Below are 72,089 nucleotides of genomic sequence, written 5' to 3' on the forward strand. Positions count from 1 at the left end.
AGCAGCAGCTTAACCCACTGAGCAACCCAGGCATCCCTACGTTTTCTTTTTAGAAGATATTCTATCCAATGCCCTTGGCTTCATATTCTGACTTAGACCAATATTTTAAAACATTTGGATAAATATAATTTTAAATGGATGCATGAGGGGCTCCTGAATAGTGGAGTTGTTTAAGCTCTGACTCTTGGTTTCAGCTCAGGTCTTATTCTCGAGGTCATAAGCTCAAACTCTACATCAGGTCCTGAACTCAGAATGGAGTCTGCTTAAGTCTTTCTCTCCCTCTCCTTCTGCCCCTCCCCAACTCACATGCTGTCTCTTTCAAATATATAAATAAATCTTTAAAAAATAATAAAAAATTAAAAGATAAATGGATGCCTGATAGTTGGTTGTACTGATAAATTATATTAGTTCTATCTTTCTAGTGATATACAACTAAGATGTTTTTAAGTTTTTGTATTGTTAAGGATATACCTAAGATAATATATGTATATTATACATGTAAAATATATCTTTTTACATAGTATATCTTACATGTAAAATACAAAATTTTTATCTATATATAATTTCCATTGGGATATTACTTAATTTTTACCCAGAAACACACAAATACACTATTCTGAAATATTAACATAATATCAAGAAAGTAAAAGTACTGAAGCAGTAATATTCAAAGATAATCACTAAAAACAGGTTAAGGTATATAATTCCAAAATTTTTTAAAAGATTTTATTTATTTATTTATATGAGAGAAAGAGAAAGTGAGAGACATCACAGAGGGAGAGCGAGAGGGAAAAGCCGACTCCTGGCTGAGTGGAGAGCCTGATGTGGGGCTCAATCTCAGGACCCTGAAATCATGACCTGAGCTGAAGGAAGACACTTAACTGAGCCACCCAGGCACCCCTCCAAATGTATTTTTTATGCATTACAAACCATATATATATATAATATTTATATTTATATATATTTATAATATATATTATATTATATATATATTTAGAGAGAGAGATACATAGCTTGTATACACATTTGACATAAATTGGTAATATAGCATGTGCTATTTTGTTACTCCATTTTATTATAATAAACATACATTGAAAAAATTTCCACATTAGTAAATTTTGATGTCCCTCTTTTGTTTTTAACTTCAGCATAGTTTTATATGGTATGAGTGCACCAAGACTTATTCAAGTATTCTATTGATTTAACTTTAGCTGATTTTATTATTTTCAGTTCTATTGATAAAGCTACAGTAAACTTACTTTTAATACTTCTTTGTGAAAATGAATAAATATTTACATGAGTGAAAGTAAGAACTAGACTTGCTAGTGGAAGTAATTTAAGTCCCCTAGTTGCAAGAACTCACAAAATTTAGCCTCTGTCATTTTTCCAAGCAGCCTTATCTGCAATAGTCAAATGATAGTAACCTCCCACGTGTCCACTGACTGATGAATGGATAAAGAGATACACATACACACACACACACAATGGAATATGACTTAGCTATAAAAAGAATGAAATCTTGCTATTTGCAAGATGGAAGACATGGATGGAGATAGAGAGTACAGTGCTAAATGAAAAAGATCAGTCAGAGGAAGACAAATACCACATGATTTCACTCATATGTAGAAATTAAGAAACAAAATAAATGAGCAAATGGTAAAAAAGAGAGAGGGAAACCATAAAACAGACTCTTAACTGTAGAGAACAAACTGATGGTTACTGGAGGGTGGTGGGTGGGACGATGGGTTAAATACATGATGAGAATTAAGGAAGACACTTTCTATGATGACGACCAGGTGAAGTGTGGAAGTGTTGACTCATTACATTGTATACCTGAAACTAATATTACACTGTATGTTAACTAACTGGAATTTATATAAAAAACTTGAAAATAAATAAATAAATGCAAAGACATCTTTAAAAAGAAAATAAAATTATTTTTATTACGTAAATGAATTAACCATATTCCACTACAAAATACTTTTAAAACTTCCATTTTTCACCAATGGCATGACTCTTTTCCAAGTCCTCTAACTTGCTAATTCTTAATATTATGCAATTTTGATATTGCTTAAAGCACTAACTAGAAAGGGAGAGGAAGTACTTTTCCTTTAGCATGATTTGTCTGTTCAAGAAGAAAATAACTAGTGACTGAAAGAGAGATCTCCCCTTTTTCTTTAATGTACAAAAGCTAAAGAAGCTGATTAGTGTCCAGAATTATTTGTTTGGTTTTGTTTTATACCCAGAGAACATAGTTAGGTCAAGCTTCTGATAATGAAAGGGGACTGAATAAATAAGAATAACTTAAAATTACCTTAATAAAAGCTAGAATTTATGAAAGAGATACAATCTATATTTTATTTTAGCATGATTATATCTTGATTAGGTATTAATTGTAAATTATAGCTATTCATTTAGTATTTCTAGTATATTTTATGGAGGAGTTCCAGCTGTGAACAAAGGCAGTGGTAATTTCCCTGTGAGTTATAAATCTCAAATTTTGGGTAACTGAGCCTTGAGAGTGCAATGACTATATTGTAATTCCCTCCCTCTGTCTGTGGTTGCAAAACCACAGTCTTAGCAGCTAAGGAGTAAATAATTATAGAAAAACAAATGTGTTTGAGAAGTAGTATATATTTATAGAGAGAGTACTCAGAAGATGTCTTTGAAGAAGAAACTCTTAAGAAACAATAGCTGAAAAAATATGTGTACATAACTAGAATATTTATTTTGTTATTCAGCACTCTGAAAGTATAATTCTGACATGGTATCTCCTATCTTTATCTTCTGTAAACTACCAATGTTTTATACAGGTTATTTCCTTGACTATTCTCTGATTCCAAGAGGAATGCCAAGAGACAGCACAATTTCTTCTCTGAGGCATTTCAGATTTAGAACTTTAATTTAAAAAAATAAGATTTTATTTATTTATTTGACAGAGAGAGAGTACGTAGGGGGAAATGGCAGGCAGAGGGAGAAGGATATACAGGCTCCCTCCCTGGCTGAGCAGGGAGCCAGATGCAGCGTTCTACTCCAGGACCCTGTGATCATGACCTGAGCTGAAGAAAAATGCCTTTTTGTTTTTTGTTTTTTTTTAATTGCTTTTGTCAACCATTGTCAGATTTTCCTATCATTTCCCAAAGTATCTGAATTGAGATGAAGTACAATTCCTTTCCTTAAAAGGAGTTTGACCTTATTAAGTGCTGTTTTTCTCTAAAGCTAGGATGATGTAGTCCTAGATATTTCAGACTAATGAGATCTTTCAGACTAATGAGAAGTTTAGAGTTTCTACTTTCCACTTCAGAAGGAAACATATAGAGTTGACATTTTTATACCAAGATATTAAAGGTGTAAAATACTTTTACTTTTTTATTTTTTATTAAAATATAAGGTATTCTTTGCCCCAGGGGTACAAGTCTATGAATCATCAGGCTTACACATTTCACAACCCTCACCATAGCACATGCTTTCCCCAATGTTCAAAACTCAGCCACCCTATTCTTACCACCAACCCCCCAGCCACTCAGTTTGCTTCCTGAGATTGAGTCTCTTATGGTTTGTCATCCTCCCTGATCCCATCTTGTTTCATTTCCTCTCAGCCACCCATGACCCCCTGCCGTGCCTCTTAAATTCTTCATATCAGAGAGATAATATAATTGTCTTTCTCTGATTAAATTATTCCCCTTAGCATAATGCCCTCTAGTTCCATCCACATCATTGTAAATGGCAAGATTTAGTTTCTCTTGATGGCTGCATAGTATTCCATTGTGTATATATACCACTTCTTCTTTATCCATTCATCTGTTGATGAAAATCTAGGTTCTTTCCATAGTTTGGCTATTGTGGACATTGCTGCTATCAACATTCGGGTGTACATGCCCCTACATTTGTATCTTTACAGTAAATACCCAGTAGTGCAATTGCTGGGTCATAGGGTAGCTCTGTTTTCAACTTTTGAGGAACCTCTATACTGTTTTCCAGAGTGGCTGCACAAGCTTGCATTCCCACCAACCATGTAGGAGGGTTCCCCTTTCTCCACAACCTTGCCAACTCCTGTCGTTTCCTGACTTGTTAATTTTAGACATTCTGTTTTGAAGTGATATCTCACTGTGGTTTTGATTTGTGTTTCCCTGATGCTGAGTGATGTTGAACACTTTTTCAAGTGTCTGTTGGCCCATGTGGATGTCTTCTTTGCAGAAATGTCTATTCATGTCTTCTGCCCATTTCTTAATTAGATTATTTGTTCATTGGGTGTTGAGTTTGATAAGTTCTTTATAGTTATATATAAGTTCTTTTATCGTTGAATACTAGCCCTTTATCTGATATGTCATTTGCAAATATCTTCTCCCATTCTGTCAGTTGTTTTTTGTTTTTTGGCTTTGTTGATTGTTTCCTTTGCTGTACAAAGCTTTTGATCTTGATGAAATCCCAATAGTTCATTTTGGCCCTTGTTTCCCTTGCCTTTGGTGATGTTTCTAGGAAGAAGTTGCTACAGCTGAGGTCGAAGAGTTTGCTGCCTGTGTTCTCCTCAAGGATTTTGATGGATTCCTGTCTCACATTGAGGTCTTTCATCCATTTTGAGTCTGTTTTTGTGTGGTGGTATAAAGAAATGGTCCAATTTCATTCTTCTGCATGTGGTTGTCCATGTTTCCCAACACCATTTGTTCAAGAGACTGTCTTTTTTCCATGGGGTATTCTTTCCTGCTTTGCTGAAGGTTAGTTGACCATAGAGTTGGGGGGTCCATTTCTGAGCTTTCTATTCTGTTGCATTGATCTAGGTGTCTGCTTTTGTGCTAGTACCATACTGTTTTGATGATTATGGCTTTGTAATAGAGCTTGAAGTTTGGAATTGTGATGCCAACAACTTTGGTTTTCTTTTTCAACATTCCTCTGGTTATTTGGGGTCTTTTCTGGTTCCATATAAATTTTAGGATTATTTGTTCCATTTCTTTGAAAAAAAAATTGATGGCATTTTGATAGGGATTGAGTTAAATGTGTAGAATTCTTTTTTTTTTAATTTGTTTATTTTCAGCATAACAGTGTTCATTGTTTTTGCACCACACCCAGTACTCCATGCAGTACGTGCCCTCCCTATTACCCACCACCTTGTTCCTCAACCTCCCACCCCCCGCCCCTTCAAAACCCTCTGGTTGTTTTTCAGAGTCCATAGTCTCTCATGGTTCATCTCCCCTTCCAGTTTCCCTCAACTCCCTTCTCCTCTCCATCTCCCCATGTCCTCCATGTTCTTTGTTATGCTCCACAAATAAGTGAGACCATATGATACTTGACTCTCTCTGCTTGACTTATTTCGCTCAGCATAATCTCTTCCAGTCCCATCCATGTTGCTACAAAAGTTGGGTATTTATCCTTTTTTATATGTACCACATCTTCCTTATCCATTCATCCGTTGAAGGGCATCTTGGTTCTTTCCACAGTTTGGCGACCGTGGCCATTGCAGAAATAAACATTGGGGTACAGATGGTTCTTCTTTTCACTACATCTGTATCTTTGGGGTAAATACCCAGTAGTGCAATTGCAGGGTCATAGGGAAGCTCTATTTTTAATTTTTTGAGGAATCTCCACACTGTTCTCCAAAGTGGCTGCACTAACTTGCATTCCCACCAACAGTGTAAGAGGGTTCCCCTTTCTCCACATCCTCTCCAACACACGTTGTTTCCTGTCTTGTTAATTTTGGCCATTCTAACTGGTGTCAGGTTGTATCTCAATGTAGTTTTAATTTGAATCTCCCTGATGGCTAGTGATGATGAACATTTTTTCATGTGCCTGATAACCATTTGTATGTCTTCATTGGAGAAGTGTCTGTTCATATCTTCTGCCCATTTTTTGATGTGATTATCTGTTTTGTGTGTGTTGAGTTTGAGGAGTTCTTTATAGATCCTGGATATCAACCTTTTGTCTGTACTGTCATTTGCAAATATCTTCTCCCATTCCGTCGGTTGTCTTTTTGTTTTGTGGACTATTTCCTTTGCTGTGCAGAAGCTTTTGATCTTGATGAAGTCCCAAAAGTTCATTTTCACTTTTGTTTTCTTTGCCTTTGGAGACATATTTCTTTAGGTAGCATAGACATTTTCACAATATCTGTTCTTCCAATCCATAAACATGAAATGTTTTTCCATTTCTTTGTGTCTTCCTCAATTTCTTTCCTGAGTACTTTATAATTTTCTGAAAGAAGATTCTTTGTCTCTTTATTCCCAGATATCTTATGGTTTTGGGTGCAATTGTAAATAGAATCAACTCTTTAATTTCTCTTTCTTCGGTCTTGCTGCTGATATATAAAAACGGAACTGATTTCTGTGCATAGATTTTATGTCCTGACACTTTACTGAATTCCTGTCTGAGTTCAAGCAGTTTCAGAGTGGAATCTTGGATTTTCCACATGAAGTATCATATCATCTGCAAGGCATGAGAGTTTGATTTCTTCTTTGCCAATTCGGATCCCTTTTATTTCACTTTGTTGTCTAATTGCTGAGGCTAGGACTTCTAGAATTATGTTGAATGGCATGGGAGATAGTGGACATCGCTCTGTGTTCTTGATCTTAGGTGAAAATCTCAGTTTTTCTCCCTTGAGAAAGATATTTGCTGTCGGTTTTTCATAGATGGCTTTGATGATATTGAGGTATATACCCTCTGTGCCTTCACCGTGAAGAGTTTTTTTTTTTTTTAAAGATTTTATTTATTTATTTGACAGAGAGAGATCACAAGTAGGCAGAGAGGCAGACAGAGAGAGGAGGAAGCAGGCTCCCTGCGGAGCAGAAAGCCCGATGCGGGGCTCGATCCCAGGACCCTGAGATCATGACCTGAGCCGAAGGCAGCAGCTTAATCCACTGAGCCACCCAGGCGCCCCACTGTGAAGAGTTTTGATCAAGAAAGGATGCTGTTATTTTCTCAAATGATTTTTCAGCATCTATTGAGAATATCACATGGTTCTTGTTCTTTCTTTTATTAATGTATTGCATCACATTGATTGATTTGAGGATGTTGACCCAAACTTGGAGCCCAGGAGTAAATCCCACTTGGTCATGGTGAATAATCCTTTTAATGTACTGTTTGATCCTATTGGTTAGTATTTGGTGAGCATTTTTGCATCCATGTTCATCAAGGATATTGGTCTGTAATTCTACTCTTTGATGAGGTCTTTGGTTTGGGGATCAAGGTGCTGCTGGCTTCATAAAATGAGTTTGGCAGTTTTCCTTCCATTTTTATTTTTTGGAACAATTTCAGGAGAATAGTTATCAATTCTTCTTTAAATGTTTGGTAGAATTCCTCTGGGAAGCAATCTGGCCCTGGGCTCTTGTTCATTGGGAGATTTTTGATGACTGCTTCAATCACCTTACTGGTTATGGGTCTGTTCAAATTTTCTATTTCTTCCTGGGTCAGTTTTGGTATTTTATGTGTCTCTAGGAATGTATCCATTTTTTATCCAGATTGTCAAATTTGCTGGGGTAGAGTTGCTCATAATATGTTCTTATAATTGTTTGTATTTCTTTGGTATTGGTTGTGATCTCTCCTCTTTCATTCATGATTTTATTTATTTGGATCCTTTCTCTTTTCTTTTTGATAAGTCTGGACAGGGGTTTATCAATCTTATTAATTCTTTCAAAGAACCAGCTCCTAGTTTTGTTAATTTGTTCTACTGCTCTTTTGGTTTCTATTTTATTGATTTCTGTTCTGATCTTTATTATTTCTCTTACCCTTCTGGGTTTAGGCTTTCTTTGTTGTTCTTTCTCCAGCTCCTTTAAGTGTAGGGTTAGGTTGTGTATTTGAGACCTTTCTTGTTTCTTGAAAAAGGCTTATATCGCTATATATTTTCCTCTTAGGACTGCCTTGGTGTGTCCCACAGATTTTGAATCATTGTGTTCTCATTTTCCTTTGTTTCCATGATTTTTTTTTTTTTCAATTCTTCTTTAATTTCCTGGTTGACCAATTCATTCTTTAGAAGGATGCTCTTTAGTCCCCATGTATTTGGGTTCTTTCCAAATTTCCTCTTGTGATTGGGTTGTAGTTTCAGAGCATTGTGGTTTGAAAATATGCAGGGAATGATCCCAATCTTTTGATACCAGTTGAAACCTGATTTGTGACCCAGGATGTGATCTGTTCTGGAGAATGTTCCATGTGCACTAGAGAAGAATGTGGATTCTGTTGGTTTGGGATGGAATGTCCTGAATATATCTGTGATGCCAATCTTGTCCATTGTGTCATTTAAGGTCTTTATTTCCTTATTGATCTTTTGCTTGGATGATCTGTCCATTGCAGTGAGTGGGGTGTTAAAGTCCCCTACTATTATTGTATTATTATCAATGTGTTTCTTTGATTTTGTTTTTAATTGGCTGCTCCCGTGTTAGGGGCATAGATATTTAAAATTATTAGATCTTCTTGTTGGACAGAACCTTTAAGTATGATATAGTGTCCTTCCTAATCTCTTATTACAATCTTGGGGTTAAAATCTAATTTATCTGTTATAAGGATTGCCAGCCCACTTTCTTTTGATGTCCATTAGCATGGTAAATTGTTTTCCATCCCCTCACTTTCAATCTGGAGGTGTCTTTGGGTCTAAAATGAGTTTCTTATAGACAGCATGTTGATGGGTCTTTTTTTTTTTTTTTTTTTTAATCTATTCTGGTACCCTGTGTCATTTGATTGGGGCATTTAGCTTATTTACAGTCAGGGTAAGTATTGAAAGATATGAATTTAGTGTCATTGCATTGCATGTAAGGTCACTGTTACTGTATATTGTCTCTGTTCCTTTTTGGTTTATGTTACTTTTAGGCTCTCTCTTTGCTTAGAGGACCCCTTTCAATATTTCCTGTAGGGCTGGTTTGCTGTTTGCAAATTCTTTTAGTATTTGTTTGTCCTGAAAGCTTTTTATCTTTCCTTCTATTTTCAATGACAGCCTACCTATGTGGGTATAGTATTCTTGGCTGTATATTTTTCTCTTTTAGTGCTCTGAACACATCATACTAGTCCTTTCTGGACTGTTAGGTCTCTGTGGATAGGTCTGCTGCCAATCTGATGTTTCTACTATTGTATGTCACAGACTTCTTGTCCAGAGCTGCTTTCAGGATTTTGACTTTATCACTAAGTCTTGTAAATTTTAATATTAGATGATGGGGTGTGGACCTATTTTTATTGATTTTGAGGAGGGTTCTTTGTGCCTCCTGGATTTTGATGCTTGTCCCCTTCACCAAACTAGGGAAATTCCGTACTATAATTTGTTCCAAAATACCTTCTGCCTCTCTCCCTTTATTCTTCTTCTGGGATCCCAATTATTCAAATATTGTTTCATCTCATGGTATCACTTATCTCTCAAATTCTCCCCTCATGATCCAGTAGTTGTTTGTCTCTCTTTTGATCAGCTTCTTTATTCTCCATCATTTGGTCTTCTGTATCACTAATTCTTTCTTCTGCCTCATTTATCTTAGCAGTAAGCCTCCATTTTTTATTGCACCTCATTAATAGCTTTTTGATTTCAACTGTTAGATTTTAGGGTTTTTTTTTTTTTTTATTTCTCCAGAAAGAGATTTTATTGCTCCAGAAATGGCTTCTCTAATATCTTCCATGCTTTTTTTGAGCCCAGCTACCTCCTTGATAATCATCATTCTGAACTGTATTTCAACATATTACTAATGTCCATATTGATTAGGTCTCCAGCCATCAGTACTGCCTCATGTTCTTCTTTTTGTGGTGAGTTTTTCCACTTTGTCATTTTAACCAGATAAAAATATATGAATGAGAGAACAAAATATGAAAAGGATAGTAATGACTCCAGAAAAGTATGCACTAACCAAATCAGAGGAGACCTTAAACTGGGGGGAGAAGAAATTGAGGGCAAAAAAAAAAAAAAAAAGGAAAAGGGGAAAAAAATCTATACCTATCTATATCTACATCTATCTATCTATATGGATATATGTATATATATTAGACTGGTTAATAGAACAGAGCCCCACACTTGATTTTGGGTGTATTTTGTCTGTTAGAAGGAACTACCTCCCAAAATTTTAAAGAATTAAAAACTTATATATATACAAAAATAAGGATAAATACAATGAAGGGATGGAATATGATATAAAGATGAAAATTAAAAATGATTCTAAAAAAGGAATTGATAAATAAGAAGTTGGTTAAAAAAAAAGAAGAAGAAAGAATGTGATCAGGCTGGAGACTAGAACAAAGCCTTGTGCTAGATTTAGGGTATATTTTGATTTACTAGAAGAAATTTTATCCCAAAATTTTAAAGGAAAAAAATTATTATATGTATACAAAAAATAACATTAAATACAGTGAAGGGATGGAATATTGCAATGACAATGAAAATTAGAAAAGGTTTTTAAAATGGTATTGATAGGATAAAATAGTTAAGAAATATTCAAATAGGAAAGAGGAAAATTTTAAAAATAGAATTAGAAAAAAATAAAATTAAAAAATTAACTTTGAAAGACTAAAAGATTATGGGGAAAAAGCCATGAATTCTATGTGTTGCTTTCCCCTAGCTCTGTAGTTCCACAGTTCTCATTCATTGGTGAACTTGGTCTTGGCTGGCTATTCTTGCTGATCTTCTGGGGAAGGGGACTGTTGCAGTGGTTCTCAAATGTCTTTGCCCAAGGCAGAATTGCACTGCCCTTATTGGAGGCCAGACTAAGTAATGTGCTTGGGTTCACTCTCCAGAGCTCTTGTTCCCTGAACACTTTCTGTACAGCTTTGGAGGATGGGAATGAAAATGGCAGCCTTCCAATCTCTGGCCCTGTAGCAACCAAGAGCTCAGGACTCCATTCCTCAGTGCACCCTCATAGAAAAGCAGACAATCCCTCCCATCTCCCTGGTCTCTGGCCACACTCCAAGCTCACCCAGCCTGTGACCAAGTGTTTCTATCTCTGACACACGGCCCCGTTTGGAGCCTCCAAACCCAACAGGTTCCTGCAACATGTTCCTGCACTGCTCCTCCTGAAGGGGGAGCGAAGGGGTCTCTCTAGATCTGCCACTTGTGATGTCCCTGCTCAAAGAGCAGTGGCCCAACAGCTGTGCCTCATATCACAGTTTAAGGTAATCCTGAGCTGAGAGCCCACTTTTTGGCTCCATCTCTGCAGCCACTTCCCTGCTCTGATACCTGGGAGCTCTGCCACCCTCAGACACTCCTGGTCTTTTTGTGTCCCCATGGGTCCTGAGACCAGATGGTCCCCAAGAGAGCTCCAACCCCCACTTAACCTCTGGAGCGACATCCCTCCACAGAGCAGACTTCTAAAAGTTCTGATTTTGTGCTCTGTTGCTCTCTTACTTGCCAAGAGCCGTCCCCTCCCCCCCGTGATTTATCTTCATGTATATTGCCTCAGATTCACTTCACCCCAAGCCCTACCTTCCGGAAAGTGGTCGATTTTCTGTTCCTAGAATTGCTGCTCTTCTCTTCTAACTCCTGTTGAGTTTGTAGCTGTTCAGAATAGTTTGATAAATATCTAGCTGAATTTCTGGGACCTGATGATAGCTCAGTCTCCTACTCCTCCACCATCTTGCTCCTCCTCTTCCTGAAGGCAGATGTTTAACTGACTAAGCCACTCAAGGGCCCTGAGGACTTTACTTTTTTTTTCTTTTTATTTAAGATTGCCACTCTTAAGAACAGGACAAATTTTTATGTGTCTTCAGATACAAGTGTAGTAACAATAATTAGCAAACACATCAACAATGGTAACAGTAATAAAAATAATATGTTGTTAGTGTTATTTATTTATAATATATTACTTTGTAATAGTCATGTTTGTATATTTACCATTTTATGATCTTTTCTCTTTGTGAATTAAAATATTTTTTTAAATTTGAGTATAGGTGACACACAATGTTACATTTGTTTCACATGTAAAATGTAGTGATACAAGAATTCATACATTATGCTATGCTCACCAAAAGTGTAGCTACCATCTTTAAGCATACAAAACTGTTACAGTACCAGTGTCTGTATTTCCTATCCTTTTATTCTCATCACTTATTCATTCCATAACTGGAAGACTTCAATCTCCCATTCCCCTTCATCCATTTTTCTTAACCCTCCACCCCTTCCCTTCTGGCAACCATTATTTGGTTCTCTGTATTTATAGGTCTGATTCTGCTTTGGTTTCTTTCTTTATTTGTTTTGTTTTCTTTTAGATTTTACATATCAGTGAAATAATATGACATTTGTGTTACTCTATGACATATTTCACTTCACATAATACTCTCTTATTCCATTTGTGTTGTTGCAAATAGCAAGAACTCCTCCTTTTTTATAGATGAATAATAGTACACTATATACCACACATATACACCCACATACCACATATTTATCCATCATCTACCCGTGGATGTTTTGGTTGTTTACATACCTTGGTTATTGCAAATAATACTGCAATAAATGTAGGACTGCCTACTTTGTTTAGGGGTTTTTGTTTTAGGGTTTTTGTTTTCCTTGGCTAAATATCCAGTAGTGAAATTATTAGAGCATATGGTATTTCTATTTTTAATTTTTTGAGGAACCTCCATAATGTTTTCAATAGTGTCTGTACCAGTTTGCATTCCCAACAACAGTGCCCAGGGTTTTCTTTTTTCTCCACATTTTCACTAACACTTATTTCTTGTCTTTTGATCCTATTAATTCTCATGGGTATAATGTGATATCTTATTGTGGTTTTGATCAGTGATGTTGAGCATCTTTTCATGTGTCTGATGGACATCTTTGTTTTCCTTGGAAAAATGTTCACGATTTTTTCACTCTACGTGTGTATTATTAATAGTATTTTGAATTTTTGAAGATGTTAAAAGGCATAAATACATATTATGAAAGGTAAATTTTCCGCTTACACATTCTTATAGATGATATTAAGCCAGGTTTCATCACAATTGTTACTCATTTCAAGGTTATCAAGGACCATGAAGTTCATGTGACTCAGTTTGCCAGTTTCTTAGTGGACGTGACTGAAGACACTTTTCTAATCAATAAACAATGGAAATTTTAATCAACTATACTTACTGATGGCCGTAGTTTATATTATCTAGAGGATTAGTTTTCAATGCTGACTTAGCATAAAGTATCCTTAGGATAACTACTAGGAAACTCTCTTTCCATTTGTAGTACTTAAAAACCTTTAATTGTTGCTTCTTAAACAATTTCCTCACTGGTCAGTGTTTCTATGAATGCCAAGTTAAAAGACTTAAGACAGATGAATTTATTATTTCGTTGTTTATTTATGTTCTGTAACCTTCAATTTTTTATATTAGAAGTTTTTCACATTTGAACACTAAATGAAGTTTAAAATACTGTTACAGTTTCATATATTAAATCATAATTATTGGTTTACCCCTTTTGCCTCTTTTTCACTAAACTATGCACTATATTTCATATGTCCCAATGTAATCATCTGTTTTGAATTATGGAGAAAATGACTGAAGTTTACCTGGATTTGGAACAGTTCCAAGTATTTGAATTGTTGTGCAATATTACACATTATTTTCCTTACAGTTTTAGACTCTTTGGATAATAAACACTTAGTTGAAAATAGACATATTATTTCACTATCCCCAGAAATTATAACTCAGAGTAAATTGGAAGAAACAAGTACTTTCACAGGATACTTAGGTATAACTTGAAACATATAGATGATAAGTAACTCTTTTATTAAATGCATATCTGGACCAACTTAACTATGATTGCTTTTATAGAGGAAGGACACTGTGTGATAATGGTAATAAGTTATTTTCCAAAGTAGAGATTGACAGATATATATAATAAAGCAACACAAGTCAAAATTGTATGTGACAATAATATTTGTACATCAATGATATTCAGTAAATAGAATTCTTTAAAATGTTTTAAGCTCAGTTAACTCTATATAATAAGAGAATGAATAAAATGTCTCTTGTACTTAGCCAATATAAAGTTAATGTTAAGTAAAATGTATGTGCAGCACAGAAACAGTACCTGTTTCAAGTTTTCAGTTATGCTTATGTTTCCCTGGGTGTGTTTTTTCCCTCTTTTAAAATAGAGTGGAATTTGGAGCAGAGAGTAGTGCCTTTCTCTAAAGTGCTGTTTTTATGCTTCTCCTTGTATCCATGACTATCACAGATTCTATCTTAATAAAGATGAAAAAGAGAAGATACTGATGATCTGAAAACAGAGATGAGGCCCTAGGAAGAATAGAAGGAAAAATGCCCTAAGTAGTTCTCATCTGAGATGGAAGCAGACCCCCATCTGTTGACCAGATTCTAAGGCCTTGGATAGGTTCTGTTTACTGGGGCTGATCCCAGAAACATCAGCCAAAGTGCCTGACTATGAGAACATAGAGAAGGTAGTGAGGGTTTAGAGGGCAGTGTGTGTGTGTGTGTGTGTGTGTGTGTGTGTGTGTGTGTGTGTGGTTAGGGTGGGGGGAATGTCTGTTCTTTGAATTCCAGGTCAATGAGAATGTCTGGAAAATGGATTCCATCTGGTTACATGACTACATGAAGAAGGGAAGGCTGTCATTGTGTACAGACTGGCGAATCAGATCTAAACAAAACCTACACTTAAGGGAAAGAAAACTTAGGAGAGAAATTTCAACTCCATAGTAAATGCCAACTAGTGGGATGAGCTTCCAACAGGAAGTAAGGGACAGCAAAAAGAGGGAAGCTGCCAGAAATGAATTCCAGCTGGAATATTTCAAAGTGACAGATATGTGATGTCCTTTGCCACAGCTGGTTTACTTTTCTAGTTATCATTAGACAGTTGGACACTCTGGGTGAAACCACTCATTGCATGGACTTCTTGAAGTTTCAATTAAGGGTCTGGACAAAGCTAGGTAATCCATTCAATTCCAGGCAATATCACCTTGAATATTTTCAAATTAGTTAATTTTATTCTTTTTAGAAGCAGTTACTAAATTACTATTTCATACTATTTCATACTAAATTATTTTTCATAGAATTGTTATTTCTATCTGCTGAACAATATTTTTCAAAACTAAAAAAATGGGAATTTTTTAGTAGATAATTGAATTACTTTTGTAGTTTCTTTAAAATTAGAGCTCAAGTTATTTTGTAGGCATTTATTTATACATACTTTATAGCATCTAAACACTATATACTTAAAAACAAAACAAGACCAGTCTTGTCACAGATCAACTCTAACAAAACAGAACAAAAAACACCCTTAAATTTAGACTTTACGTTCCCCATAAGAAAAATGTTACTTAGCTTCCCTCATAAAATCACAGAAAGTAAGATACATTGTTCATCAGTTCCGATGTGAGCATAATGAAAAATAAAGACTTCCAGACTAGGATTGAGAAGACTGAGTTTGAGACAGTGATTTAACACTAAATTAGGTGATTGGTCATGACAAAATTAGCTAACTACCCGTGGACTCTGATTCTTCATCTGCAAATAATTATCTCTAGCCTATTTCTTGCCTAAGATTTTATTATAGAACATTGATCTCCATTTTAAAGTACTTTGTTCAAACTGCACTATAGCTGAGTATGTCAGTGTAGATATTATTGATAGTCTCAATGATGGTTAATTTCCATGGTAGAGACATAAAACAAATAGCAGATTATCCTACTTCCTCAAGAGTAACAGTTTGCCAATATCCTAGACTGGTTATTATATAGTCTTGAACATATTCAAATTGTTTTATTCATCATTAAATCTGATGATGATAGACATTCTTACTTTTAAAATCTGTATTGGGACAAGAAAGGCATAGTGGAGTGTGACCAAAGTCACCGTGTGTCATTTGACAAAGCTCCATTTTAATCTGTGGTGATTTATATACATTCATGTATGTGGAATGTGTGCATACACTGATGTATAAGTTAAATGTTAAGTCATGGGCTGCAGCAAATTGGACTAGCTGGGCCCAAATCTGGAAACCAGATTTACCAGGCAGGGTGTTAACAGATGCGGCTAAAAGTAGGACAACAAATCCCATTTAACATTTTTGTGTAGACCAAGGAACTGTGGTCATACCCAGGAAAAAATCTAAACTCGGGTCTTAGGTCTCAGATTAAATCAAAAAGGAAAGGAAAAATTGTATAGACGTAAAGTGAAATTGAAATGTGCACAAAAAGAAAGTTTGAATTCTCAGGCTGGAAACAGGATCAGAAGAAACAAACAGAATAATGACTAATCAGAGAGAGGGAATTAGTATCTCTGGGTTCACTGCAGAGGGTCAAATTCTGAAATACTTAATTTTTCCTTCTGTGAAACCTTTGTATTGGCAGAGTTCTTCCCAGAGTAAAACAAGGCTATTGGTGTTTATAACAGAAGACTACAGCTTAAATTGAATGTACTGTGTTCATGGAGAAACCTTTGAATATCTTCAAAATATGTGTGCATGTATCTTTATATTTATGTGAATACCTTCAATTCATTTAGGACATGGTATAAAATAATAGATCATTGAAATTATAAAAATTCCAGGAACCATTGGATCATTATTTGGTAACACACTAAGGACTTTGTTTTCTTTGTGTATGATACCTGCTCAGATCCCCACACTGATGATACAAATTAGGAAATGTTGCTCTCACTGTCCAAAAGAAGAAACAGAGTTTAGAGAAACACAGGCAAATTTCCCAAGTTCACATAATTCGGGAAGCCATAGAGTCAGGAGTCAGATTCCAGTTTGACTCTAGAGTCCTTTGCTCCTAATCTCAACACTAATTTCTACATTACACTGGGATAACACTATCTTACTCAAATGTTTCTAAATATCATATTAAATCATTTAATACAGCTGCTAACGAACTACGAATTTAAGTGATTTGAATTTTACTTTACTTTGCTTGTATTCTAGTATAGGGGCAATAGGAAGCAAAATGGAGAAAAACCAAGAAATCAATGAAAGAGCACAAAAGAGGATAGTGTACTATTAATGCCTAGAGAGTGTGATAAAATATGATGAAGGAAGAGAGATGCAAAGAGAAAAAATTCTCTTTTCCTCTCTTCCCTCACTCCTACTCTCCACTCAGAAACTCTAATTTATTGCTTCTTATGTAATAAAACTCATCATTTGTATAGTTAAATTTTGAAAGGAAACAAAATTCTACATGACAGATGAGACCTTAGGACTTAGATTCAGTTCTACCCTGTCTGGCTAGAATTGAGTTGCTTTGTGCATAGAACAGCATTTCCTCCCACTCTCTGTCTAATTTTAGGGGAAATGTGTGATATATGCTGGTCTAGAAGCCAAGCAAAACTATATCTTTATGACATTTTCTTAAAATTATATAACCTATATGCAATTTTCTCTCTATCACTCTTATAACATGACAGTTGGTTTTACTGACAGTAAGTGTTTTCAAATTCATAAAATGGGCCTTCAATTTTCAGAGGGAGATTGTAATGAAACTAGGAAAATCAGGCAAAAAGTTAAGCAAAAAAAATTTATAAATCTCTACCCTTCATTTACACTCAGAGACATAACTACAGGCCTTTGGTGAGAAACTTAGGTTTACATTTGAACTATATACATATGTCAATTTCATATTTGGAGCTGCACAATCTGCACATTCTAAGAAACACAGAAAGCTTCCTCATGTGATGTGGACTAAGCTAGAAAGAGTTAACTAAAGTAATGCCTGATTTGACCTCCCTTGTCCTTCCTTTAATTCATTTAGTTAAATGTGCCAGGTAAGAATGTCTCTAGTTGGCCAAATACTCAAGGTCACCATCATGACTAACGGTCATTGTCTGGTAAGGACACTATTGTTATTTTAAAAGGAATGCTAGTGTTCCTGAGTAAACAGGGAAACATATTATTAAATTGTGTTATTAAAAAGTTATCATACAAATTCCAAAAGATGCATAATAAACTCCCAATTTTTAAAAAATTTATTCTGGGTTCACTGGACTGTAGGCTTATTGAGCACAAGAATCACAGCAGCCACTTCCTCAGTGCTTTCCAGAGACGAGTACGTAATAAATGCTTTTGACAATAAATGTTGTTACAGCTTTAGCTTCTACTTTTTTCTCTCTAATAAAAGTAAGCTTTGAAGTAAGCTTTCATGCATCTGCCATCAGGTCAATTGATAATATAGTAATTAGATTATTTGTTGCTGTAATGCAAAATTGTTCATGAAAAAATTGAAGGTTTCCTTGTTTTACAAAGCATTAAAAAATGTAGGAACATCACTTTGGTAAATTATGTCTCTGTGAGAGGTTTGCCTTTAAATTTGGTATTTTCCTTTTCCCTTTCCTTTCTGTTGTTGATATAACATCTAATCTTTCTAAATACATTTACAGGGAGCCTACCATTTGCAGAACACTCTGTGAATTCTGAGAATGAAATGGACATAATGTACATACAGCTAAGGGCAGATCTGAAACAGGAGGTGTCAGGCTTGGCAGCAGCTCATAGGGCTTAGGCGGTCTACCTGAGCCCCAACTGCACCACTGAAACATTCTTTTAAGATAAGAACTAAGGGAGCATATATAACTACCCAATTTTAAGCTGGTAAAAATTAATCTTATTTACAATTTATAAAAAGATTCTATAGATAAGAATCTATATTCAAGGTGATATCATAATTAAATATAATTTAAAAAACTCCCTCACCAGGTAAAATGTTCCTATGAAAAATGTCATATGGGGGCACCTGGGTGGCTCAGTGGGTTAAGCCTCTGCCTTCGGCCCAGGTCATGATTTCTGGGTTCTGGGATTGAGCCCTACATCAGGCTCTCTGCTCAACAGGGAGCTTCCTTCCCCCTCTCTCCCTGACTGTTGCTCTGCCTACTTGTGATCTCTCTCTCTCTGTCAAATAAATAAATAAAATCTTAAAAAAAAAGAAAAATGTCATATGAAGATATGAAAAGGAACTGTTAAAGATGTTTCAGATTTGCTTATTCCCCTGAACTATTTGTTAGTTTTAAAATGTATTTAAGGAGATTTGGAAAAAAGGATTAAGATTAAACGAAACCAAATGTGGATGAGAATAGAACTATGAGAACTTGGTAATACAAAAGACTTTGAATAGCCTTCACAATCCTATTATTTTTAAATGACTCTAGAGATAATGATCTGAACATAAGTGCACCAACACCAATTTTCCTTTCTACTGAAAAGCATAAAAAATGATTAAAAAAAGACCTTTAAGAAAATACTTTTCTAGAATAAATGAAGAAATGCTCTATCCAGTGATAATATGAATAATTCATGAGAAGGAAAAAGAAAACAAGAGAGACAGGGAGAGACAGAGAGAGGATATGATCTGTAGGTCAATAAAACCCAGGTAAGACCACAGTCAATTACAAATAGTGAAGACTATGGCACAGGTTGGAATAGGTAGGAGTGGTTCTTAGGAGCTCTAATTTCACCCTGAGAAGACACAAGAAGGGGACCCTGGGGTACTCTTCAGATGATAGTTTGGGAGTGGCACTTGGACCAACTCGGTAGGGCTCTCTGCCATCCTTCTGCCCCTATCTCTGGAAAACTGTCTAAACAGACTCCTAGACTAAAACTGAAAGTTCTAATTCTAATTTGGATGCTAGAGAAGCAAAGCAGTGTCCTAGGTAGCTACTTAGACCAGATGCAGGGGGACACTTTGGAACCACTGTTGCAAAGAATGTTTTCTTTTCTTGGTAGGTATCAGAGGGGCAGATAATAAACATGACAGAAAGATGAATGGGGTTTATGGACAAAAATGTGTCACAAAACATTTGAGGAAACCATTTCCTTTAAAGAGATGCAGAAAGTCCCCCAAATGGAGCTATTGATACACAAAGAAAAGCAAGTTACAGTCAATATCTTGTAAAGTATGCAGTCAGACATCTTTCTGGGAAAGATTAGGAGACTGGCATTTTGCCTATTCCCTCTTCAGCTGCAATGATTAAGTATCTAACTCCAAGAACAGTTTTTATTTTTTCTCTTTAATGTCTATTATGTAACTATCATTTACTTTTATCCCTTTTAAAGTGAATCTCTGCTAATGCATAAAACATACACATGCAATTAACTGCTAATATGTTTATTTATACCTAAAAAGTGTTTAAGCACAAGGAAAATATATTTCTTCAGGAATATTCACTTAAAGTCACATTTTGTACTTGTAGTTGTCAATTCTCCTATACCTTTAAGACATTATATTTGTTAAAATAAAACAAAATGAAATGATATAAATCTAGTAACTAAGGATTTATATTCTTTTATTAAAAGATGGCAGAGAATCTCTAGTTAAAATTATGATATAGACAGATTCTGTTATTAACATTATTTCAGAGATATTTTATGTTAGTTCTTTACCTTTATTGTATTCTACTTAATTTTAAATGTTCTTTCTCTTTATGAAATCACTCATTATTAGTGCACTCCACTCAACTCTCTCAAATGGGAGACTTAATATAGTCAGTTGTATTCGAATATAAATATCTTAATAGCCAAGGATTGTTTTTAGAGATAAAAGTTAAATTACAGTAAAGAAAAAGAATAAAACTTAAACACTGAAGTTTCAGTTAGCAGAAGATGGGTAAAGGCCTCTGAAAGCTATGAAGCCCTCAAAAATCATCATAACTTGCCAATATATATGATGCTTTGGGTAATTTAAGATTCACTATGAAACCTCTGCTTCTTTCTCTTCTGTTAAAAAAAAAGTTGAAATCGCAGTCACTAATTTTCAAAACCTGCTATTCCTTTAAAGGTCAATTAAATGTCATTTTAGTGAGATGTGATCATAAGAATGTTTCTATACCAAGACACTATAATGACAGACTGAGTAATTTTTGATGACCTTTTCTAATGAAACTGGCTGATAAATAGGCAAGATCGATCATCTAGTCAAATCAATCCATACTGATGACTGCGACAGCTGTAGTGATTTGAAAAAAGGGCTATGGAAACAAGTACGCTTACTATCTCAAAGATCCCACTTTATAACTTGTCATTCTCAAGAGGTAAATAACAGAAGCTGTTTCTTCCATATTTTTATTAAAGACAGGAGTCCAAGTAGGAAATTAAATTTAGGTTCTTTAAGTTATGAATTGTGTAAACATTTATTACATTTTCATCTGAGTAAGACAGCTAAGCTGACCTATTTTTACAGGGATCATATAAAAGAACATAAGGCAGTAATCGCGCATGGATCCAAAGGCTCCATCTGTCTTCATGATCTCTTTTTCCATTGACTTCATGTGGAACTCACTGGTTGCTAGGGTCGGTAGTGCATATTGAAACTTGATTAAAGTTTTAGATGAAATAGCAAGACCTTTTTATTCTTCACAAACTTGATCCATTTAAGACTTCACAAGCTCTTCCACAGATGATTAATGCTGGTCTCTCTGCCTGGATGGCAGTGTGCTTCCACAGCTCCTCTTTCCACTGTAACAGACAGATTTAGAATTAAATGCATTTCCTAGTTATGTGACCTTGGGCAACTAACTCCATTTCACTGAACCAGATTGTTTTCTGGTCTATAAAATGATGGTAGTATTTACCCTCACAGTGTTTTGGGAAGGATAAAAGAAATAATGAATATAAAACACAAACACAGGCTTGGTATATAGTAGGAACTCAACAAAGGTTAGTGTCCAGCCTCCTGTCCCTCTACATCATTGCAAAAGCTAATATTGTGTCTAGCTATTAATTTTATTAGGAGCAGTTTGATTTGTACTTTGATTGATTCATGGAGAACAAACATTATTTTTAGCTTAATAGAAAAGTCAAGCCCTGACTTACAAACATAGACTTATACCTATGTTTCATTCAGGACAGTCAATTTTTAGCTGGAAACATAACATTTGTGAAGAATTATTTTAGGGAAAAAGAAATTGACATTAAGGAGCTGAAGTGCTATTGATTTATTTATTATTTAATTTATTATCTGCTACTTTATTTCTTCATACAACAATCTTGATCATTACCAGTATCTGGTTGTGTTTACAATATGTTTCCACGAGAGAGGATACAGAAATCATTACATGAATGTATTTATTTCCCTAAACTTTAATTTTTTTTGAAATTTATTGTTACTTTAAATTTCCTCAATTTTATTTCCATTGCACTCTTCTAAGCCAACCCTATTATCTTTTATCTAGGTTATTGAATATACAAGTCTAATTAGCCTAACTCATTCCCATTTCTCCTTTAATTTATTTTCAGTAGTATTTGAGATATGTTCCTAAGTGTTATTGGATCATGGCATTTCTTTCTTTAAATGATTAAAGTAATATACTACTTCATCACCCCTCCACTTCATTCTGTGGTTCTGTTTGCTGTATTTTAATTAAAGAAAATAATATCCCAAATACTCAGCTATTTTAAATTCCATTCTTATCCATGCATTTGATCTTTTCTAGAAGTGCCAGTTTTCACATACCCCGGCTTTATATTCTGAGCTAGTAATCTGTCTTGAAGTCGAAGGAAAAAATTAAATAGCTAAGTCCGAACAAGTTCACTTACATAAATATGACCAGGCTTTCTCTGGCTGATGAACATCATCATAACTGCACATCATCCTATGGCTTATTTTACTTAGTCTGCAAATTCTGTTCTTTTTCTCTTCCCATAGAATCTCATTAACCCTATAATTGGCAGCTCTAATACTACTGACCCACATAATTTTTCTGATTCCCTTATTTGTAAGATTTATTCCTGTAGCATGTTCTTTATCACCAAAGTAACAAGAATTTATTCTGCTTTGCAAGTATCAAGATATTTTTCCTTCCTGTTTCTCACTAGAAGATTTTCTTTTTAGCACCAGGACAATGCCTTAGATGTCACTTAATTTCCATAGTGGTTTTCCCTGTGTTATCAATATGTTCAAATAATATGACCATAAAATATATGTCTCTGATGTAAAGAAGATAATAGTAATTTACTCTAATCCAAGGATCTACACCCAAGTAAATTATTTTGTCTAGGGCCATTTATATTTTATAAAAACAAATGAAATTATAACAAAACATGCACAAATTCAGGGTAGCTAATCTATCACTTAAGTCACATTATGAATCTAGTCACTTATCTCTGTGGTCATTTTTCTTGTAAAGAAGATATTTTTTGTCTTCACCATAGGATGGTATCTGTAATTTAAAATATATGACAATCAGCTCTGCTCCTTTTAAAACTCCTTTTATTCAATTCAGTGTTGGTATGAGTTACAGAATAACAGAACCTCCTCTAAATTGGTTGGTTAAACATGATAGTAGTTTATTTCTCATTCTGGAAAATCTGGATGTGAACAGCTCATGGCTGGTTTATAATTCTTGGCTGTCATATGGAACCCAGCCTGCTTCCAGCTTTCCTTCTGCCACTGCTAGTGTTTGGCCCCCAGTCTCATGGGCTGAGAATGATTTCTACCACCACCTCCATGTGGAGCCAGCTATATAATTTTTGGGGCACAGTGTAAAATGAAAATATGGGGATCCTTTTTAAAAAAACAGGAAATGATGCAGTGAAAGGTATTAAAATATAAAACTCCGTCTTTTCCCTTTTTTCTTTTGCAGTATCTCTCTCAGCTTGTTAGGGTGTGTTTTTTATTTGCTATTAATGCTCTTCTAAATAAAGACAAGTAAAAACATTTGATTATTAGCATGGATTTTTTAAAAAAGATTTTCTCACAAGTAGGCAGAGAGGCAGGCAGAGAGAGAGAGAGGAGGAAGCAGGCTCCCCGCAGAGCGGAGAGCCCGATGAGGGGCTCGATCCCAGGACCCTGGGATCATGACCTGAGCCGAAGGCAGAGGCTTTAACCCATTGAGCCACCCAGGCGCCCCATTAGCATGGATTTTATCAGTCACCTTTATAGTATGCAGTGCTATTTTTAGATGCAAGTATAAAAACATTTAACTCATATATGTAGTCACCAAAAGACAATTCATATTTTACACCTCTTACATCCAGAGTGCTGGAAATATTATACAAAACTAACTCAGATGTTTTTTCCCATTTTTACATGTGCATAATATATCAAAACACTGTACCTTTACTGATAACAGAGGGAAGACTGAAAGGAGAAAGAAGTAAAGGTTGCCTTACTTTCTCCTTTCCTTCCAAATCATTGTTTTCAGCCTAAGTGTTTGGATAACACAAGGAAATGACACAAGTAAGAAAGGACAGGGAAGAGTTCTCTGGTTCTTCATGCTTTTTAGAATGCTACTGTCTTCTTTCTAAATTTGAAGGGAGTTCTTCAAATACAAATATGATCTTTCAGAACTGACAGCATTCTCTACTAGCTCATTCAAACATGTAACATGTTAACTTTGTACTGAATTTGCATCACTGAACTTCTCCACATAGTCCCCTGAAATTCTCACCCATAGGACATTAAGAATTCTATACACGAAGAAACAATGAACATCTGAAATGTATATTGCATGTACCTCCTCTGCTCAAACACATCCTTCATTGTCCCAGAGTTCACTTACAGAAAATAAGCTCAAAGATACAATTAAAGTTTTAATGAGGGCTACAGCAGGGCAATTAATCAAGTGTGGGGCCCTTCTGAGCATCAGATCATATGTAATCACACTGTTTAAATGGCCATGGAACTGGTCATGTCTCCATATTTCACTTTCAAGGAGGTTGGACAAAAGAGAGGATAAGGGGTGAAGAACCTGCAACAGTTTTCACCAGCTTTTCCTTTCCTTTCCTCCTTTCTTTTCCTTTTCTTTTCTTCCTTTTTCCCTTGTTTTCTTGCCTTTTTTTTTTTTTTTTTGAGATCTTTGGGAAGATGCCACCTAACACTTCTTTTCAAATCCAGTGGCCAGAATTTTAATATGAGGCTACAACTAGCTGTAAGGGAGGCTGAGAAACATGATCTTTATTGCAGGTGATCATGTGCTTAGCCAAAGATGATAGGTTTGGAGACAAGTAAGTGTGTTGTAAGATTTCTTATGTCAAGCCCCACAATAGAGAAGAATTGATCAAATATGATTTTAGCTTTTTACTAGAAGGTTGTTTTCTTAATACTGTCTAAAAGCTAGGAAAAAAGTGAGTGAACATTCATTTTCTAGTTGAAGGCAGCTTGTTAAAAACAAAGAAAAATAACTGCGTTAAAATTTAATATTTTGGCCCATAATACCCATTTCTTTTTTTTTTAAGATTTTATTTATTTGTTTATTTACAGACAGAAATCACAAGTCTGCAGAGAGGCAGGCAGAGACGGGGGGGGGGGGGGTGGAAGCAGGCTCCCCGCTGAGCAGAGACCCTGATATGGGGCTCGATCCCAGGACCCTGAGATCATGACCTGAGCCGAAGGCAGAGGCTTTAACCCACTGAGCCACCTAGGTGCCCCAATACCCATTTCTTTATGAGAAAATCTTGCCAGATCTGATAATCTTGCAAGTTGAGTTGCAAGATTTTAAATTCTGTTCAAATCCAACATTGTTCCTGGATTGTTATGTGTTTTTTTTTTTTTAAACAGAGTTTCATACAGCAGATTAATTAATCTCAGACTTTCTCCATTACTACCTAGAAATGTGGATTATTACAAAATCATCCTTTTATTTAACCCTCACAATAATAACCTTTCAGGGTATACATATCCATTTTGTATGAAAACAAGCAGGACTTCTAGAGAATAAGAAACCACTATTACAGTTTTCCCTCAAATATTAGCTATCACATTTTGATGTCCTTTCTCTCTTTATTCAATTTTTACTTCAGATGTCACTTTCTGGAAGAGAGACAAAGATACAGAAAAATAAAATCTGTATAATTTTGTGAAACGTTTAGTACTCTGAAAGAACAAGTATATCTGAGTTCTAGATATATTTATCTCAGGGAATAGCTGTATGACTTTAGAACATTGTTTTAATCTTTGTGGGTAAAAATTTCTCACTTTAAATTAAGGACTTTGTTTAAGACCATTGATTTTCAGTATTGATCTATGGAATTCTTGTTTCAAAAGTCTATTTAATTTAATTTTTAATTTACAGTCAATTATTTTTTAATTTTTAATATACAGTCAATTATCATTCATGTTAGTTCTGTTCTAGAAAGTTGCCAAGAATATTGCATTAGTAAATATTTAAATGATTAAATCATAACAAATCATCAACTCATTCTGCTAGATGCTATTTTCTTTCTTTGACAAAAGAGAAAAGTAGATTCAGTAGTGTTAAGTTACTTGTTTGAGGCCACCCAACTCAGAAGTCCCAGAGTTGAGATTCAAGGCCCGCTAGCTGGTCCTGGAGCAACAGCTTCTTGCACTATCCTGCACTACCTCCCACTATTTCCTTCCTCTGGTCATTTCTGAATGGAAACTGAAACAAGCAGGCAGAGAGTCTCCTTGTTTGACTTCAGGCAGGAAAAGCTATGTCAGGTGACTCATTTTTTTTTTTCAGCTCTGCACATGTTCAGAAATGACATGAAAGTGCAGTAAGTATTGATTTGGGGGGTTACAAATAAGTTTTAGCAAGTAGATGAATTTGCAAATATAGAATCTAAAATAATAGGATCAACTGTATTAACTTTTAAAACAAATGTGAAACAATATGAATAATCATTGTATTCTATCTCATGCTAATACAATGATAAACACCATCTGCCTTTCAGTGCAAACATGAATATATATTTTGGGTTCTCGGAAATGTGTCATCAATTAGAAAGGTGTTCATTCTGCATTTCTCTTTCTCTCAATCTCTTTCTCTTTCCCTCTTAATGTCTGCCTGTGCATGTCCAGTCATATAAAAATGTACCAGGAATACATTATCTCCAGCACATGCATGCTTTCCTCAATTAAATGTCCAGCGAGACTCAGATTCATCTGTTTGCTGCATGTTCTTGTTATGGTGTGATGGGCAATAGTGGTAAGTTGAGTGGAAGAAGAGGTATGAGTTGACAATGCTTCACAGGAGATCTGACCTGATGCTGATGCGGAGGAAGTAGAGCAGGAAATGCTCTGTTAAAAGATATGTAGGAGTTAATAAGGACAAGCAGGGGAGAAAAGAGGGCTCCAAACAATGGGAACAACATGGGAAAGACTCTATGGTGATGTGAGCCTAATGTGTAGGGAAAGTGAAGAAGCTGGGTAATACTGAGTACAGACAGCTGGAGAAATGGGCAATGGTGAGGGCATGCAGAGCCCTGTAGGTCTTTATCAGAGGAGTGATGGAAAGACAATGTGTGTTCTAAGCAGATGGTACTAAGTTCAAATATGTTTTTTGAAAAGGTCAATCAGTATGCTTAGTGGATAAGTGATCAAAGCGGGGCACAAGTGATTTTTAGAAAGATAAGTTAGAAGTTATTTCAGTAAATCAGAGTAGAGTGATGGTAGATTGATTAAGGGCAGGTAGGATAGATGAAATTAAAAATTGATTTAATGCATATAATTATTTGTATGTAATTTTATTATTTTACCACTTGAATGAAATGTAAGTATCTTTCAGAGGAGAAAATTTTTGGATGAATACTTATGTATTAGACAAGAAATCATTTCTATATTTTTATGATTCCAACTTTATTATTTTTGCATATAATTGACACACAATGTTACATTGTATTTCAGGTATACAGCTTAGTGATTTGACAATAATATACATTGCACTATGTTCACCACAATTGTAAGTATCATTTGTTCCATTGCATTGCTATTACAGTATTATTGACTGTATTCCTAATGTTGTGCCTATTATTCCTGTAATTTATCCTTTCCGTAACTGGAAGCCTATAGGCTACAAGAAAATAACCAGGGAATTTAAAGTTTAAATGATGGAGGCACTTAGGTGGCTCAGTTGGTTAAGCATCTGCCTTCAGCTCGGGGCATGATCCCAAGGGTCCTGGGATCAAGCTTGGCATCATGTTCACTGCTCAGTGGAGAACCTGGTTCTCCCTCTTCCTCTGCTTCTCCTCCTGCTCTTGCTCTCTCCCTCTCAAATAAATGAGTAAAATCTTGGAAAAAATGGTGATTATTGGGATGCCTGATTCTTGGATTCTTCTCAGGTCTTGATCTCAGAGTCATGAGATTGAGGTCCTTGTAATGCTCACACTCAGTGCAGAGTCTGCTTGGCATTCTTCCTACCTCCTTTCACCCCTCCCCACATGCTTGTGTGCTCTTTTTAAAATAAAGTAAATGGTGATTATTGTCATCAACAGAATATCTTTAATGTCAGGAAGTATTTGGCTATTTGTAGTACTGATACATGATGGGGGTAGAGGAAGGGAGTCTATGGAAGTAATAGTAGTTACCAAAAACTAAGTTCAATCAGGATCTATTTTTTAAAATTTGTAAAATAATATTCTATATGTGTCATATTTATGTGTTGAATTAAGTGAACTGAAAGTTAGTGACAGTCATGTATCAGTAATATACTATAATCAAAAAGAGTAGAGATTATTATTTTAGCTGCTAAAGTGTGTACCACATTTTAAAGAATGACCTTAAAATGGTAACAATTTTATAGTCAGATTTCTCTCCAGCTTGTTTAGGATTATTTTACTTAAAGTTCTATCACAAAACTTTATTCTATAGTTCTATCATTAACTTTACTTAAAGTTAGTTCTGTCACTAAATCTGCTTGACATAAGACCACCATGTGATCCTTGACAGTTCTGGTCAGATTATTAATATTTCCTGTGTTTTCTTAGGAGGAGATTTAACAACCTAAAGAAGGCCATAGTAGGCATGGGCTCAGCTTGCTTTGCTCCATACTCCTTGTATGGTGATGGTACATTCCATTCAAGACCCTAAAATAGAACATAACTCTGCCATGGTATCTTAACAATTGTTACTTACAGGTTGGGTTTTTGTTGTTGTTGTTTGTTTTGTTTTGTTTTAATGCACCATTGAAACGTTCTTTTTAGAATGGAAATACGGAAAGATTTCTGATTCAATCTAAAGACAAAAGCACACTCCATGTCAGCATATCTAGCAGATGTTCTCTTCATAGGCAGAGAAAAAACATGGCAAGTTACTGTATCCAGCTGGTTCCTAAATCATTCTGAAATTTTCCCTGTCTACTCCCAAAAGATGTAAATTGGCCCATAAAGAGAACAGCAGGCAATATGACTATAAATAAAGGCCACAAAAGAACTCATATTGCAGGAAGAAACTAATGGAAAGAAGGAAAAAATGACCATTGTTTGAGTGAAGTAGGTAAATTAAGACCTCTCTGTGAATTTACTACTATATACAGAGGGTTTAATATTCAGTCAGCCAGGAAGCATTTATCTTTTGCTTCTTTCTTTCTTAATCTTACATTACCTTATTTTCCAATTTTCCAGAACCTTATTTTGACTTTGTCAAAGGTCTGCAACAATAAAGAACAGTGAGTAATTGCTGTGGGCAGAGAATGTGAATTTAAGATGCAGTCCCTGAAGCTTTAGTTTTTAGTACAACATGGTCAGAACTTAAAAATCAATGCTCCCATCATCACACCCAGAAAAAATGTGAACAAACTGAAAATCAACAACTCTTCTTAGATCAGATAATTGAGCTCATAAGGTAAATGTCTGTCTTGGAAACTGAAGAGACAGTCATATACAGAGAATCACAACTTATTGGGGCAAATAGCCCAGCAGCAGAAGACCAAAGCCAAAGTCAGTATCAGCAGCAACACATTACATTATGATTGACAAATTCCTGGAGGCTTACTGTGGACTTCACCCAGAGGAGCCTAATTTGGGGGCCTCCACTCTTTCCTGGGCTTTTCTTCTAAGAGTTCTATCTGTTTCTCACTGTGAAGATCTGAGATAAAAATCCTCTTGCACTTAAAACAGGGAGAGGGGGAAAAGTAACTTTTTTTTTTTTAAGATTTTGTTTATTTAACAGAAAGAGAGATAGATCACAAGTAGGCAGAAGGCAGGCACAGAGAGAAGGGGAAGCAGGCTCCCTGCCAAGCAGAGAGCCAAATGTGGGGCTGGATCCCAGGACCCTGAGATCAGGACCTGAGCCAAAGGTAGAGGCTCAACTCACTGAGCCACCCAGGCACCTTGAAAATTAACTATTTCAAATAAGACAATAGCTCTCTGTCCTCATTATTAAGTCCTGTACTCAAGAGCAACTATTTTACTGGAGCCTAACTAACTAAGGTTAAACCAGTGCCTAATTCCAGCCTGCCCTAGCCTTAGATGTGAAGGAAAGAAAATTTCAACTCAAGCTCACTAAGATCTAATCATTAGAATATAGACTGCTTCCTTCACACTTGTTCTTCACATCAGTAAGTCTCCTATATAATAACAGGAAATTACAGGTAAATTACTGTAAACTTCAGGCCCTATTTTAGGAGTCTATAGGAAAAACAAAAGACAACAGGGAGAAAAAAACAATAGTAGAGGAAATTTTAGCCTCTGACCCTATAGCTACAACAAACATAGCTTAACCCCAGCCAGATAAACTCAAAACTTCATACAATAAGCATGTTTACCTTAGATATCCTTATTCCCAATGCATCATTATTTCTGTCTTTCAACAAAAAGATACAAGGCATGGTTAAAAAAAAAAAGTCAGATAAACAAAACAAAAGAAAACAAACAAAAAGCAGTCTTAAGGACAACATAGCCATCAGATCAAGACTCATCTACAACAGTGATGTTAGGATGATCAGATCAGAAATTTAAAATATCTACAATTAATAATGCTAAGAACTCTAAAGGAAAAAGGGTGACATGCAAAAACAGATGGTTCATAAAGCAAAGGGATGGAAATTCTAAGAAAGAATAAAAAGGAAATGATTCTGAGTATCAGACTGAGAGTCTCCCTGCCACAGTCTGTGGCAGTTTGAGAACAGAGAACCAACTTCAAGCTGGAGTCAGGCAGAACAGGCATTTAGAAAGTTTCTTCCTCTTTTTGCCTCAGTTTTACTTGAAAGGGCACAGCTGAGGGGTGCCTGGGTGGCTCAGTGGGCTAAGTGCCTGCCTTTGGCTCAGGTCATTACCCCAGAGTCACTGGATCTAGGCCCACATCAAGCTCCCTGCTCACTGGGGAGCCTGCTTCTCCCTCTCCCTTTTCCTCCCCCCCAACTTGTGTTCTCACCCACTCTGCTCTCTCTCTCTCAAATAAACAAATAAATAAATCTTAAAAAAAAAAAAAAAGAAAAGAAAAGAAAGAAAGAAAGAAAGAAAGAGAGAAAGGGCACATCTGAAACTATAACCACAGGGAGCATTATGCTTCCAGAAAACTCTCAAGGAAAAGTGTTTCAAACAATGGAAGTCATTTTGAATCAGGCTCTGGAGGAAAGGTTGGAGAGAGTCAACTGGTTAGTGTGAAGGTTGGAGATAAATTTCTTCTCCCAGAAGTTCTAGTAAATCTAAATAAAGGAGAGAGTGTTAGAAAAGAAATAAATAAAGGCAAATAAAAATCTATTATTTTTCTTATTCTTAATGTAATAGATACTAATTCAAGATAATGGTAATAATATATATAATGATTATAGCTTATAGATATGTGAAATGAATTATAGCAACATTATAAGGGTTGAGATAGAGAAATTGAGATTATATAAGGTTAAAAAGTATTTGCAGTGTCTGTGAGGTGCATACCCTAAGGCAAACACTTAGCAAACTTACAGACTCTATGAACTCAGCATTACCCTGATCCCTAAATGAGGCAAAGACCCCAACAAAAAGGAGAATTTCAGACCATTTTCCCTGATGAATATGGATGCCAAGATTCTCAACAAGATCATAACTAATATGATCCAACAGTACATTAAAAGGATTGTCCACCATGACCAGGTGGGATTTATCCATGAGATGCAAATGGTTCAACATTCACAAATCAATCAATGTGATAGACCAAATCAATAAGAGAAGGGAGAAGAACCACATAGTCCTCTCAGTTGATGCAGAAAAAGCATTTAACAAGATACAGCATCCATGCTTGATTAAAACCCTTCAAAGTATAGGGATAGGGGGAACATTCTTCAACTTCATAAAATCTTCTATGAAAAACCCACAGCGAATATCATTCTCAAAGGGGAAAAGCTGACAGCCTTCCCTTTGAGATCAGGAACATGACAAGGATGTCCACTCTCGCCACTGTTGTTCAACATAGTACTAGAAGTCCTAGCAACAGCAATCAGACAACAAAAAGAAATAAAAGATATTCAGATTGGCAAAGAAGAAGACAAACTCTCTCTCTTCACAGATGACATGATACTTTATGTGGAAAACCCAAAAGACTCCATCTCCAAACTACTAGAACTCATACAACAATTCAGTAATGTGGCAAGATACAAAATCAATGTACAGAAATCAGTTGCTTTCTTATACACTAACAATGAAAATATAGGAAGGGAAATTAGGGAATCAATTCCATTTATTATAGCACCAAGAAGGATAAGATACCTGGGACTAAACCTAACCAAAGAGGTAAAGGATCTGTACTCGAGGAACTACAGAACACTCATGAGAGAAATTGAAGAAAACACAAAAAGATGGAAAAGCATTCCATGCTCATGGATCAGAAGAATAAACATTGTTAAAATGTCTATACTGCCTAGAGCTATCTATATTTTCAATGCCATCATGATCAAAAGTCCACCGGCATTTTTCAAAGAGCTGGAACAAATAATCCTAAAATTTGTATGGAACCAGAAGAGACCCTGAATTGTTAAGGAAATATTGAAAGAGAAAAACAAAGCTGGGGGCATCACGTTGCCTGATTTCAAGCTTCACTACAAAGCTGTGGTTACCAAGACAACATGATACTGGCACAAAAACAGACACATAGACCAGTGGAACAGAGTAGAAAGCCCAGGTATGGACCTTTAATGCTATGGTCAAATAATCTTCGACAAAGCAAGAAAAATATCCAGTGGAAAAAAGACAGTCTCTTCAATAAATGGTGCTGGGAAAACTAGAAAACTATGTATAGAAGAATGAAACTTGACCATTCTCTCACACCAGAAATAAAGATAAACTCAAATTGGATAAAAGACCTCAATGTGAGGCAAGAATCTATCAAAAATCCTAGAGGGGAACATAGGCAGTAACCTCTTCGACATCAGCCACAACAACTTCTTTTAAGGCCTGCCTCCAAAGACAAAAGAAACAAAAGTGAAAATGAACTTTTAGGACTTCATCAAAATCAAAAGTTTCTGTACAGCAAAGGAAACAGTCAACAAAACAAAGAGATAATCCACAGAATGGGAGAAGATATTCACAAATGACACTACAAACAAAGGCATGATACCCAAGATTTATGAAGAACTCCTCAAACTTAACACACACAAAACAGAAAATCATGTCAAAAAAGGGGCAGAAGATATGAACAGACACTTCTCCAATGAAGACATACAAATGGCTAACAGACACATGAAAAAATGTTCATCATGATTAGCCATAAGGGAGATTCAAATCAAACCCACATGGAGATACCACCTTACACCAGTCAGAATGGCCAAAATCAACAAGACAGTAAACAACAAGTGTTGGAGAAGATATGGAGAAAGGGGAACCCTCTTATGCTATTGGCGGGAATGCAAGTTGGTGCAGCCACTTTGGAAAACAGTGTGGAGATTCCTTAAGAAATTAAAAATAGAGCTACCCTATGACCCTGCAATTGCACTGCTGGGTATTTACCCCAAAGACACAGATGTAGTGAAAAGAAGGGCCATCTGTACCCCAGTATTCATAACAGCAATGGCCACAGTTGCCAAATTGTGGGAAGAGCAAAGATGTTCTTCAACATATGAATGGATAAAGAAGACATGGTCCATATATACAATGGAATATTATGCAGCCATAGGGAGGTATGAAAACCCAACTTCTGTATCAGCATGGACAGGACTGGAGGAGATTATGCTGAGTGAAATAAGTCAAGCAGAGAGAGTCAATTATCATATAGTTTCACTTACATAAGGAAGAACACGAAGGACATTGGGAGATGGAGAGAAGTGAGTTGGGGGAAATTAGAGGAGGAGACAAATCATGAGGGACTATGGAGCCTGAGAAACAAACTGAGGGTTTTGGAGGGGATGGGGTCAGTGGTTGGGTGAGCTTGGTGGTGGGTATTAAGGAGGGTATGTATTGTATGGAGCACTGGATGTGATGCTTAAACAATGAATTTTGGAACACTGAAAAAAAATAAAATTGAAAATATTTATAAAGGTATAATAACATGTTCAGCATATTTATTTTGTTTTGGTGTAGTCCCAATAGTTTACTTTGATTTTGTTTCCCTTGGTGTAGAGACATATCTAGAGAAATGTTTCCACAACTAGTGTCAAAGGAGTTACTACTCATGTTTTCTTCTCAGAGTTTTATAAAGTCAGTTCTCACATCCAGGTTTTTAACCCACTTTGAGTTTATTTTTGTTTATGATATAAGAAAGTGGTCCAGTTTCATTCTCCTGCATGTGCACAGAGAAGGAGACTATAAACAAAACAGTAAGTCGAACTACTGAATGGAGAAAATATTTTAAATATTATATATGATAAAAGGGTTAATATCCAAAATATATAAAGAACCTATATAACTCAAGATCAAAAAAGTCCAAAGGATCTGATTAAAAATGGACAGGGGACCTGAAGAGACATTTTTCCAAAGAGGACATTCAAATAGTCAACAGACACATGAAAAGATCCTTAGCTTCACTAATCATCAGGGAAATAAGAACTCTCATGCATTGTTGGTGGAAATGCTAATTAGTGCAGCCACTGTGGAAAACAGCATGGAAGTTTCTCAAAAATTAAAAATAGAATCAACATACTATCCAGTAACTCCACTACTGGGTATTTTTACCCAAAGAAAACAAAAACACTGATTCAAAAAGGTATATGTACCCCTATATTTATTGCAATATTATTTACGATAGCCAAGGAATGGAAACAACCCAAGAATCCCTCCATGGGTGAATGGATAAAAAAGATGTAGGAAGTATGCATACACACACACACACACACACACATTTATATAAATATATATAATATGTATGGTGGGCAGATTATATAGATATATGGTGGGGGTATATATTATATATGGCTGTATATAAAATGGAATATTACTCAGCCATAAAAATGAGAAATTGCCATTTGCTTCAATGTGGATAGAGCTAGAGTGTATTATGTTAAATAAAACAAGTCACATAGAGAAAAACAAATAACATATGATTTCACTCACATGTGGAATTTAGGAAACAAAACAAATGAACAAATAAAGAAAAAAGAAAAACAGACAGAAAAACAGGCTCTTAAATACAGAGAATAAGCTGGTAGCTGCCAATGGGAAGTAGGTGAGGAGATACGTGAAATAAGTAAAGGGGATTGAGAGACACATATCATGATGGGCATTGAACAATGCACAGAACTGTTAAATCATTACATTATATATCTGAAACTCATATAGCACTATATATTAATTATACTTCAATAATTTTAAAGAAGAATCCTATTTAGTAAATTCTTGAGAATTACTTCCTTTCTCTTTCCAGAATTATATATTTCTTCTGATGTCAAATTTTTCCTACTGTTCTTCTTATGGGTAATTAGTTGTGTTTGTTTGTTTGTTTGTTTGTTTCCAAGTACCTGGTAATCTCTGGGTTCCTGTTCATATTTAAGACCAAGAGAGGAAAACTACAAGGAGACAATGTATGAAGATAGGACTGGTTGAATAGCCTTTGGAATTTCTAAATGAGAAGACTTTATTCTGAGGTACTAACATCCTCAAAATCTGCCTTAAATATCCCAAGATAATTTATTCAATCTCTTTATAAAAGAACATGCCAAGATATTTTTGGCTAAGTAGCAAGAAGTTAGAAATTACAGTGAGAAAGATGATTATGGTAGACTTTTATTATTTACAGAGATTTTCAGTTTCACTTCTCTTTCAATGTGCAAATTACAGCCTCACCATTTTTGAGTTATCAGGCCTTGGCAGATAACATCACATTTGACTATTTTCTCCTTTGTCTTCATTATGGGCAAAAGAGACATATTTTTCTACTTTTTTTTATTTTCTGCTGCTGTATTTCACCCATTAACCAACCCCTCCATCTGATACAGAAATATATGCAAATATATGCAAGTCTAGAAATATATGCAAGGAATATATGCAAGAAATATATGCAAGTCTCACATTTATTAATGTCGTTTCTCCTATTCTCTATATAATTAGGCTTTTGTATTCTTTACCATTTTTCAATTGTATATCAGAAAAAAGGGGATAAATGGAATATTTTATCATTTTTACCATCTTAAAATGGAGATTGTATTTCATTCAAGAAGAAAAACATTTGTAACTAAACAATGCAACTAAAGTTATCAGTGCAATTTAATCTGAAAAAACATTTTGCTTGAGACACCTGATTTCTTCCTTCAAACAATTCTGCCAAGTAGATCATTCTTTTTGCACGTTTTATATGAGGGAATGGATGGATGAATGAATGAATGAATATAAATGGATGAGTAAGTAAAAAGAAGGACTGAAAGTCGTGGTTTCTAATTCTAAATCCCATGCTGTTTCCTTAAGTTGGTGATATTTAATATTTTATTCAAAGCAAATAGGCAAACCAAATAGCTTTCTGCTCTACCATCTCGCTAAGGCCTAAGAATGGAAAATAATAATGGTTAAATTAAATTAAGTTAGAGGCAAAGATTCAGTATTGTTTTCTTGAAGCTAATTAATTAAAGAAAACTTATGAAGATCTCCATACTAGAAGCTGTTTCTGTGAAAGATTTGCAAAGAAATGCCTGCTTGGTATCAGAGAACTATAGTAATAGAAATCAATAAAATAATTGGAAACACATACACACATTCATTCACTCCAAGTATTTTTTGAAAGACCTTCTAAATATGGATAATCTTTTTTCTTACAACACAGTGTTTATGTAATGCATTCTCCAAGATGGAAATTATTAGATAAGGCAACTTCATACTCCTTCCACTTCCCAACGTTTCTCTTCATGGGAATAACAAAAACAGTAAGATAATAAGTCTTGAGGAGTTGTAAAAATCATGAGTTGATAGATGGCTTGAAATTAATTATTTACATTTTATTTAAAGAGGAAATAAACAGGGAATATATAAAATTTTGAGAATTTGTGGGGTAAATTGTCACAAGGTACTGGGGATAGAAAAAAGGAAAATGAATAGAAACATAAGTGTAGATAATAGTCAATGGTGCTATTTTATCAAATATTTTAAACGCATTTCAGAGACTTCTGAAGAAAGTAGATAATGTGAGTGCCAATTTTAGTGAAACAGAAAACAAACAAACTTGGACTTAACATCTGAAGATACATGTTTGATTTCCAGTGTTCCTGTTTGCTATTTGATTCAGAGTAAGTCATAATTTTTCTGAGTTGGACCTCCACTTCTATATTATAACAGAAAATATAGTACCTTCCTCTTATCAGTGTGAAATCTAAATGTACCAATTTACAGAGGAATTTTATAAAATATTATGCATGTTCTAAGTTATATTCTTGCTTGCAAAGTATGTGTGTCAGCTGGCCCGGATTGATTGCGTGTTTGAATATTGGCCAAACTATGAAAGTATGGAACAAATGATTTGTAGTCTGTCAGCATTGTTTAGTAATAATAATAAAATTTATGGTTAGTATCTGGTTTTTATGGGGCCTAAGGATAAGGGGAGTTCAACAGTTAGGGCTGGTGACATGGACAGAATAGCCAAATATGTTTACATAAGCAGCTCACTGAAGAGATCTTCAGCACAATCAAAATGTGAGCTTCCTGGTACCAATGTCTTTTGGTGATGGTTCAAGGCCAGATGACAATAAACATCTTTTTTGACCTGGCCCATTTGTGGGAAGACCACCTGTACCTGAGATCTCTGGAGCCTTTTCAATGTGTACCTTTCCTTTTTTAATTGATGTTTATACCCTTGACAAAGGAGATCAGGGAGTAAAAACTGTTTGAGCCTTTTGCATCTGCTCAGCAATCCGGTACCTAAATTAATTATTGTATGATTAACACAAACCTGATAGATGTCACACCTTTAAAAATGTTTTTCTGAGGTACATCTAACAGTATAATTTGCGATGCTGTCCTGAGTATACGTGGAGATAAAACATTAAATAAGAAAAAAAATATGTCTACCAATCAGCAATATATAAAGAAAAATAGAAATAATTAAACAAGAAATGATCTGCAATGATTCCTAAACAATGCTCTGTGATTTATAATCTTATGGTGTTTTATGGAGTGATTAAGGAAGTCGCTAATGCTTGTATATATAAAAGGTTATAATATTAGCTCATTATTCCACAAGTAATTATTGGTCTCCTACAATGTTCAAAGCACTGCTCAACATTCTGAGAAAGAAGAAGATATCCCCTTCATTACTGAGTCCTAAGTTTAGCAAAAGATAGTGGCATTAAACAAATAAATACACAGTCACATTATAATGATTTACATAAAATAAAATTGTTTTCTAAGAGGAATAATGGTGGACAGTGGTATTAATTTTCTATGATCACTGTCTAGAATCTGTCTGTGAGGAAATGTTTTAATGGCAATATGAAGAATGAAGAGAAGTAAACAAAGACTGGAGGGAGAGCATTCCAGGAAGGAAGGAAAAATGGCATGTGCAAAAAGCATGTTCAAAATTTGTGAGCTGAAAACAAGTTTGGAATACCCTATGAACTGATACAAGTCCTGTATAATGTATACCCAATGAACAAGCAGAAGATTGGCCCTGGGTGAATGAACTAATATTATTGCAAATGTAAAGAGATGTAAAGAAACTAAAAAATTTTTAGACAGAAGGGTGAAGACATGTTATTTATCATTTTAAAATTTCATTGTTGTTGCCATGAGGAAAATGGGAGGGTTGATAAAGCTTGCATGAAAAAGGAAGCCTGGAGATCAGTTGGAAGCTCTTTTACATAGTCCAGATGAGGATTTGACTGATGTCATGCAAATGGGAAGAAATGGAAGAATTCAAGGTGTGTTTTGAAGTTTAAGTATTAAAAATTTGGAAATGATTTAGATGAGGGAGATGAAAAAGCATGATTGTGACCGGATGTGGAAGGGAGAGATAAAAATTGAGTTAAGCAAAATTTAAGGTTGAGATTCCCATGAAATTTGCAAGTAGAGAGATCAAGTATTTAGTTTGCATACAAATCTAAATATCAAAGGAAAGTATAGAGTGAACAAAGATAAGGTCCCTTGGCCAAATATTGTAGTTTGAGAAAAGAGTCCAGGAGATTACAAAGAGGAATTTCACAAATTTTGGGAGACAAGAGAAGAATCTTTTAAGAGAAGGAGATGGCTCAGTTATCTTGAGTGTTGCAATCATCAGTACTTTAAATGTGGAAACCTCTAAATTATTAAGCTTGAAATTATAGCAAAAAACTTAAATCAGGGCCAGATCATACAGTACAAACATATCAACTTACCTACTAAAATAGAGACAGGAAAGTTATTCCCACATGAGCATCAACAAAAAGGTGAGAGTAGAGAGTACATTTGACCCCCAAGATATCCATACCACTCTCCTCTCTGCCAAAGGAAAGACTGAAAATAAGCTAAAGGCAACTGGCCATTCTCCAGCTCTAAAACCATTCCAAGCTTGTTTCCTAGTTTAGCACTTCTGCATTTATTTATTTATTTTTTTATCTTTAAGTGTAATTTGTTGTACATCACTGTGCAAGTCTATCACGCTGAGCAATACAGACTTACACTCTAGGTCATAGTAAAAGCTGCACCTTCCTTATTTCCTCTGCTCTGGTACAGGTTGTTGCCTGGTTAACACATTGCCTGCTTTCCCTTCTTCCTATTACTCCCACCTAGAGAACAATATCGGACACCCACAGTGTAATGATACAGGTCAACCAAATGAAGGAGGATAAGGGGTTACCACACAGTGAAACACATAATGCTCTCACTTATGTTTCCCACATGTGAAATCTGTCCTTTAAAGACCTGACTTAATGCACATGCTTGTATTGTTTAAGTCATAACATTCTCCACTTTCTATTTTTTTATTTTCTTAGTTTTTGAAACTAGCATAAGGATGTTATAACACACCATATGCACATTATTACCCTCACTGCAGGTGTCTATTGATAGTATGCATTCTTCTATGATTCTAGAACAGAGCAGAAATATTGTGGTTAATATATAATCTCATTGTAACTGAAGAAAATATTGTAAAAAGATTTTATACTATTCATCTGAAGATTAATGTTTCCTGTGTTTTAAAAAGCATGTTACTCAGCAGCAGATGAATGGTATAAAATGTTTAATTAAAGTCAGTCATAGCCTGCTGGCAAGAAATGACCTTACCTTCAACTCAACACCGGGACCAAAAATATCTATTGTTTTCATTTTAAAGGAATTCAATGAAGAATATTATTTTTTGGCTTAATTCAAAAGCCATTTATTGAGTGCTTATTATATGCAAGTATTTGAGGGGGCTAGGCATTGGGTAGTTTCAAACATGAATATGAGAGTGTTATGTCTAGAAGAAGCTCACAGACTGGTTGTCCAGATAAGCATGTGCTGCAAGCTGTGGGCTATGTCACACCAGGGGAAGTGACAGGATAGAGACAAGAGTCACATTGAAGATGCGATGGGAAAATTTCAGCAATGCTTTCACTAACGTGGTATATTTCAGATGATATGTAAATAGATGATTTTATTCCACATAGAAAACAGAGAGGAAATGTTCAGTCAAGCAAGTAAATCTGCTTGGTACATCATGGTGTTGAGTGCATGGCAGATCTTTGATGACTTACCAAACCTCTTCCTCTTGGATATCCTGATCTCATGATTGACAGCACCCTTGAGGAATTTTCTCAAGTCAGAAATTTAGCAAGTCCCCTTGATTCCTCATTTTGAATTACTTCCACACAAAATCTTTTGTCACCTAATCCCAGCAATATTGCCTTTAAATATCTCTCAAAATTTTCCCTTCCTTTTTCACCTCATTGTCAGCTACTACCTAGCTTCAGACAATTCTAATTCCTCATCCACTCTACTCAAAACAGCCTCTTAATCATTCTCTGTCTTTAATCTATTCCTAGCCACAATTTAACTTCTACATTTGAGTAAGCTTGAACCTTAAATTGCAAATATAACTGTGTCATTATCCTACTCAAAATCCTTTAATGACTTTCTAATGCCTTCAAGGCTCTATTTCAAGCTCTTTGATCTGATAGAAATGGCCCTTTGTGATTTGGCCCCAACTTCTCCACTTCAAGTTTCTTACTCACTACTTTTTACTATTTAGGGTCCTGTGCTTGTCAATCTTCAAATCAGTCTCTGTCTCTTTCCTTCCTTCACTTTCTATCATCACACACATACACACACACACACAGACACGCATGCCCATGCACCTTTGTATTCAGAGTTCATTTATCCAGAGCACTGTCTCTCTTGCCATTTCACTTAGCCAACTCATGTTTTAAGACTCCCTTGTTCTTCACAGACACCACTTTTCTGGCAGGTGAAAGCTCTATTTGACCTCTGAAATTTACCTTTTTGCTCTTCCTATATGTCTCCATAGCATATTTTTCATACCTCTTCCATTACATTCAACAGAATGTATAATAATTTGTTTGATTTTTACTCAGCAGTTGTTAATTTCAGAGTATTGTCATATTCAGATTTTTTTTTTGTTTTAATTTTTTATCTCTAGCACTTCATCCATTATCTGCACATAGTAAATGGGAAGCTTTTAAAGTATTAACAAAAGAACAAGTGAGCAAATAAAGGGATGAAAGCAGTTACCTGTTTTTGTTTGGGTCCTGTTTGTTAGAATTATATATCCCAGTCCTTTATTTTCTAGATTTAGAGAAAAGCATGCAGTCCAATTGCTTCACGTAGGAGATGTCAATAGATCCTCAATGTTCACTTAGAATATTTTAGGTAATAGTCAAGCATCCACGGTATCAGATTGAAATTTAGATTATATGACTTAATAAAGGGCAGTGTAGGAGAAATTAACTTGTTATTGTGGTAGTGACTGGCTATGGCCTATCCAGGATCCTCTCGCCCTGTCATCCATGTTGGGCTCACTTCTGTTTTATTTAAGCGCCAACCTCGCCCAGGATTTAGACTTAAATTCCTATCAGTCTAAGCCAATCATGTAGTTCCAGGTTCCAGGTCAGTGATTTGTTTAGTGGTCAAGCTAATAGGAGGAAATGTCTCTTGAGGAGTTTCTGAGAAAGATTGTATGCTCTTAATTAGGAAGAAGGAGTCCTTTTACATGGGGTAGAGGGTTTTACCTTCTCATGTTAATGGTAGAATGGTGATAATCACCCTGAGATCAGGTACACCAGCCTGAGGCCAAGGCCACACATTTGGAATGCCACAGTGAATAGATTGATTTAAAAAAAAACAAAACTGCATTTTTTATAATGATATGAAGTTGTTAACCTAGTGGTCCTTGTTCACCCAGTGCTGAGAATTCTTGGCATGCGAGATGATAAATTGTCTTTATTTTTCACTCTGGATGAAGTATGATTTTATGTTACTTGCAGCAACAATTATCTTCATTGTTATAGATGATATTAAATTATTCAGAGTAATGAAATGCATCTGATTCAGGTTTTTAAATTCTTTCTTTGAATGTCCGAATCACAAATTGAACTGTTTGAATTTTTTGATAACCTTCCCTTTTCTCAAATTTCAGTTCAATTACTTGAATGTTAAAACAAATAAAAGTTAATAATACCGATGAAATGACAGAGTATGAAGTGTTGAGAACTAAACTTAGTCACCTGATAAATGTATGATACATTAAGATTTGACAGAAGTTTCAAATAAATATTTGAGGAAACATGAACTTAATTCAAGCTTCTCATACAATATTCACTTTGAGCTGTACTGCATAATCTCACCTCAGTAAAATATGAGTTTAAGATGAAGTAACACAAAACAATCAAAAATAGTATGACCAAGGAAATATAATTTTCTAAACATTAAGAAATTATTGATTATGTAATTTCATTTGTATTTTAAATATGCAATAAATATCATATATATATTTCCATATTATTAATTAATCAGGGAAAAGCAGGAAACAATATTTCTTGTATAATAATAATTGCTTAAAGTAAGTTTGCTTTATAACTCAATCTGTCATATATATATAATATTGAATACAAACATTAAATTAATTTTATAGAACTCAAATATTTTAATTTAGGTAATTGTCGTATATTATTTTGCAGGAAATAAGAAAACAAATAATCATTCAACAAAAATAGCCACCTTTGAAATACTGATGATTTTTCATTTATACATTTAAAGAGTTCAGAAAAATAAAGTAAAATGCTGATTTTGATGACCAGTAGCCAAAAGATGATCCAGGTTTGTCCACCTCTAAAACTTACGTACTTCCAATCTGAACTCCACTGCATTACTATCAGGTGGGACACCTACTGTTCAGTAAGATCAGTAAGAACTGATTTTATCCCTTCTTGATGACACTTTTTGGAGTTCATTTTGGAAGAGATACCCATTTGGCCTGGAGAAAGGCAAACCATGATTAAATGTTGATCAGAAAGATGGTTAGGACATGGAAAATTATCATGACTATTAAACAACATTTTAATGATTTTAATAGTCATCATTATTCCATGTATGCAAGAATAAAGATAGTGGGTTTATTTATCCTATACAAAATATTTCACTTTCAGTTCCCTAAGATATTTCCCCATGCAATGATGGTAAACTTTAAACCAAGATGTCATTTAAAAAATCAACAACAACATGATTTACCATAAAGAAATTTTCTACAACAGATTTTCCATAAAACCATAAAATAAAGAAAACTGCACATGTGGAATTTATAAGTTAGGTTATATTAGATTATACTTTTGGTTGTACTTGAATGGTTTGAAACAGAATGTGATTATACAAACTTCTATTTCAAGATGGCAGACTGAGCCCATATATTTATCTCAATTTAGTTATAGTAAAGAAGGGATTCTTTCAACATCTCTGAAATTTTTGTGAAATTATAGAAGAGAAAAAGTAAGTGGCATTGGAAGTAAACTGTAGTAAACCTGCAAAATTCTAGCTTAGATTCTTTAGGTTTTAGAGTGACTGTTGGGGTAATTAATAAAATTTCTGCAAAACATTTTTTTCTTCTTCATCTATGAAAATCAGTCCCCCAATAATCAGTGATACACCACTGATTATTTACTAATTCACCATGATAGTAAATATAGAAGGAAAAGTAAGTTTCAGCAAAAATAAAGAGTTCACTTATGAATATATTGTCATTGATATAAATGTGAAGTATCTTTGAGAAGACATCCAGGCAGAACATATAGTGGATATTTTTTGGGCCTCACTGCTAATTTTAGACCCTACAGTTTCCTAGTTCCATTTCTTCAGTCCTAAAGTAAAATACATTATATTTAACTTGCTCTGGTTAAAAGCGTAAACCATGCTTTCAAGATTATTGCTTTTAAAATCTGTTCATGGGGACTCTTGGGTGGTGCAGTAAGTTAAGGATCCAACTCTTGGTTTTGGTTCAGCCCTTGATCTCATGGTTGTGTGACTGAGACTCTTCTCAGGCTCGGGCTAGGCAGAGTATGCTTAAGACTCTCTCTCCCTCTGCCCCTCCACCCCCCTAACCCTATCTGTCTCCTCTCATAAATAAATAATTCTTTTTTTTTTTTTTCCATTTTATTTATTTTTTCAGCGTAACAGTATTCATTCTTTTTGCACAACACCCAGTGCTCCATGCAAAACGTGCCCTCCCCATTACCCACCACCTGTTCCCCCAACCTCCCACCCCTGATCCTTCAAAACCCTCAGGTTGTTTTTCAGAGTCCATAGTCTCTTATGGTTCGCCTCCCCTCCCCAATGTCCATAGCCCGCTCCCCCTCTCCCAATCCCACCTCCGCCCAGCAACCCCCAGTTTGTTTTGTGAGATTAAGAGTCATTTATGGTTTGTCTCCCTCCCAATCCCATCTTGTTTCATTTATTCTTCTCCTATCCCCCTACCCCCCCATGTTGCTTCTCCATGTCCTCATATCAGGGAGATCATATGATAGTTGTCTTTCTCCGATTGACTTATTTCACTAAGCATGATACGCTCTAGTTCCATCCACGTCGTCGCAAATGGCAAGATTTCATTTCTTTTGATGGCTGCATAGTATTCCATTGTGTATATATACCACCTCTTCTTTATCCATTCATCTGTTGATGGACATCTAGGTTCTCTCCATAGTCTGGCTATTGTAGACATTGCTGCTATAAACATTCGGGTACACGTGCCCCTTCGGATCACTATGTTTGTATCTTTAGGGTAAATACCCAGTAGTGCAATTGCTGGGTCATAGGGTAGTTCTATTTTCAACATTTTGAGGAACCTCCATGCTGTTTTCCAGAGTGGTTGCACCAGCTTGCATTCCCACCAACAGTGGAGGAGGGTTCCCCTTTCTCCACATCCTCTCCAGCATCTGTCATTTCCTGACTTGTTAATTTTAGCCATTCTGACTGGTGTGAGGTGATATCTCATTGTGGTTTTGATTTGTATTTCCCTGATGCCGAGTGACGTGGAGCACTTTTTCATGTGTCTGTTGGCCATCTGGATGTCTTCTTTGCAGAAATGTCTGTTCATGTCCTCTGCCCATTTCTTGATTGGATTGTTTGTTCTTTGGGTGTTGAGTTTGCTAAGTTCCTTATAGATTTTGGATACTAGCCCTTTATCTGATATGTCGTTTGCAAATATCTTCTCCCATTCTGTCAGCTGTCTTTTGGTTTTGTGAACTGTTTCCTTTGCTGTGCAAAAGCTTTTGATCTTGATGAAATCCCAATAGTTCATTTTTGCCCTTGCTTCCCTTGCCTTTGCCGTTGTTCCTAGGAAGATGTTGCTGCGGCTGAGGTCGAAGAGGTTGCTGCCTGCATTCTCCTCAAGGATTTTGATGGATTCCTTTCTCACATTGAGGTCCTTCATCCATTTGGAGTCTATTTTCGTGTGTGGTGTAAGGAAGTGGTCCAATTTCATTTTTCTGCATGTGGCTGTCCAATTTTCCCAGCACCATTTATTGAAGGAATAAATATTGTGAAAATGTCTATGCTACCTAAAGCAATCTACACATTTAATGCAATCCCTATCAAAATACCATCCATTTTTTTCAAAGAAATGGAACAAATAATCCTAAAATTTATATGGAACCAGAAAAGACCTCGAATAGCCAAAGGAATATTGAAGAACAAAGCCAAAGTTGGTGGCATCACAATTCCGGACTTCAAGCTCTATTACAAAGCTGTCATCATCAAGACAGCATGGTACTGGCACAAAAACAGACACATAGATCAGTGGAACAGAATAGAGAGCCCAGAAATCGACCCTCAACTCTATGGCCAACTCATCTTCGACAAAGCAGGAAAGAATGTCCAATGGAAAAAAGACAGCCTCTTCAATAAATAATTCTTTTAAAAAACTAAAATAAAATCTGTACATGAATCACAATCAACTGGAATTTAATTCTAGATTTAATCCTGGACCTCTCTCCAGAAATTCTAATTTGTTTAAGTCTGATATATAGTAACCACTCAATAAACATTAATGAAGAGATGGAATGGAATATAGCAGATGAACATAAGAATAAATGAGTGAATGAAATAAGAATCTGTATACATGTATTTGTACTCTTATGGACAGCAGTTTAATATAGATATACATATATACTATATATACTGAGTTTTTTTTTTCCACACAGAGTTTAGCTTTTTATTCAATAGAAATGAGGGTTGTTATTGCCTTCTTTGATGCCTGTGTTATGAGTTGAACCAGAGCATCTTCCAACATAACCAAGTGTTGAAATTACCAACACTATTTACGTCCAGAGAGAGCATCATTACAACTTGTAACCTGAAGATATCAGCAATCTGATTGGCAACATTTTGTGAAGCAAGCTCTAAATCAATTAATCTCTCTTCAATCACCATAATTGATGAGTTCTCACATAAATTCTCCTTTTTTTTTCTTCCAAAATTACCTTGTCAACAATAAAGGTAAGAGAAGTATGAAAGAACAAAGCACTTTGAAATGATTTTTATCCCCTATTGGTAGACACTTTCTTTGTGCAGTACTTTTTAGTAGCACGTCTGACACTGGACGTCTGACCTCTGCTACTCTAATAGTTGTTAATGGAAACCTCACCTCATGCAAAGATAAAATGGATTTTTGGCAGCTGTGAGAGATTATGAAGAGTAAGACCAATCTTAGTTGGAATAAGAAGAAAAGAAGGCATCTGTACCTAAAACTCCTCAGCTGGTTTTCATTACACATCAAGCCTACATTTATTACAAAGAGGGTAGCCAAGAGACAGACATTGATAGGTCTTTGCACTTAGAATAAGAAGGCCAGTATTTGATAAATTCTATTTTTCATCTTGACTTGAGTTCAAATGACTCTTAAATCTGTTTGAATTATACAGCATGAATCTGGGAAACAAACTAAAGAAGACCTCTAATTTTGTCCTTATCTGATTGGTTTGTCCCTTATTTTTATCTTGAGTATAGTGAAATCTTGGTTCTTCCAACTCATTAAAAGAAATAAGTGGTTCTATAAATCCCTAAAGTTTTATAAATTCATTTAAAATTGGTTTTATGATATGCTTTATATATTTATGTTTAATATAGTTTTGTTTGATGTCTTGAGAATTTGCAATATGACCAAACAAAGAAGAGAGTATATGCATAGTCCTGATACAGGAACAGCTTGGTATGAGGCTAATTTCCATAAGTAAAGAACAATTGCATTAGAATGCCTAGGGTCATTTTTTGTTGGGTTTTTTTAGTGCTTATATATTTAAATGTTGTAACAAATAAAATGCTGGCTTTTAAACATTTTCTAAAGTATTAATGCATTAATATAACTGTAAGTCTAGAATACATAATATTTTAGAAGAGTAGAAGAGGGAGGACAGAGGGCTTATACCTATGTATGTAAATCAAGGGAATAAAATAATGCAACCTACAAATCTATTCATATCACATATTTGAGTTCAAAGGAAGAATGGTAGCTTCAGAGGTAACATATTTGGAGAAATTTTGAGTTACTTTGAGAGAGCAGTAAGAGAAAGTGAGAACACAGAGCATTAGGAAAAGTCTATATATGAAGAAAACCAATTCCTTTCAGTTCAATGTAATTTAAATAAACTTTATATATGAAACTTATATACCAGGCATTGTATTGTATAAATATTGAGATGGATAATAGGATATTACCCATAAAATCAGTAAGTTAATAAACTAATGAGAAGCTAGAAGTGTACAAATGATTTTACCTTGATGAGAATCAGAATGGTGAGACTATGGCTAAGCTTGTAGAATTTACGTGTTCTTTTTTTTTTTTTTTTAAACTTATTGGCAGATAATGCATTCATGTGACTCACATAAAGTAGATACAAGTAGGTATTTAGTGAAGAGTCCTCTTTCCATCTCTGTTCCCCTTAAATGCAAAAAAAAAGTTTAATAATTTATTTATCTTCTAGAGAATTTAATTTACATATGAAGCCAATATAAATATATATATATATATATATACTGTTTTTCCCATTTTTACAAAAATTATAGCATACTATATACATGTTCTGCATTTTGGTTGTTTTGTCCAATAAAAGATTTTGAAGATATTCCCATACTAAGGATGAATAGCTTCTATTTCTGTTTTGTTTTGTTTTGTTTTCTAGATATGCGTTATCTCACTATATGGATATGTCATAATGCATTTAATCACCATTAAATTATGTTAAAACAACACCAGCAACTGGGGAGGTTAGGTGACTCAGTCAGTTAAGCATCCTACTCTTGATTTCAGCTCAAGTCAGACCTCAGGGTTGTGAGACTGAGCCTCAAGTGAGGCTCCATGATCAGCAGGGGAATCTGCTTCTTTCCCTCTCCTGCCCCTTCCCCACTCACATATGTGTTCACTCCTTTTCTCTCTCTCAAATAAGTTTTTTTTTTTTTTTCAAATAAAATAAGTCTTAAAAGCAATAATATTCTGGCAATGTATAACTTTTTAAACATTTTGTGCTCTTAAATACCTGCTGGTATATTTATATGATGAATTTTTATATGAAATTGCTTAAAGGGTATATATGTATATAACTATATGATAGTGACTAGGATTGCTCATCAGTACTACTGTTGTTCCTCTGAATACCAAGTGAGCATGCACTTCTTCATTCCTTGAGTGACATCTAGAGGGACCTGGCATTTCCTGAGATAATTATGTAACATAAAGGATTAATAATCTTTATTATTTTAGACACTGAACCTAATCTGTTTCATGTAGATACATATTTCCAAATTGCCTTTCATAAGGAATATACCAGTATATATGCCTACCAAAACTATAGCCTTTTTTTTTTTAAGATTTTTATATATTTGACAGAGAGAGACACAGTGAAAGGGAACACAAGCAGGGGGAGTAGGAGAGAGAGAACCAGGCTCTCCGCTGAGTAGGGAGCCCAATGCAGGGCTCAATCCCAGGACCCTAGAATCCTGACCTGAGCTGAAGGCAGACACTTAATGACTGAACCACCCAGATACCCTCAAAACCATAGTCTTTAAAACATTGTTGATCTTTTTCTCAGTCAGATAGGTTTTTAAAAGTTGTATTATGGGGCACCTGGCTGGGTAAGTCGGTTAACTGACTGCCTTTGGCTCAGGTCATGATCCCAGGGTCCTGGGATTGAGTGCCATGTCTGGCTCCCTGCTTAATGGGAAGCCTGCTTCTCCCTTTCCTTCTGCTTGCTGTCCAGACTATTTGTGCTCTGTCTTTGTCACATAAATAAATAAAATCTTTTAAGAAATTTAAAAAAAAGTTGTATTACAATAAAGTTTTAATTTGCATTTTCATTAATTAATATGAGTGAAATAGCTTTTCCTGACTTGTATGTCTTTTTGTATGAATAATCTATTTATTCTTTTCTATATTCAAATGAGTAATTTTGAACACCTATTATGTAGCAGCCATTATTCTAGGTGCTAGAGAAATAGGAAATGAACAAAGTATTAAACTTCCTTATTTAAATTTACCATTCTAGTGGGTGTAGGAAAATAAGAAAAATATTTTAAAAATGCAAGTATTTGAGACAGGGATTACTGCCATAGAGAAAAATAAGAAGAGAGATATGTAGCTAATAGGATGAAGTTGGTTTGCAATTATAAAATGTAATCTGGAAGCATAGAATAGAAGGGACTGAGGTGGTAAGTCCCATGGATATTCAGGGAGAACATTCCAAAAAAGAGAAACGGCAAATACAAAACATCTGATGTAGAGTACACTTGGTGCTAAAGGAGCTGCAAAGAATAGTATGTCTAGGGAAAAAAAAATGAGTGAAGCAAAGGTATTAGATAAGGACACAGAGGGAGCAGTTCTAATTATACAAAACCTTATAGATCATTTTAAGGAGTTTGTTTTTTATGCTACTGAAGATGATTGACCTGAAAGGTTCTATGATTTATGCTTAAAAGGATCATTCTGAGTGTGTGTTCACATTCCATGGATTATTGTTATTTATGGTTTTAAAATTTTATTTCTTATGAAATGTAGCAAGTCTGTGTATATCAGGGAAATAAGCCTTTTTTCACATGAGTGGAATGCATTTTTGTTTTGCTTTGTCATTTGTTTTTAATGTTTTTAAAAGTTTCTCACTGTCATCTTTTACTTTGTGATGCAAAAACTATTTTTTAAGGTAGTCAGTTTTATCAAAATTGCCTTTTCTCATTGCTGGATTTTAGTTAAAATTAACTTCTCTACTCCAAAGTTATAAAATATTCTCCTCGGTTCACTCTTATTTAGTTATTGTTTCTCCACTCCCCCAATCTTTTTCTTTAAACATAAAAATCTGTGGGTATACCTGGGTGGCTCAGTGGGTTGAGCTGCTGCCTTCTGCTTGGGTCATGGTCTGGGGGTTTGGGGTATCCAGTCCAGTGTCAGGCTCCTTGCTCGGCGGGGAGCCTGCCTCTCTCTCTGCCTCTGCCTGCCTTTCTGCCAGCTTGTGTGCTTTGTCTTTCTGACAAATAAATAAATAAATAAAATCTTAAAAAAAAAAAACATAAAAATCTTTGGTCCCCTTGAAATTCATCCTTGTATGAAGTATGCATCTATCTAACTACTTACTCACAGAATGTTTTTCAGTTGTCTCAACAAGTTTTATTCAATTTTATTGAATGGGCAATATTTTTCTGACATTGCTTTTGTCAAAGTCTTGTTTATGTAGAGATTATTTCTGAACTTTGTCCTCTGTTCTGTTGGTTTGTCTGCTTAATCATATTCTAATTTAGGACTGTTTTAATAATGGAGATTTTATAATATGTTCTAGTAAGTGGTATATCCAGTCTTTTTTTTTTAATATTTTATTTATTTGACAGAGAGAAATCACAACTAGGCAGAGAGGCAGGCAGAGAGGGAGGAGGAAGCAGGCTCCCTGCGGAGCAGAGAGCCGGATGTGGGGCTCGATCCCAGGACCCTGGAATCATGACCTGAGCCGAAGGCAGAGGTTTTAACCCACTGAGCCACCCAGGCGCCCCTCCAGTCTTTTTTTTAAGTCTTTATTATCTTCTCTTACTCCTTTGGTCTATTTTATAAATTTTTAGCTTTCTATTTATCTTTAGAATTATTTTATCTAGTTCAAGGAAAAGCATGTTGTTTATTGGGATCATATTAAATTTATAACATAATTTGGGAAGGGATTTATTTATTTATTGTTAGTACAATATTGAATATTCTTTTTTTCTTAAGATTTTATTCATTCATTTGAGATAGAGAGAGAGTATAAGCACTGGGAGAGGCAGAGGGAGAGGGAGAAGCAGGCTCCCCACTGAGGAAGGAGCCAGATGCAGGGGCTGGATCTCAGGCCCTGGAGATCATGATCTGAGCAAAAGGCAGATGTTAAACATCTGAGCCACCCCAGCATCCCTGATATTGAGTATTCTAACCAGGATTATAGTTGTCATTTTTCTAATTCTTTTGTAAATGCCAACGAGTTTTCTAGTTTTCATTATAAATTTTTCTTCTGTTAAATTTAAGCTTTAGATATTATACATTGCATATCATTTATAAATAGGATCTTCCATTTCATTGTATCTTCTAATTCGCATCAGTTGTGCATCTAGAATCTATTTATTCAAATTAAATTTATATCAATTTTTTCATTGTTTTTGTTTTGCTGTTTTGTTATGTTATTTTTTATGATGTTTGGATTTTCCACATATAGAGTCACATTATTTGAAAATGGTGGTAGATATCTTTTCCTTTCCAATATTATGATATTTATTTTTTTATCTTGTTTAGTTTCAGTGACTAGCTTTTAAATATAGTATTAAGTAAATGGGAGTGTATCATGCTCTTACACCTGATTTTGTTGAAAATGTATTTACTTGTCCACATTAGGCATATGACAGTGTTCGGATAGAAATAGATATATCTAATCATGTTAATAAGATATTTATTTTTTTAAATCCTTTTTTATTCAAGTTTTTATTTAAATTCCATATAAAATTTATGTTAAATTCATTAACATACAGTGTAATATTAGTGAGTAGAATTCTGTGATTCATCACTTATATATAACACCCAGTCACCTCCTTAATACCCATTACCCCTTTAACCCCTCTCCCTGCCCACCTCCCCTCCAGCAAACCTCAGTTTGTTCTCTACAGTTAAGAGTCCGTTTTATGTTTTGCTACTCTTTTCCCCCCACTATGTTCATTTGTTTTATTTCTTAAATTACAAATATGAGTGAAATCATATGGTATTTTTCTTTCTCTGACTGACTTATTTTGCTTAGCATAATACACTCTATCTAGCTCCATCCATGTCCTCCATCTTGTAAATGGCAAGATTTCATTCTTTTTTATGGCTGAGTAATATTTCATTTTACACACACACACACACACACACACACACGCCACCTTTTCTATATCCGTTTATCAGTTGACAGACATTTGGGCTGCTTCCAAATCTTGGTTACTGTTGATAATGCTGCTATAAACATTGGGATGCCTATATCCCATATCTCATATCTGGTTATTACTTCCTTGAGTTTTTATGTTTTTGTCTTATGGACTTTCTTCTTATAGGATTTCACATAATTATTTTAATACATTTATTTTTCTCCATGTTCATCTATTTAATGGTATTATTGTTCAAGTTAGTGTTCTTTATTTAATAATACATTTTTCTCCTAATTTCTTCTCTTTGTCTTAATGAATGTATTTCTAGGCCCTCTGCTGCTTTGTTTTTGATTTCTAGTTAAAGCATATTTTAGTGTCTTAAAATCACTATCTACGGGCACCTGGGTGGCTCAGTGGGTTAAGCTGCTGCCTTTGGCTCAGGTCATGATCCCAGGGTCCTGAGATCGAATCCCACATCAGGCTTTCTGCTCAGAGGGGAGCATGCTTCTCCCCATCTCTCTCTCCGCCTGCCTCTCTGCCTACTTGTGATCTCTGTCTGTCAAATAAATAAATACAATCTTAAAAAAAAACCACTATCTAAAAATATTTCTCTTATAGGGAGTGGTCAGGGTAGTATTATAAGATACTTGTTTACCTTAATTTAAAATATTTCTTCTAAGATGACTCAAAGATACTTCCTTACAAATCCTGTTGTGTGAATGTTTTTTGTCTTTTGATACTTCTGACTCTTCTGTTTCTCTAAAATTAAGTCAGGGAGTTTCTTGACATTATCCTTTGCCTCAGTTTTTAATCTGTTTTGCTACCTCAGGGTGTGATGCATATATTCAGAAATATATTGAATTTTAATCCTGTCACCTATTCATCTCTAGCTTTCCTCCACTTAACATTTCTTACCAGTTGGTGCTTATATGAACTTACTTGCTTTTACCAGCCTTTACAAATAGTGTAGGCATATTTTCTAGTTTTGCTGAAAATGGAGTTCAAGTTTTGCCTTTTTAAAAAAAAAAGATTTTATTTATTTATTTCACTGAGAGAGACAGGGTGAGAGAGGGAACACAAGCAAAGGGAATAGGAAAGGGAGAAGAAGGCTTCCTGCTGAGCAGGGAGCCTGATGCATGGCTGGATCCAGGACCCTGGGATCATGACATGAGCTGAAGGCAGAATTAAAGACTGAGCCATCCAGGGGCCCCTTGCCTTCTTCTATTTAGAGATTTCTATGAAAAGAGAAAATTTCTTAGCTTATACAATCATACTCATACTGGGAGTCTCATTCATATTTACTTATCTAAGGCTTATACAGAAATGTAGAAAGTTGACATTTGAATTTCTATAATTTTCTTTTCTTGTCTAAGAAAAAAGACAGGAATCTTTTTAGGAACAAAAATACAGAACTAGTAAAATTTACAGCAGTTAAGAGTCAGCAAATTAAGTTTTCAATACATAAAGTTTTAGATTGTTTCATAATCAGCTACAAATTATTCTCAAAACATGAGTCTAAGTTACTAAATCTGAATATTTAAGAATAAATTCATAGTAAATTTAAAATAAAAAAATAATAAAGTTATAATGTGATTAGAATGCTGATGGATAAGTTTTATTTAAAAAATCTTATCTAAAAATGTAAAAAAAGGATTAAGGATGCCTGGGTGTTTCAGTCAGTTAAGTATCTGCCTTTGGCTCAGGTCATGATCCGGGGGTCCTGGGATAGGGTCCCAATTGGGCTCTTTGCTCGGCAGGAAGACTGTTTCTCCCTGTCTGCCACTCCTCATGCTTGCACTCTCTCTCTTGCTCTGGCAGGTAAATAAATAAAATCTATACATTTTTTTAAACAAAACAAAAAATTAAATTAAAAAATAAAAATATAAAAAAGGATTAAATGACACCTGACCAACTAATTTTATCTACTTTATAGCTACCTCATCTTCTACTCTGAAGCACTACATCCAGTCATTGGCAATAAAATTTATCAAACAAATGCAAAGTAACAAATAAGCTAAGTAGAGGTTATGTAATTATTAATTTATGAATTCACTTATTAGTCATTCATCACAGATATATTCATTCACCAAATAATTTTGTATCACCCATTTTATTTTATTTTATTTTATTTTTTTTTTTTTATGAGGAGATGCATTTTATTTATTTTTTTTTCCATTTTATTTATTTTTTCAGCGTAACAGTATTCATTCTTTTTGCACAACACCCAGTGCTCCATGCAAAACGTGCCCTCCCCATTACCCACCACCTGTTCCCCCAACCTCCCACCCCTGACCCTTCAAAACCCTCAGGTTCTTTTTCTGTATCACCCATTTTATGTAGCTAATTAAGGTACTTATGGCCCTGCCCTTGAAGAACTTACAGACTACTGGAGAACAAACACTAAGCAAGTAGCTGAAAATGCTTGAGCTTTATTTGTCTAGGAAAGGATTAACAGGCCTCTGTGTTTGTTTGTTTATTTGTTTTTAGGTCAGTAAGTTACATTTATTTATTTTTTTAAATATTTTTTTTATTTGACAGAGAGAAATCACAACTAGGCAGAGAGGCAGGCAGAGAGAGGGAGGAAGCAGGCTCCCTGCGGAGCAGTGAGCCTGATGCAGGGCTTGATCCCAGGACTCTGAGCCTGAGCCAAAGGCAGAGGCTTTAACCCACTGAGCCACCCAGGTGCCCCTAATTTTTTTTTTTTAATGTGTGGCAGATGTAGTTCTCTTTTCTTATCTTTTTTTTAAAATTAACATATAATGTATTTGTTTCAGGGATATGGATCTGTGATTTTTCAGTCTTACACAATTCACAGTGCTCACCATAGCATATACCCTCCCCAGTGTTCATCACCCAGCCGCCCCATCCCTTCCATTCCCCTCCCCTCCAGCAACCTTCAGTTTGTTTCCTGAGATTGAGTCTCTTATGGTTTGTCTCCCTCTCTGGTTTCATCTTGTTTCATATCTCTCTCAGGGCCCCTCTGATCTTCCGTCTTGTTTCTCAAATTGCTCTTACCATATGAAATCATATGATAATTGTCTTTCTCTGACTGACTTATTTCACTTAACATAATAGCCTCTAGTTCCAACCATGTCATTGTAAATGGCAAGATTTTGGTTTTTATTTGTTTGTTTTTTAAATCTGGCTTCAGAGTAGCAGAAAGGTTGTCCAACAAGGGGAAGATAAATGTTTGAAGAAAAAGGAAAGTCCTAGAAGATTCTAATTTTGAGACCCAGGGGATAGTAGGTTTCAGATGCGTGGATACCTATATTCTGCCACAAGGGCACTGAAAACCTGATTGCCCCCAGAATGGGGTATTGCCTCCAAATAGGAAACTAAACTACAGAGGGGAGAAAAAAAAAGCTATGGAGATTCTGACAGAGAGGAAATAGATGCCAAGGATGAAAAATGTGCTTAAAATAAACCATGTATTTTGGAAAGTAAGCAATTCCAAGGTAACTGCAGTAGGCTGAAGTCCTGATAATTTACCCCAAGGTGTTTTTTTTTTGTTTGTTTGTTTGTTTTTTAAGAGAGAGAAAGAGGCTCTCTACAATGACTCAGAATTTACTTCTAGCCAACCCTGGTAAGTATAAGCTCAGCCAGTTTTGATTTGATGTAGAAAAACCTATTCCTGCAACTCAAATGTCATGCAAAAAATATTTATTGGTCACCACAGAATGACATTTAATGGGTCTGTTTCTACTTAGTAATGGATTCTTTTGTAATTGGCTTTCTAAGAAATCTCCTCTCCTTATAACAAGTTGAGTATAAAACCCACCCCCCCCCCATTATAATAGGAGCAGAGATCTGATGCAACTAACATATGGCAAAATGTAGAGTTTCAACTGGCATTTTACTGATAAGCTAAAATAACAGATTAACAAGTTTCAATGAGCAGAATATAAGTCTCAGTTTTTGGGGAGACAAAGCACTGAGCAAGTGGAAAAAGTAATAAGTACCTGGGGCAAGATATACTGCAAAGCATATTGGAGAAAAACTCCTTAAAAATACCATTTAGGAAAACATGCTAATTTAAATTAAAGTTTAAGCAAATGTGGATGGAGAGACAGTGAAATTTCTCTCAGTAAAGTGAAACTAGTATCACCTAGAAATTTACCTCCTCTCAGTAATTGAGGAAAACTTGACCTGAGCTCCCATGTCATAGTCTGGATATTTCCAACACTCTTCTTTTCACTATTTGTAACTCCTGCTTTCCTCTTCTGTCTCTGCTCTGGTAGCCATGTGAGGTGTTTAGAGATCAACTTCCAATTGAAAGTAAAATGTTAGTCCTGAATACTGTACATTGTATCTCCATGTGTTATTTATTTTATAACTGGAAATTTGTACCTTTTAATTCCTTCTCTTATTTCACTCTTACCCCCAACCCCACTCCTCTGGCAACTACCAGATTGCTCTCTATATTTATTAGTCTTTATCTATTTTTGTTTGTTTGTTCATTTGTTTTGTTTTTGAGATTCCATATACAAGTTTGTTTGTTCATTTGTTTTGTTTTTGAGATTCCATATGGTGTTTGTCTTTCTTTGATGAATTTCACTTAGCATAATACCCTTTAGGTCCATCCATGTTGTTGCAAATTACAAAATCTCATTCTTTTATATGGATGAGTAATATTCCAATATATATTTATATATAATATATATTCCATATATATTAATAGATATATGTTTATATATTAGATATTTTAGATATATAGATATCTAGATTATATGTGGATATGTCTAGATAGATACATTTAGATATATTAGATATATATAATCTTATTTTTATCCATTAATCTATTAATAGACACTTAAGTTGCTTCCATATCTTGGCTGCAAAATAATGCTGCAAAAATCATAAACGTACATATATTTTTCATATTTATTATTACTCATTATATTTTATTTTGGGTAAAAACTCAATAATGTAATTATTGGATCATATGGCATTTATATCTCTAACTTTTTGAGGCACCTCCATACTCTTTTCCACAGTGGTTATACCAATGTACGTTCCCACCAACAGTGCACAAAGTTTTCCTTTTCTCCACATCCTAGCCAATGCTTGTTATTTCTTGTCTTTTTGATACTAGCCATTCTGACTGGTAAGGGGTGATACTTTATTGTTCTTTTGATTTGTATTTCTCTGATGATTAGTGATGTGGAGTATGTTTTCAGATGTCTTTTGGCCATCTGGATGTCTTCTTTGGAATAATGTCTATTCAAGTCCTTTACCCATGTTTAATTGGGTTTATTTTTCTTGGTAATTAGCTGTATATGTTCTTTATATACTTTGGATATTAACCCTTTATCAGGTATATCATTTGAAAATATCTTCTCCCATAAGTAGGTTGCCTTTTTGTGTTGTTTATTGTTTCCTTTGCTGTACAAAATATTTTATTCTGGTGTAGTCCCAATAGTTTATTTTTGCTTTTGTTTCTCTTGCCTGAGAAAACAGATCCATACACATGTTTCAAAGGCCAGTGTCCAAGAGATTACTGCCTGTGTTCTCTTCTAGCAGTTTTCTGGTTTCAGGTCTCACATTTATGTCTTTAATCCATTTTGACTTTATTTTTGTGTGTGGTATAAAAAAGTGCTCCAGTTTTATTCTTTTACTTGCAGCTGTCCAGTTTTCCTTACACCATTTATTGAATAGACTATCTTTACATTGTATATTCTTGCCTCCTTTAGATTTACTTAGATTTACTGACCATATAAGCATGAGGTTTTTTCCTAGATTTCCTACCTTATTCTTTTGGTTTATGTCTACTTTTGTGCCAATATGTAGTGTTTTGCCTACCATAGCTTTGTAGTAAATCTTGAAATCTGGGATTGTAACACCTCCACCTCTGTTATTTTTTTCTAAGATTGCTTTGGCTATTTGGATCTTTTGTTGTTCCATACAAATTTTAGGGTTATTTGTTCTGGTTCTGAGAAAAATTCTATTATTATTTTGATGTGCATTGTGCTGAATCTATAAATTATTTTGGGTAATATGGTCATTTTAACAATATTATTTTCCAACCCACAAGTGTGAAATATGTTTGTATCATCCTTTATGTCTTTCATTAATACCCTGTAGTTTTCAGAGTATGGTTCTTTTACCTCCTTGGTTAAATTTATTCCAAGGTAAGATTTTATGTCTTTTTGTAATATTTTTAGTGATTTCATTTTTCTCATGTTTTATTTAGTAGCAAAAAAAAAAAGAGAGAGAGAGAGAGAGAGAGAAACAGGTGCCTATGGAAGGTTTTCAAACAAAAATTTGGGTCCGAGATCCCTTCTCAAATGTTCTTTCAGTAGTTTTATCTAAGCATGGAGGCATTATGCTCCTTTGGTAATGCCTTCAGGAAAATATCCAAGTCACTACACTATTCTGTGAGGTTATTTATTTTTTTTTATAAACATATAATGTATTTTTATCCCCAGGGGTACAGGTCTCTGAATCGCCAGGTTTACACATTTCACAGCACTCTGTGAGGTTATTTTTTGACTGATGAACCCTCAGGCAGTATCAACTACTCATGAGTCTGCCTAGCCAAGAGCAATCTTAAGATGCAGCCCTATTTTGGATAAAATATAATACCATATGTATCTGAGACTCAGTGAAATATAACAATAGTCTTTTGCCAATAGCAAAGTCATGTAGAAAACAGTTTTTTGCATGGTAACCAACAGTCAGTGATACTAGATACTCAAACCCATTGTTTGTAACAGCAACCACAAGAGCAAAAAACTGCCCTTTGCTGGCAGTTTGGAAACCCATATGGAACAAAAGGAATGCTCTGGAATGAGCTGAGAGTCTGTGATTTGATTGATGGACATAAACCAAGCAGTTCATGCTTAGCTGGTGTTACAGCTAAGCTTTTGAGTCCTTCTGGGTGCAGCACTTTGGAAAAATACTATAACATGCCATTAAAACACACCTAATTTATATTGCAGTTCCACATTTACATATCACAACAGTGTAACATTTTATTTATGTTAAATCATACTACTTCTTGAACAATTTGCAATAATATTTTCTACCACACTTCAGATTTTTATTTATTTTGACTGTGAACAAGAAGAAATCTAGACAAAGCCGTAAATATTTATTTTCAATTATATTATTTTACTATTTCACTTACTTTTTTTTCTTTAAGTTCTTTGGTGAAATGTGTTGAGTCTTGATAAATTATACAATAAGTTGTGAAAGTGAAAGTACCAAAAAGTAGAAGTAATCTTTGTAAAGAAACATTTTATAATGCAGCTCTTCTCAGGGGAGGTGATGGGGCTGGGTATCAGATAAGAAATAAAGGTCTTGGGGCACCTGGGTGGTTAGGTGGGTTAAAGCCTCTGTCTTCGGCTCAGGTCATGATCTCGGGGTACTGGGATCAAGCCCCGCATCAGGCTCCCTGCGCAGCAGGGAACCTGCTTCCCCCCCTCTCTGCCTTCCTCTCTGCCTACTTGTGATCTCTGACTGTCAAATAAATAAATAAAATCTTTTAAAAAAAAGTCTTTATTTTTTTAATTTTTAATTTTTATATTTTATTAACATATAATGTATTATTTGCTTCATAAAAAATAGAATTAAAAAATTGAATAAACTGTCACTTGGAAAGCTTTAGAAAATGCCTACCCTGCTTTCCATCCTTTGAAATTAATAATTAGCATGCAATTAACATGTCTAGAAAGAGGGACAAGCATGTCTAGAAAGACATGCATAAAATCAATTAGGAGATCCCGATTTATACCTTAACTTTCCCCTCTGATTAGATCCTCTGTTGTATTCTTTTGCTTTGTTGTGCCTAATAGAGGCACCAGAATCATAATTAACATTGTCAGGCAACGTTCATCTGAACTATCTAGAACCTAAGCATGAAACTAAATGGATTTCTTTAACCTGGGATCATTCTGAACATTTTTGGATTCATATTAAACTAGTTTAAGAATAAAAAGAAAATTTATTATAAGACTACTGAGAGTTTTATAGGATCTGGGGCAACTCTGGGACTTTAGGAAGAGGGAAACTCTGTTGCCAGAATCTCTCTCTCACTCTCTTTCTTTGTGTGTGTGTCTTTCTTTCTTTTTTTTTTCTTTTCTTTTCTTTTCTTTTGTTACTCATCTATTTGTTATTCAGTTCTGTTTGTCTTTCCGTAGATGAATTCTTTCCTTCTGTACTCATGTCTTGCACAGTTTTTATCACAATATAACATAAGGCGATAGCCTTATATTCACATCATAGCTCTGTGACTTAAAAAGCAATGGCATTTACTTCACTGAGTTAAATGAGAACAATCTTAGAAACAATACTAGTTGGCCAAGATTATATTCCATGCCTTCCCTGTGTGAAATCTGGTGTACAAGGATACTAATTGGCCAGACCTGAACCACATACCCTCCTCTGTGATAAAGGGTATGTGACCGTCACGTTCCTGGGGAATGGAAAAAGGAATCATGTCAAGAAGACTAAAGAAGCTATTCATCCTTTTCGATGGCTGAATAGTATTCAATTTTATCAACATGGATGGGCCTAGAGGGGATTATGCTAAGTGAAGTAAATCAAACAGAGAAAGACAATTATCATATGATTTCAGTTACATGTGGCACATAAGCGGTAGCACAGAGAACCATAGCAGAAGGGAGGGAAATCTGAAGCGGGAGAAATCAGAGAGGGAGGTGAACCATGAGACTATGAACACTGAGGAAATCAACAGAGGATCTCAAAGGGGAGGGAACAGGGGGAGGGGGTAACAGAGTAATGGGTATTAAGGAGAGCACATGTTGAGGTGTGCACTTGGTGTTATATGTAACTAATGAATCATTGAACACTACATAAAAAACTAATGAGGTACTATACAGTGGTTAACGGAACATAAAAAAAAGACTAAAGTAGCAGCAAACCTAGGGAATTTAGGAAGATACTTAAAAGATTTGTTGAGAATAATATAGCCCACACTTTAGAATTTTAAAAAGTATCCATTAGAATTAACATAATAGGATAATTCTTGTTGTATTTAAGATGCGATTCTGATAACAAGTCCCAGTTTCTTCTTCCCTCTCCTTACTAATCTTATCTGGATTCTTTAGTGTTCTGTCTTAAAACAGAATGTCATCATGAAAAAATATGAGTACTGTGGCAATACCTGTATGTCAACAAAGAGGACCATTTTTCTTGCGTGTCCATGGTCTATACCTTCAATAATGACAACTGGATGCAAATTATGCTTATTTACTCAACTTAAAGCACCTGCCAAATTTACATTCAGTTTAGCATACCTCCTATTTTGAAAATGTTGTTGGTCTTTTATCCTTTATTTCTTGATATTTTGTTTGCTTTCTCATTATATATATACATACATTATCTCCTTACCTGAAACTCCCTTTACCTTTTTAAAAACATAATTTGTTGTATTACGTATTAATTTTTAGTGTTTTTCTTTTTTTAGTTGGAATCAGGCTACAAAGTTGTGTATATTTTAAGTGGTTTGTCCCTAACTCTCTGCAACATGCTGTGTTATTTTAATTGACAATTTTACAATATTACCAAATGTCCAGGAATATAAATATCATATTAAAGAAGAAATGGTTGTTACATACACTTAGATTACAAAGATATTATTTGACAGTATACAAACAAATTAAGTAAACATCACCATATATTAACAAAGGTAGAAATGGTAGACATGGCATGCAAAGATGAGCAAAGAACATCATGACTTCCATTCTAATGAAAATCGTGTTTCATTGTTTGAAAATATATCAGTCAAACAAATAAGCATAAAGTTCTGATGGTGATAAAGGTTTTAGAGTTGTGTGAGATACAGTTATTATTTAAGAATTAAGGAGTTATTTGTGGCAAGACATTTGGTGACAAGGAATTATATATCAAAAGGTGTCCTTAAATCATGTAACATCTTCAAACATACTAATTTTGTTTTAAATCCTGCCATCTCTTGGTGCGTTTAGTCAAAAACTGGTCCTTTACTTATTCCTGTTAAATTTATGGACTCCTCAATACATAATAATATACAAGTATGGGATATTGTGTCAAGGATTATCTTAGCTTTTGAAACTTTCTCTTATTTTCATTTTATTTTTGTTGTTTCTTATTTGTATCCCACTTTTGACTTATAGTATCAAATGTTACATATCTCTAAAAGCCACTTTAAATCAAGTTAAGTCCTTTAAAGCAAGGCAGAAAAAAATTTTTTTTTAAGATTTTTATTTATTTGACAGACATCACAAGTAGGCAGAAAGGCAGGCAGAGAGAGAGAGGAGGAAGCAGGCTCCCCGCCGAGCACAGAGCCTGATGCGGGGCTCCATCCTAGGACCCTGAGATCATGACCTGAGCCGAAGGCAGAGGCTTTAACCCACTGAGCCACCCAGGCACCCCAAGGCAGAAAATTTTTAAAAAATATAATAAAAATGATAAAAAATAGGTAATTACATTATGATAAACTTGTGAAACTCTTCTGCAATTTTCCAGCACTTTTCCTTATGTAGAACCTTGTAGAACCTCCAAATTTTCAGTAGAGCATTGGAACAAATCAAGAACACAGTGACCAGGAAAAAAAAAATCCAAGACACTCCATTGTATGAATGTCTCAGATTCCTTACATATACCTCAACCTGAATTTTGTATGATAAAGGCAATTCCCATATGCTTCCGGCTGTTGTTCCCTGGGTTACTCTTAATGAATATATCTTGTAGCCTAATATTTGGAATGGCTCATATGTAATACTGGCAGAACTTCTCAAGATGCCAGATGTGCCATCTGTGTTAGTTCAGGTTGTGAAAATCCATTTATTTAATTTTGACATGGTTAGTGGTTTGGAGAACTTTCATGTGGGCTTTAATTTAATGCCAGTTTTGTCTGAGTCTCTGTCTGCCAGTCTCTGAAAGAACATGGTGGCCTTTCTTTGTTTATGGAATTTAACATGTCAAACATCACTAAATGGAATGCTTTAAAGGATCAGAGTATGTAGAAAACCTTTAGTTGTATGCTACCTTTTCTTATCTATTGACTTATTTTAAATCTGCATATTTTTCGTAATTAACTGAATTGATTCATGTTTAACTTCTTCATGTTTCAGTATTTCAGTGATAATTAAGTTATTAAAATTCACAGTGAAACATTTCTAGGCCCTTTTGCTGAATAAGAATATAACCACGAGTGCCTGGGTGGTTCAGTTTTTAAGCACCTGACTCTTGATTTCCACTCAGGTCCTGATCTCTGGGTCCTGGGATCAAGTTCTGCACTATGGAATCTGCTTGAGTTTCTCTCTTTCCCTCTCCCTATACCTCTCCTCCTGCTCTTTCTCTGTATCCAAACAAATAGGTAAAATCTTAAAAAAAAAAAAAAAAGAATATAACCAGACAAAGCAGCATCTGTCTTTTCTCTGACTCTCTCTCTCTCTCTCTCTTTTTTTCTTTCAAAAACAGAAGTTAACCTACCTCTTTAAATAGGCATGGAGAAAATGTCATTGCATAGCTTAAAATTGTTCTTGATTTTTTTTTAAGATTTTATTTATTTATTTAACAGAGAGAGAGATCACAAGTAGGCAGAGAGGCAGACAGAGATAGGGGGAAGCAGGCTCCCTGCAAAGCAAAGAGTCCAACGCAGGGCTTGATCCCAGGACCCGGAGACCACGACCTGAGCCAAAGGTAAAGGTGTTAACCCACTGAGCCACCCAGGTGTCCCTTGTTGATTTTTTCTTTAGTGATTTTTTTAAAGATTTTATTTATTTATTTGACAGAGAGAGAGAACACAAGCAGGCAGAGCAGCAGGCAGAAAGAGAGGAGGAAGCAGGCTCCCTGCTGAGCAGAGAGCCTGATGTGGGGCTCGATTCCAGAACCCTGAGATCATGACCTGAGCTGAAGGCAGAGGCTTAACCCACTGAGTCACCCAGGCACCCCTGTTCTTGATTTTTATGTGGAAAAAAGAAGATGAGCAAAAATATCTTTATCTCATTTTTTTTCTGAAACCCATCAAAAAGAAGAAATAACCTTTTTACAGTTCAAGCCACAAACTACAAAAAAGAGCAGCCAAATACATCAAAAGTAGATCAAATGAAAGGACAGTTCAGAGAACACATGTATCTCAGTAGATCTTTGGCAGCACAGTGTTTCCGAAAAGTATGTTTCATGATCCCAGTGTTGTCAAATATGTTACTTTGAACCAAAACCTAGGAATAAGTATCAGCAACAGAAGTATCCTGAGGTTCATGCCACGATACAATGTAGTAGGGAAGACAGACTGACCAACTATGGAAGCAGCAGAATGCCAGTGGGCACAGGTGTGGAGTGTAAGTAGAATTGACAGTTACCAGCTTTTGAGCTGCTAATCACAGGAAGCTAAAAGGGAATATATAATTGTTAAGTTATTTCACAGACACATGCACATTCATGCACAAAATGGCTTACTGACTTTAATTATGTGTTAAGCTAATTTCCTACTCACTCAAAAGCATGGGGGTTATGGAGAAAAACTCATTGGGATGACTGCATAGAAGAGATGATTAAGACTCCATACATGATTTGAAGGTTCTTTTATTCCCGGTTAACTTCTGTGGCCAGTCTACATATTATTTGGAAAACAAAAACAAAAACAAAAAAAAAACCCTTCAAAATTCTCTTATTATAAAAACAGTAATCTGAAAGTGACCAATAGGAAGCTGTTTTCGGCTTCATAGTAAAATGGAAATTTTCATTCACTCACCTGGGAAAAAGAACCTGGGTAAAATGCTGTTTATATATTTAAATGCATCATTGTGTTGGCAAAAATGGAAAGATATCAGATATAAACCAATAATTATCAGTAGTTACATTAAATATAAATAGAACCAATAATCATTCAAAGACAAAAATTGTTAATTTTAAACCAAGTGATAACAAATTACAAAAACCACAACTGAAAACAGCATTCTGGAATCCTTCACTAAATAATAGATCAATGAATATTTTAAATGTAAGGAAGGTTAAAAATTTTTTTGTGCAGAGATGCCTGCGTGGCTCAGTTAGTTAAGTGTCTGCCTTTGGCTCAGGTCATAATCCAAAGGTCTTGGAATTGAGTCTCACATTGGGTTCCTTGTTCAGCAAGGAGACTGCTTCTCCCTCTGCCTGCTGCTCCCCCGCTTATGCTCTATCTCACACTCTCTCTATCTCTGGCAAATAAAGAGATAAGATTAAAAAAAAAAGTGTTTTTTTTTTTTAATGCAAGCATTAAAGTTTAAAAAACAAAGATAACACATCAGATATAATTGACATAACTCTACACCCAACTCTAACATAATTCATACCTTCGCAATTACACATGAAACCTGTATCAAAACTGATTATATGCTTTGACTTCAGGAAACTCTCAACAAATTTCATAGGATTGAAATCATTCAAATATCTTTTTCTGATTACAGTAGAACTGAGTAAGAAATTAAAAAAAAAAAAGACAAAGTGTAACTATGAAATGCCCAAATATTTGGACATTTTAAAACTTCCAAGTAAATGAGAGAAAAAAAAAGAATAAAAGAATAAATATGAAAACATTTTAAAGTGAGTGATAACAAAAGTAAAGCATATGCACATGTTATGGGACGAAACTAAAACTGCTTACAGAGAAACATATAACCTCACTTGTATATTAGCTGATAATCCATTATATAGAATTAAAGATAAAAAGGAGAATGTTAAACCCAATAAATTTACACGAAAAGAAATTAAGAAGTGTATACTTCAAAAATATTGATAAATAAAAATGACGAAGAAATTAACAAAATCAAAACTGATTGTTTATAAAATAAATTGATATACATCTGGCAAGATTAACAGATGAAGAAAAAATGTATCATTACTACAGATGTTAGGAAGGAATTGTTATAGACAATAATATTATTAATTCAGGAAATAATAAAATAGATTAAAATGATGAATCTTTAAAAAACACGTAAGAACTAGAAACCTGAATATTGCTGTATCATTTAAAATCAAATCACTGGCTCTGTTGAGTTCTCTGGATGGAAAGCAAATGCTAAAGCATTGTTGGGTTTTTAAGTTTATTGGGAAAGGGGTCTCTGGGTGGCTCAGTCAATTAAGCATCTGCCTTCAGTTTGGGTAATGATCCTAGTGTCCTAGGATGGAGTCCCACATCAAGCCCCCCATGTGGATCCCTGCTCAGCAGAGAGCTTGCTTCTCCCTTCTCTCTGCCCCTCCTGCTTGTGTATGCTCTCTCTCTCTGTCAAATAAATAAGTAAAATATAAGATTAATGGGAAATAATAATTGGGAAAATATAAGAAAGAAAGCATAAATGCTCTCATATTGTTTTACTGGGGAATTCTACCAAACATTTAATGAAAAAAAAAAAAATACAGGAATCTTAAACACTTCCAGGAAATAGAAGAGAGAACATTTCTAACTCATTTTGTGAAGCCAATGAAACCATGATGTTCAAACATGACAAAAACATTACAAAAAAAGAAAATTACAGACCAGTATTTTTTGTGAAAATATGCAGAAAATTCCTTAAAAATATGTTAATAGAGATAATCTAGCAATAGAATATATGTTAATACATTATGGCCAAGGGGATTTCATTTTAGAATGGTGAATTTACCATTCAGAATTGACCTGTTGAATTTTCACATTAATTGATTATAAGAGAAAAATTTTATAGTTATTTCAATAGATATGCATTTTCTAAAACTCCTATTTAATGTTCATTAATGTTAGAATTTCTCATCAAATTAATGAAATGAAAGTTTCTAATTTATAAAGGCATTTGCAAAATGTCCCTGAATGTTCTATAGAAACAATGAAGCACCTCAACTACTGTTCACATCATTACCAAAAAAATAACTTGATTTAGTTGACAGACCTAAACATAATAGCTAAAACTATACAGTTTCTAGAAGAAAGTATAGGTGGTTATCTGATTGACTTGGTAGGAGATAAAATTTTCTAAGACAGGAAACATTAAGCAATTATCACAAAAATAGAAAAGTAAGCATCATACTTAAAAGATAGATACTGATGTAGGAAAGACATTAGGGTTTGAAGCTGATGACCAAGAAAGGATTCTTGAGACATATTTGGTGCAAAAAGCTGGTTTATTAAAGCACAGGGACAGGACTTATGGGCAGAAAGAGCTGCAATGGAGTCAGGAGGAGTAGCCCATTATATACTTTTAAGTAGGGAGGGGGTTAGAGATAGCATAAATCTCTAAGGAATTTTGGAATCAAGGTTTCTAGGACCTTGAGGGGACTAGCTATTATTGGGAAAAGGTCATTTATCACTGTCTAATAAAACCTTAGTCATGAGACCCTTCAGATATATATTGATGGATCATATTCTTGGGGGATGATTACTAACATGCATCTTGAGGGGGGTTAGAGATAAAGGAAGTTTCCAAAATAATTTTTATAAATCCTGAGGTGGAGGGCGGGGAGGGAGGGATCAGGCTAGGATTGACTTTTGCCCTTAGTGAAGTGTCAACATCCAGGCGGTTGAGTCCCTAGAGGAATGTCACTCTGCTTGTTTCAAGGTCTTGTCAATGGGCTGCAGGTAGTAAGGAAATTTAATAATTTTTCTCCTTCCTTTGTTTCCCACATCACGTATTAGAGCAATGGCGGGGTGGGAGACTCACCAAATATCTTCTGGTCATAAAAAGAAAAAGAGCACTTTGAAAATAAAGGAATACACAAAATACCAGGAAACATTTACAAAACATGTATCTGAGGAAAGACCACTATCCAGGTTATATAAAGAACTCTAACAGCAAAAATACAAACAGCCTAATAAAAAATTAGTGAAGACTTAAATGGATACTTTACAATGGATGTTACTATACATAGGATAATAACTATATGTGTTGAATTTCATTAATCATCAGAGAAATGTGCTTTAAAAACTTAGTAAAATGCCACTATATATTCCCCAGAATAACTAAAACTAAAAGATCAACAATATTATATATTGTCAAGGATGGGAAGCAATTGGAACTGTCAAACATTTTTCATGGGAGTGTAAAATCATACATTTAGTTTATAAAATAATCCTGCATATATTAACATACATGTACCCATTAGTCCAGTAATTCCAATCCTACTTATTTACCAGAGAAAAATAAAGCATATGTCCATAAAGTGATTTGCACAATATTCATAAAAGCTTTCTTCATAATACCAAACATAGAACTACATCAGGTGTTCACCACCACCACCACCACCAACAACAAAAATGGGTAAAGTTTGGTATATTTATACCATGGAATACTACTCATTTATAAGTTTTGAAGTATTCAAACACACAACATCATAGATAATCCCAAATCATATGGTGAGTGAAAGAAGACAGAGGGTACATACTGTTTATCTTATTTATATAAACTTGTAGGAAGGGTAAAACCAATCTCTGGTAAAGAAAATCAGAAGAGTAATTGCCTGTGGAGGAGTGAAAGTGAGGATACTGACAGGCAAGGGGTGTGAAGAAATTTTCTGAAATGTTGATATTGGTTTATATTCTGATGGGAATTTGCAATACACAGACGTATGCACGTCTCAACACTTAGCTAGTAGTCAACTTACACTTGTGCATTTCTATATACAAGTAAATTTTACTTTGAACACTCTATAAAACATTTAATTCTGCTTTAATGACATGTATGCTGACATGTTGAGGGTTAAAGTTTACTGATCTGCAGCTTGATTTGAAATGCAATACAAATAAGATGAATTGGATGAATAGAGAGATGCAGAGTTGTATAAATTATAGCAGATATATTAAAATATTAATTGTATGGTTTATGTGCCACAATATAGGTTTTTATATATAATGCTTTCAATTCTTCATGTATTTGGATTTTTTCATAATAAAACATTAAAAAACAAAATTTTAACCTGAGACTGAGAACAAACAAGAATATATACCATTATCAAATTTTTTCTTACTGAAGGTTCAAATCAGAATAATAATGGACAGAAAACAACATAACGAATGTACTTGTAAAAGAGGAAATATGTCTCCTATTTTTCATAAGCAACATGATTGCATTCCTGGAAAAATTTAGTGGGATATACTGATAAAAATTCAAGAGCTGATAAGTAAATTTAATGAGCTGTTATTATTCAGATTAAACAAAAAAAATCAATTATGTTTGTATAAATGTAGAAAGTGAAGAAAAGTATATTATAACAACATATATGTGGGTATGTTTAAATACACAAACATTAAATACCTAAGAGAAGAATATTTATTCTAAGTAAATCTGTGGATTCAGAGTAATCCCAATCAAAATCACAACATGTTTATTGTGAAGATTGACAAGCTTATTCTAAAATTTATGTGGAAATAGAAAATGCTATGACTTCCTAGGGCAACCTTGAAAAAGAACAATGCTAAAAGACTTAAACTACTAGATTTAAAAATTTATTTTAAATCTACAATAATACTCAACTAATGAATCATTGAACATTATATCAAGAACTAATGATGTATTATACCTTGACTGAATGAATTTAAATTAAAAATCTACAATAATCAAATCTGTGTGATAATGCACAAGTTTTGAGCATTTGACCAATACTCGAAGACAATATAACGTTCAGAAACAGATCTATAGTCATATGATTTATTACAAAATCATCATTTTAAGGAAACTGGATAAAATACAGTCTTTTCAATAAAAGGTACAAGTTCAGGTGCCTGGGTGTCTCAGTGGGTTAAAACTTCTGCCTTCAACTCAGGTCATGACCCCAGGGTCCTGGGATCCAGCCCTGCATCAGGCTCTCTGCTCAGCAAGGAGCCTGCTTCCTCCCCTCTCTCTGCCTGCCTCTCCACCTACTTGTGATCTCTGTCTGTCAAATAAATAAATAAAATCTTTAAAAAAATTAAAATTAAATTAAAAATAAATGATGCAATTCATGTGAGGAAAAAAATTAACCTTGAAGATGATTAGCATAATAAGCAAAATATTAAATATCAAATAGACTGTATTGCTAAATGAGTTGGAAACACAATATATTTCCCAGAAGAAAACAAAATATTGTCATGTTTTTGGGAATTGCTCAGCAATCTTAGGACACTACACACGACAAGCAATAAAAATATTGCTGTCCACATTGATGTAAAGAACTCCTCTTCCCCGAAAGAGGCCTTTTGTGGTGAGATTATGGAGGACGAATAAATCTGGAGATCTAATGTGTAGTATGATGACTATAGTTAATAATACTTTATTAAATTCTGGGGACGCCTGGGTGGCTCAGTTGGTTAAGCATCTGCTTTTGGCTCAGGTCATGATCCCTGGGTCTTGGGATCGAGTCCTACATAGGGCTCTCTGCTCAGCAGGGAGTCTGCTTCTCCCTTTGCCATCCCCCCTGCTGGTACCTATGTCAGGAGAAGATATGTTAATTATATGACTACAGTAATCATTTCACAACATATATGTATATCAAATCATCATACTATACACCTTAAATATATGCATTTTTATTTAATAATAAGATAAAAAATTGAAGCTAAAATGCAGACTGAAAGACATAATTTCGTCATAGAATCAGCAAAATTCTCTTAACTAAAATTACATAATTAACTCCTGAAATTAAGAGAGAGAGAGAGATAGAGAGGGAAAGAGAAGGAAGAGAGAAGATAGAATATAACTATCTTGGAAACAAAGAAAACTAATATATACCTATTTCTCACTGATATATTTGAACAGCTAATAGAAATGAATTGTTTTCTATGGAAAGCATAAAATGTCTTACTATAAGAAGATAAAAAATTAGGTTCTTGTCTCAGAAAGTTTTGAAAGAGAAATTATTATGTAATAAACTGAAAAAATTTTTTGACAGGAATTATGGTCGGTTGGTTCTTTGTATCTTATTGAGTATTTAATGAAGTGCTTTTTATGTAATTTATCCAATGATATTTATTCAGCACTTATTAAAAAGAAGATACTTTAAAAACTAGGAATGAAGTAATGAACAGATTTTATATCATCTCTCCTTTTGTGAAACTTATACTCTAGTAGATTAACGGGATAATAATTAACTCATCACTTTTAAGTCTAATTAATTTAATTAATCATAAATCAAATTAACATATGCATATGAATAAAATTAAATAGTACAGAGAAGACTTAGATGAATACTCTCTCCGTCCCTTTCATCTGTCCTCATTCCCTGTAAGAGTCCTTGTGGTGTATACTTTTAACTCTTAATATTTTTATTTTGGTGGTGGATGGTAATAAATGCAATATTTCTCCAAATTTTTCTGAAGAGAGCAATTAACATTATTTTTTTTCTGCTTTCTTAATTCTGTTTCCTCTGAAGTAATATTTTGGCAACTGCTCAACATAATCTTTAAGCATTTACTAAATTTCTGTAGCCACTCTTTGGCCTT

The sequence above is a fragment of the Meles meles genome, chromosome 2 (assembly GCF_922984935.1).
Source record: "Meles meles chromosome 2, mMelMel3.1 paternal haplotype, whole genome shotgun sequence".
NCBI classification, from domain to species: domain Eukaryota; kingdom Metazoa; phylum Chordata; class Mammalia; order Carnivora; family Mustelidae; genus Meles; species Meles meles.